Here is a 52,236-nt window from a genome sequence, read left to right as displayed (position 1 = left end):
TCTAATGGTGAAACATATGGCTTGAGGATTAGGATATGCGAAACAGCATTTGCTGGGGAAATCAGCTCTTCCAAGGAAACGATACTTCCTTCTTCACTCTTTTTCTAACTGCAGTGTAATTACTTTAAACATTTATAGAGGTGGTCACACTTGCTGACGATCAGTTAATAGTGCTCTCTTAATTTCTATGAGAGCAGTAAGGGTATAGTTGGCTTTTCACTGGACTGCTTCTGCATTTTGGCCTAATTTTTCCTAAATAAATAACTATACAGTGTAATATGCCATGTTTGTAGTTCATCTCTAACATAATTTTAAGAACTGCTATGAATCTTAAAAGAAAGTTATTTTTCATGACATTAGATTCCCCAGAAAATGTAGGAAACAAACAGTCAAGAAAAACATGAACAAAATCAAGATTTTATTCAAAATTTTAAATTAAAATAATGTTATGCCAATATTTTTAAAACAACAGAAAAACCTGGGCAAAAGCCCATGATGCTGGCCTACGAAAGTGCACTACTACACAGGATATTAACTTGTCCTGTATTTTAAAAATTATCCTTTAATTTTTAAAACAGCTACCTAAAAGAGAGAAATCCCCCTGAATTTAAAAGAGTCAGGTGGAAAGGTCAGGAATAGTGGTCAAACTGCTAACCAAACTAATAAAAACATTAAGAATATATATATATGTGTGTGTATATATACATATATATGTGTGTGTGAATATATATATATATATATATTGTTACGACTGTGATCGTAATCATGTGTGAATTTGAGTGTCCAGGTGCTCCTCCGGGATTGGTGCATCCAGGGTGGATGGCTCACACCGATTGGCTGAGGACTGGGAGGCAGCGGATAAGAAGAGACCGCCAGGGACTGCCAATTCATTCATCCTCAGCCCAACCCAACCGGCAGACTGTGTCAATTTTTGCACTGTGTCAAAATATTATGTTAATGTAAGAGCATGTAGGGGTGGACCGCCTTTTTGGTTGATCAGTTTTCTCCTGTTTTTGTTAGGCAGGGAGGAAAGTGATTGTCGTTTGGTTTAGTTCTTTTGAGTAGGTAAGTTATTCCTGAGATAGGTTATATACACACACACACATCCATCCACAAGTGGAAATCTCAGTTCTCACATATAACAGACACACAGAATGACAGAAGAATAGAGATCCTTATTTTAGATATACAATATACAAAATAAAAACACAAAAAGGGTTACCATCCACATCAATACAAATGTTTTTAAAAAAAAAAAAAAACTTAGACGGTTGTAGCAACTCTGGTAGGTGGAGGAGGGATAAATGCGGGCAGAGACACTGATTTTTCAGAGAGAGTCTAAAAGAAAAAAGAGAAAAACCTTATTTTCTGTGATAAATGGAAGCAGTTACCCACTACATCTATTTATTTGCTATAGTAAGGCTACCTTCTGTAACCTGTTGTAGTCAGGGGGGGACCTCAGCACTCCTTTCAGCATGTTATTCGCAGTGATATTTGGTTGGCTGTTTTTTACCTGTGGAGGACATGACATGCACAAAATGTAATCATCAAATACAACAACGATTCATTGTGCAATGTGATTTATTTTTTTTTTAAATAAACCAGGCTTCAACACAAATGCAATATGAGTACAGTGGGATAAATGTAAGTAGTTAACTGTAACTAGCAGTAAAACTATCCAGATAAATTCCTGCACATTAATTATGCTGTCTAGTGTATTTCAAACCTTATCAACTGCTCTGGGAACTGGATATCTTGGCTGATGACCTATGAAAAGCAAACATAAAAGTCCAAAGAAAAGCATCACAGTAAGTAAAGTAAATAAGTCAGTGTAAATGTGATTTATAATTAGTATTTAAATTCACATTTAAATTCACCTACTTTTGTTCCTGATGCAGTAGACACCAAGGTAGATGAGGCCAATCAGCAAAAGAAGGAACAAAAGGCTGCAGGGGATTCCTGCTGCAATGCCAGCAATAGCAGGACCACTCAGTCCTTCACCTGCCATCAACACGACAGACTGTAACCAAAAATGTTACTACTGTAGGCTCATCACTAACAATGAGATAAGAGCTGTTTCACACAGACATCTGTGCTATACCTGGACCAATTCGTTGGCTCTTAGACGGCTCTCCATTGGTCATACGAGCTTTGGGGATGACTTGAAACCAGTAGGTCAGCTTGGGATCAAGGAAAAAGATATCCGTACTCCTGGCAGAACCAGGTTTCTGCTGGATTGTGCGATATACATTTGAGCTGCTTTTAGTCAGAGGGGCATTGCGATTTTTGCTCAGAAGGTCTGGTCCTTTCATTTGGATGTCGAACCCTTAACAAAATCACACACAATTCTGTTTTGTAGCATCACAATTCACAGAGGAAACCAGTTAATTCTAGCAGATCTCTCAAGATTTCAGTGATCAATGTTAGAGCTTACTGAAACGGATAATTGTATATGTGTGAATGTGAGAGTGAATGAATAGTGGCATTGTAAAGCGCTTTGGGTGCCTTGAAAAGCGCTATATAAATCCAATCCATTATTATTATTATTATATACATAAACTAGCCGATACTAGCCATAACCAAAACTGGCATTTGATTTTCCTAGTAGTTTCATCTTTAAAATATTTTGCCCAAAACACAGCTCCATGTAGATGGTAGTTTCACAGACAACACATTATTTACACCCCTATCTTCTATTTTGAGTTTCTGTTTTCACACTAGCAGTATTCATTCACAAGGGTTATGGAATATCAAAACAAGAAGGGTGAGTCTCTGTGTTTTTTCTTTAGAGATAATCTTGTGAAGATAAGTCAAACTAGCACATTTAAGACCTTCCCTTAATTTTAGTACCTGTAACAACAGACATAGATGGGACCTCCCAGGTCAACGTGACGATGGTTCCGTTTCGGTTAGGGAACAAACTGGAATCTGAGATGGATGGTCCTGGAAAGAGAGAGGGATTGTGAGAGTAGGGGAGATCAAGGAAGGGCAGAAGAAGGGGGGAGGCGAGGGTACACCAAAACTGAAGAGCTTTGTCTGAAAGGAAATTGCATTCTCAGGTATTACTTAGCTCTGTTTCTGAGGGCCCATTGTGCCTTTGTTTCAGGCAATGCGAGCAGTACTCCAACGCAGCAGAATCCTTACATTTTAATGGCACATATTTAACTTTAGAGTCGACACAAAAATGTCAAAATATGTTTAAATATTTTATTTTTAAGTGGATCTGCAAATAACAATTACTTTGATACCACTTTCTCAACTTTGATTTGAAAGCTCAAACTGCTTTCTAAACATTACTGCCTCAGAACTGAGAAAACAAGAAACTGTTGGTTATTTTTGTTAGTTATTTTAATTATAAAACCAGCTGAAGATTTATGTCCTTACAATTTCACTCATCTGACTAATGTTTCCTTTACTGTTTTACATAGGTTTTTCTGAATACAATTTTATACTTTTATCTACCTAGTAGATGTGAATGTCGACTATTACTTTTAGTTCCCAGTGTTATTACATAGTCAGACAGGTACATTTAAAGATCTGAGTAATCAACCCTTTTTTTAACAAATTATTTTAACTAGTAACTTCCATCACCTGTTAAACATGGTAATGTAAAAAATATATTTCTCTATAAAATTAAATAGAACAAGTGAGTTATACCTTGTAGCTGAATTTCTCTTTTCTTGCTGCCCAGAGGGTTCCTGCATGTGCAGGTGTAGTTTTGGAGAAGAAAGTTGCTGACATTGTAATGACGAATCATAAGCTGTGAGGTGTTGCTGCTGATCTGGTATGTGGACCCGTTGGTGACAGTCTCATTGCTACTGAACCATGACACAACAGCTTTAGGCGATGCCTCACTGAAACAGCGGACTGTCACCACTATTTTGCCCCCAGAGTCAACTGCGGTTCTCATACTTGGAAGGAATGCTACAGGACCACCTGGAGAACACAGGGTGCCTGTTTAGACTCGACTGCCAAAGTCAATAAAGCACATTATGCATACATTATGTGGATTTGTTATGAGTTAAAAATTTAAAACTTGCTTGCAGTGATATTGCACTTATTATGTTCAACCGGGTGTTCTGCCATGCACTGGATTGTTTTCCCATTTAGATTATCTGATGCATTGACGGTTAAGCTGAAGTTCCCTGCTCCACTGCTGGAGTTGCTTAGCTCTGGAAAAGACAGCTGGCCCTGTGGGGTTCCCCCTACCCATTCACAGTGATACTGCAGGTTGATGGCATTCACTGACTGCACCGAGCACTCAGGGTTGCCCACTGGCCGCTCTGTCCCAAGATAAAATGAATCTGTTATTAATGTCTGGGTACACATTTAAATATTTTATTTAGATAAATGTAAACAGCATTAGATGAGCACTATGTTCTATGTACAGCAAACCATGACAAACTAAACTATAATTTTCAATCCAGATTAAAAACAATTTCACAAAAACATGACCTAAAAGATAAAATGTCTACTTTTCCACATACCATAAACAGTTAAGGTCATGTTCTTTTGGCGGCTTTCTTTTGTATCTTCATTGACCAGCCTGCATGTGTAAACACCTCCTTGACTGGTTTGTACATTTGTTAGATTCAGGACTCCTTTTAGGGAAATGATATTCCCACCAAAGACCCACTCAGCGATTGGCTGTGGGAATCCATTAGCCTGACAGGAGAGGTTCAAAGAGTCTCCTGCTAAATAAAAAGACTGAAGTGGATGGGCCTCAAGTGTAGGCTCATCAGGTCCATCTATAACACACCATGGAGAGTTATAAGGAAACAGGGATATAAATAAAGAGACTTATAAGTATATAAATAAAGAAGACTTTAAGCTGTAAAACTTTTAAACTGATAAACTTACACCGCACAGAGACATTTTGAGATGCCGTTGCATTTCTGAAGGGGTTTGTCAGTAACACAGCGTACTCTCCTGTGTCATTTCGGTTTGGCCTGAGGATCACAAGACTATTTGCCTGTGTCTTCACTAAATAGTGTGAGCTGTTTTTTATTTCAATGCCATTGAAGAACCACATTTGTTGCTCAAACACTCCTTGGAGCATGCTATGCTGCAGGGTGAAGTTCTCAGTTCCCTCTTTGATAAGACCTGGCTGTGAGCTCAGAGTCAAGCTCTGGATGTATTCTGTAAATAAAAACATGAAAGGAAAGAACCACTAGATGAATATATCTACTCTAGTATACTGCCTTTCCTTTCTAATGCATCAGTCTTATTAAGACGGCAGGTACAAATGTCAGATTTCATTTTTTAATTTTCATTCATGGTTTGTGTAAAATATTAAAACAGTTGTTTAATATTTAAAGAGTTATATTTAACATTTTATCTAAGCCATCAACACGTCTTCCAGCCAGATATGCCCACTCACCAAATATTTTCAGAGTGAAAGTAGTTGAGGCTCTTTTCATTCCAGATTTAACCATTTCGATGGTGTAGTCTCCGGTGTAGTTAAGTGGAACATTAAAAAAGGTGAGGGATGCACTTTGTTTGTCTATCCTGATTACACTACTTAAAGTTGCAGCTACAGGTGGATCAGCACTGGAGTTTATAGTCCATGTAGCAATACTTAAAACCCCCTTAAACCAACTAACAACTGGGTCAAGGGCACCACTGAAAGACACAGCCAGAGTCACGTTTTCGCCAGCTAAAGCATTCACCAGACTGGGACCAGCAGGAGAAACCAGCAGTTCACAGCGGGCACCTGTGAGGATGTAGCCAAGTAACTGAATTAGAAAGGAAATTGCAAGGTCACGCAATAAGTCCGCTAACATCAAAATAATGCCAATTAAACAGAATTACTGTCGTTTAATCTTACAATCAGGAACAATGCTGTCGTTACAGAAACGCACAACAAAGCCCTCTTTTTCTAACCCTAAAAATTTTTAATACTTCGAACAAAATCACACAAATAAGTGTCATAACACGTAACTACGCTTTCTTCTCACCTTGGAAAGTAAAAAATGATAAAACGGCCAGAAAAAACAAACTTAATCTCTTGAATTCCTTCACGCAAGGCATTTTTTGTAAAACTTTAAGCACGCTTGTTATTAGAAGCAACCGTTTGTATTTCCAGTACAAAAGCAGAGACGAAAAATAAAAACGTCTTGGTAAAGTCCTAAAGCGATAACTTCTGTATCAGCGGAAGCTCCAGCGGTGAGCGAGGCGCGTGAGTATCCCACCTGTACTAACGCGATTGTGCATGTGAGGCCACGCCCCTTACGTAGTTACACAAGACAGCCCCTTTATTTGTATTTGCTTGCTGATAAAATAACATATAACATATCAACATTTTCTTAATACAACTGGTATAAATATACCAGGTATATTACCTAAAGAAGAGGTGGAGAGAACGTTTAAGTAACAGTATCAATTGAGTATATCAAAACAATAAATCTGTAATAAAGTGCTATAATAACTAGGCTATATTTTGAAATCATGCTGTAAAATGTTAAAAAGAAAAAAGAAAAAAAGAAGAAGAAAAGAAAACCCATTTTCAAGGAGGCAGTTTTTCTGTTTTATTCTGAGCAAATAATGTTGAAACTTCTTCTGAAACCTGGATTCCATTTTTCTTTTCACAGGCGCTCTAATAATACATTACAAATTAAAGACACATGACCTAAGAATCACGCTTTTACTAGTCTTAAAAAAATTTTAAAAAATAAAAAAAATAAAACAAGTATTAGGACCACACTTATGATTAAGCTCGAAACACTATAGTTTGAGATTAAACCTGTTGTTTTAAGTCAAAAAAACCTACACAGGTACTATACCACTATACCCTTTACAAAATGCCTTTTGTAGAGAGGTTAGAGGAGAAAAAAAAAAAAAAGAAAGAAAAAAAAAAAAAAAAAAAAAAAAAAAAAAAATCATACTTAGGAATCAGTTTTGGTAACTTGGAAATTATTTGTCTTTTAGCACATAAACACAATATGGTGGTAAATAAGACACAATAAGATCTGATCAACACATTTTAGACTATAACTAGTAAAACAGTATTTAGCATTAATATTTAGCATATAAAAGTTTAATCTCAAAATTTCAAAATGAACAATATTTGTGTCACTAATACTCTGCCGTACAAAATGAACATCAGAATTAAAAATTGCTGCCATTTCACAGGTTTTAAAAAATGCCTTGCAGACTAAATTTAAAGGATAAAATGTAAGCTACTGTAAACTCAAAGGAAATGCCAAGAGACCAGACACAGCTGTAGATATGAAAAAGACTGGCTGCTTTATTGTTATTGTGATGTTCTGTACAATCAAAAGAGAACTTAGGCGCTTACGGTAAAATTCCAATTTAGGATCACGTTCCCCTGCTCATACTGAGAGACACCGTCTAGTCAATCCTTGAACTCAGTCACAGTAGTCAAGATATTAATGCTAGCAGACATCTTCAAATCAGCATGTTGGGTGGTTCTGTATTTACATACATCATTTACAAAAATTGCACCTCTTAACATGTCTGACTACAGATATACAAGAATTAACAGATGAGGATGAAGCAGCTGAAATGCATCAAACTGGTGAAGTTTGGGTACAGTTCAATACAAACAGCAGCATGAGTGATGGGAAGATTCTGGGTTTAAATTACTGCATAAACACCGCTTTTTATAGCATTGTGATATAATGAAACAAATGAACTACTCTGCAAGTTCAAATGCATACACAAGACAAGATGATTCTTTTGGGCTTGTCTGACTGCAGGACAGTGTGTCTCAATATTTGTCCACTTCTATCAGTACCTCCCTGCATATCCTCAGGAGCCACAGTTTCAAACAGAGGGATTAGACCAACACATAAGCTTGTCCTGTGGTTGGGCTTATGTAGTTCAGTCTCGTTATTCATTAGAGAGTCCTGCAAGGAGAGAAAATAACATAGATAAGTAATTCAAGACAAGAGTAGCAATTAGCATCTTTAATTACTTTTTCTTTAATCGCCACAAGACACACAATATCATTTGCCATAACAAAATAAATGTGACTTTTTTTCCCCTCAAAATGAGATGAGATTTTTATAAAAAGGATAATAATCCTCTACACAAACAATTCTATCATTCATCACAAGAGTTAATTTTACTGCACTCTTAAAAATTGTAATCAAGAGGTAGATATAGGTCTATTGTGGATAATTAATTTGTGGTATGCAATTTTCTTTTACCAATTCATTAATGATGCATTGTTCCTTTTCCCAGAATACCTTAAAATTAAAAATACTCTATTAATCTCTTTTTGTAAAAAAAGGCCTGTTATAATTACTTGATATAATAAAAAAATTCATACCTTTTTTCAAACAAATATAGTTTAGAGTTTGCACAGAAATATAATTGTGGGATTTTTAAGATATAGATACAGGTGGAAAGGTCATAAATGCATGAAACCTATTAATACTAATACATGGGATCACCAGCCGAGAAGATCTAGCATACGTTGCTGAGGCACACTGGCAAGAGGAAAGAAAATGAAAATAGCAGGTGAGCTAGAAGGTGCTTAGTCATGCCAGAGAAAATGACCCTGATGTCTTTAAAAATGTAACTTTTTGCTCAACTTTCTGATGAAAACTATTAATTCACTGATACTCACCTCTGTTAGGTTCTGCACTCCCAGCTTATATGCTTAAGCCTCTATACCCTCCCTGCCTCTTTCAGTTTGACCACTAGGTCTTCCACTGTCTCCACCTTCATCCCTGCCTGCCTCTGTGGAGGCTCCTCCACTTTCAACACCTCCAACCGTGAAGTCACGTCCACCCCCAAGTCTGCAGGCTTCACAGTAACAATCTTCTTCTTCTTGGCTTTCTGAAACAAGTTATGCACAAAGGGTGAATAAAATAATTACTCCTCTTTTTAACTACTTTATAGCAGGTTAGGTCTTAAAGGTAAACCCAGCAATTACAGTCAGAACCTGTCTCTAATCTTGTCCCAGAAATCAGCAACATGATCTTAATGACTTTTTAGCATCTTTCGTTTCTGAACATCATTTCAGCTGCTTACCATGATATTAGGCAGTGTGGCATATCTGGGGGTGTTGAGTCGAAGGTCTGCAGTGATCACTGCTGGTGTGTTGATCTTAATATGTTCCAGACCACCATCGATTTCTCTGACCAAATTAATCTTGTCTCCTTCCAAGGACACCTCTGATGCAAAGGTACCCTGCAATGTGAAGATACGTATAATTTCACAAAATAAATACATTAAAAAAAATTCACAGTAGGATCTCCCCTGGGAACTGTTCCTCTATTTTCACCTGCTACCCATTATAGGGGACTCAGTTAATGCCATCTGCTGGTTTGCTAGTGTAACTACAACTACAAATAATCTTGACTACAGGAGTAATGTATGTAACCCAAATTTATAAATAATTTTTGACATTTACATTACAATGTCTGTCTATCCAAGTGCCCAACCTGGACACTGTAAATAAGATTAAAATGCTCTGTTTTAACCAGCCAAAGGAGAACTTCACTCCATCTATCCAGGCAGCCTTTGACTTTGGCTTTGTTGATATGTGCAGGATTACTGTGGATCTTACTGACGCAAACTAGCGTTTACCAACTTTGATAAGGTTAGTGAAGGCTATTGGGAACAGGAACATATCCTCTTATCTTTACTGCTATACAACACCCACGAAGAAACAGAAAACACAGAAAATCTACAAAAAAAGAAAAGAAAGAAAATAAACTGATACCTACATAATTATGGGGTCAAATATCTCAGTGCTACTATTTAAGGTAGTCTTACCTGAGGCCAGTCCAGTAAAGCTGCTGTCATCTGGCCAGTCTGATTGCAATCATCATCGATGGCCTATGAAATAAACACAAGCCCTTAATTACTTAACAGCAGTGCAAGTATTCTTTAGAGTACGCAAACTAAGAACGCAATTTGAGAGAGTGTGAGGAAAATAAACTGAAATCTTTAACCTGTTTGCCAAGGAGAATAAGCTGAGCATCCTCCTGTTTGGCAAGAGCTGCCAGGATCTTAGAGACCTGAAGGGGTCCCAGGTTTTCATAGTCTTTCCCACTCACATCCACATGAATGCCACGGTCAGCCCCCATGGCAAGGGCAGTACGGATGGTCTCCTGAGTTAGAAAAAACACATGTAAGAGAACTTTTCTTTGGCTTGATGTTTGATGACAACCCTGAAATTATAATTGTTGATAACCTTAAACATATTAAAAGTACATTTATGTTAACATCATAATAATCACTTTCTGCTTACTGTGAGTCTGACAGGTTATATGCATGGGATTTCAAAAGTTCTTTTACATGTAAAATAATACACCAGATAGATATCTATCTATCTCTCAACTTGCAGCAGCTCCAAAGAACTCCAAAAAGCAGTTAACTTGCTAAATTACTGTCTCGCCCCAGCTCATTCACCTGCGACTGCTGTGGCCCACAGCTGACAGCCACAACCTCCTTAATAAGCTTCTTCTCCTTCAGCTTGACCGCCTCCTCTACAGCAATCTCACAGAAGGGGTTCATTGAGTGCTTAACGCCATCTGTCACCACGCCAGTGTTGTCTGGCTTCACACGGATCTGTGGAGAAACAAAACAATAACACGGGGTCACTACAGAGGAGCTAAATTAAAGAAACCTGTCAAACACAATGACAGAAACTTAGAAATGAACCGAACCAATACAAGGTGTTAAAAAGGTAAATACATCTAGTGATGGATATTTAAACAGATTTAATGTAACTGGCAGAAAACCTTTAACTAATCTTATCTTTTTAAAAAATTGGTCTGAAATAACCAATTCTGACACCACTGGCATTGATGTGCTACTATAATCACTTCCACTCTTTTGGAAAGTCACAAAGGTAGCACTGTGGCTGGCACTGGGTAATAAGGCCTTGCTTTGGAGCTGCTGCGACTTCCATGCCAAATTGAGAAAAAGTATATACATCTCAAGGGACTGGGCAGGGTGTTGAGGAAAAGGTCTTCCACAATTGTGGCCAGGATATTTGCAGTATATTAATGTTTTTTTTATTGTCATTGTATGACAATAAAAAAAACATTAAATTAAATTAAAATTAAAATAAAAACATTAATAAAAAAAATAAGAAAAACCTAGTGGCTTTAACATTTCTGTGAATGGACCCTGCCATAAAGTCAATATAATGCAACTTCACTTATACAGAACACTTACCAGTTAAAAATTCAATTCTTGCAGTAATCAGTCAGTCATATAAAACACGAGTGATAAAATATAAAATAACATAAGAACACTTAATCTGACATTGCAAGCACGCGTGGGCATTTCCCCAAACTGCACACAATTTAAAATGGGAAAAAAAATAAATAAAGCCAATGCTCTGAAAGTACTGACCTCTTCCTATCAGACCGCTGAAGATATAGTAATCATAGTCGCTTTAACACTGTGCGGATCCTGCTGAGAGCAGCTCAGGCAGGACTGTTCTTGCTGCAACATACACCAGCTAGTATTGCTTATTGATTATGGTGCTGTACCTCAACTGAAGGGTAATGTTAAAAAGTCAAAAATATTCCCATTTGAATAACTGTTCCTGCAACATACACGCCTGGCTTACAAACTACTTTAAAATTTGGGAAAGTCACTGCCCAGTTTGCATGGAAGTTATGCCAGAGGTTCAAAGAGACATGTTATACAACTTGCAAGAAGTCGTTTGCTGCCCTGCTAAACACAAACTCAGCTTCTCAGTATTGTGCATTAAATAAATGAATACATGAATTTGGCTAGAGACAAACAACTTATCTGTCAAAATAATATGACCGGTCAGTGGTGTGGTGTGGTGTTGCTCTTGTTTCCACAACCAACTGACGATTTTAGGCTAACATTAGCTAGCAGAGCACAGAATGTCAAATAAGTGAGCAAAGAAAAATACCTTTAAAATCGCGAAAGAAAATAGGTAATTTGACCTAAGATATTACCTTAACTGCATAGTCAATGACACGCTTAACTCCGACGAGAACACGGCCAGACATTGTAGCTGAAACGTTTAAATATAACAGACAGCTAGCGCTACACAGTCACCGCAATGAACCTTCACTGAAGAAGCAGTCGGAATTATTTCAGGGTGAAACCAGAGGAGAGACTAAAGTGACCGCCCCCCCCACTCTAGCCAATGAAATGTTGGCATTATCCAGCGTTGTAGGTTACGATTGGCTGTCGTGTGTAAATTGGTTGCTAAACTCAACAAAAAGTCGCCGGTCGCCGCAATTTTGGTGATTGAATAACAGTTCGAACTTACTGCGATTGTTGCTGAATGACACTTATATCACTTCCATTACTATCGTAATGAATATCTTATTGATCAACTTGGTTAAAATGAGTGAATTACGATGAACCACATACGAATCACACGGTGCCCCACATATCTATGTAATAAACAAAACCCAGAGAAGAAGAGTTCCGCTTATATGGGGCAAAGGTCACGAATAACAGAGCGACATAATGACATTCATATTGAGTGTCAAAAAACGTTTTAACTCCACCTGATAGACGATAAGTCAGTGTACTCCTAGTGCCAGTCCCTGGCTAAATGGGTTGGGTTAGATCAAAAAGGTCATTCAACATAAAGTTTTACCAAATCAAGCTTGCGGACCATTAAGAATGCTATTTACATGCAGGTTGCCATCAAGGTGCCAATAGAAACTGTGCTACTAGTGGCCGGAGACAAAGAAACAGGAGAGGGGAAGGCATGTTCAGAGCCAACAAGAGAGAAAGATAGGCGGGAATGAGTGTGTGATTGTGAAAGCGAAAGAGCTGGCTGATATAATGAAGCGAAGGAAGGTAGATATATTGCGTTTAGAGGAGACCAGGTGGAAGGGAACGATGGCCAGACAGATGAGGTCAAGCAAGAGTCTCAGTGGACTATAACATTATAGTCTTAATGATAAAATTGTGAGAGAGTAAGGAGCAGGTGGAAGAGAGCCTGGAGAGGTGAAGGTCTGTTCTCGAGAGAAGAGGAGTGAACGTTTATAGAACTGAGATATAATATGTGTGTGAATAGGAGGAAAACAGGCATAACAGTGAAGTTGGTTGAGTTTAAATACCCAGGGTAAACCCAGTATTGGCATTATGGATAAGCCTTGGGGGTCCAGGCCTGCCCACTAAAGCCACTATGCCACCTCAGTTAAATTCTGCTAATAAACTTGAATTTATACAATTTGGTAATGAAAAACATAAAGACCAGTACCATCAGTAAATTATTGCATTGCAAACTCAATTTAATTATTCAGTTCACGGCAGTTTAGTAATTCTACGGCAATCATGTTAACCAGGAGGACACTGAGTGGATAGGCCTATGCAGGTCAGACTTTGGGAGGTACTTCTCATGTCTGTCTGACACCAAGAAAGATCATTCATCAGCTTGTGCATTTGGTTTTAAAGCATGACCCTATAAGAAATCTGCAAAACAAATGGAAATGTGTTGAGGATATGTGCTCATCTGTCCTAGTGGATGGTGAGTTCACTGATCCCCCTTTGCATTTAGAGAAAATCTAGCTCCTGCTTTGTCTCTTATAAATGGCTACATTTCTCTGTATGTGTATTATGTGTGTACAGCTGTAAGTATGTATAACATGTATAACGTATGTATAACGTATAACATAATGGTGATTAGTGACAGAAGGATAGTAGCAAGAGTGAAAATTTACAAGTAAAATGTATAGTTTGGAGATGGTAGCACTGGCAAAAAGACAGGAGGCAGAGCTTAAGATGCAAATATTTACATTGGGAGTGACCAAAATGAACAGGATTAGAAATGTGTACATCAGAGGGACAGCTCAGGTTGAGCGGTTTTAGACACAAGGTTAGAGAGACATGGCTGAGATGGTTTGGACATGTGAAGAGGAGGGATAGTCCATGCATTGCACTAGGATGCTGAAGATAGAGCTGCCAGGCTGTTGGAAAAGAGGAAGACTACGGAGGAGGTTCATGGAGTTAAGGAGGATATGCATAGGGTAGTGTGGAAGAAGAGGAGGCTACAGATAGGGTGAGAAGTAGGCAGATAGTCTGCTGTGGGGACCTCTAAAGGGAGCAGAAGAAGGAAGAAATATGTGTGTCAGTTGTAAGTTTATCGTGTATCAGGTTGAGTTAAAAAGTTAGAAAAAAAAACACACACACAGACAAAATATTCAACTGTTTTAGCCTCCTACATATGGACATCACATTTTTGGGTTGTCTACCAAAATACAAAATTTGGCTCTTCAAGGGCCTGATATCCACTTACGAGGACATTATACTTGCCACTGTTCTATCGAAATTTAAAACGAATGTCCTCATATGTGGATCTTATTTTTCTCAGAAACAAAAATCAGGTATAAAAAAAATCACGTAATTCTTTGTTTTTACATTCATCAGGTCCCAATCAGCCCAAATAGCAAAGATAAAGTAAAAATGTATGCCATGAAAGATTTCGTTTCTTAGGGGGTTAATATGTATAATATAATATGTCCAGTGTTCACTGAAAATGTGTTATTAGCACACTTGTTTTGCTTTACTTTCTTTCTTTCGACTTCAGTTTGTTTTGTTTTTCTTCTTTTGGCCCGCAATAATTAGTAAAATCGTGGAGGCAAAAATAAAAGAATAGTTTGAAATAATCTTCTAAGCTTATTTTGCTTTTTGTTATTAGAATACACTTAAATACCACTTTGTACGCAAGTCTTGGTGTTAACGAAGACTAATGCGCTCATAAATAATAACAATGTGGCATTAATACCTTGCTGGTTCAGATCTGAGCCAGAACATCGTGCCACTCTCTCGCGCATTAATAATAATTTAAAAAAAAAGCTACGTGCATAAGTTACTTGTGGAGCCTGTTCGTTACTCCCAGGTCACCGACAGAGAAGCTTTTTGTTTGCATTTTAATTGGTTTGCAACACTCAGTGTCTTCCCCACGCTCTAGCTGATGTTAATTCGCACTTTTATGGTCACCGGTGGGGGTGAGAAACCGTAGCGAAACGTTATCGACCGTGGTCCCCGGCAAGCAGCAAATCCCTCCGGCGCGACAGCTGATCGAGAGGAGTTACCTCGCATCACCCAGCGACAGCAGCAGCGGCCTCCATTTTAACTTCGACACCGAGCCGTACCTCACGTGTCCTGGGCTGTCTCTCTCACATGACCCGAGTGTTTGTTCCCGTGATCAGCACTTCCATCTCCGTCTGTGACACCGAATATCACTTTTTATTTCAACACTGATGGATATGCTTGAACCGAGTCTGGACACCGCAAGGTAACTCGGTCAAAATGGCTAACTGAAACAAGCTAGCCGCAACATGCTATTTCACACAGCTAGTTTACGACGCTAACCAAGGCCTTACTTATAAAGTGTTGTCAAAACGAATTTAATGTGTAGACTACAGCTAAGTTAGCAACACAGGTGGACAACTCTTTAAGCGGTATAACTTAGTTATATCCAAGAATAGTTGTGTTCATAGTCAACAGCTAAGAGAGCTTAAGCTAGCTTTTAAAACAAATAACTATTCTCAGCCACTCTTGGTAAACCAAGGGCAGTTGCTGTGCTGTGTTTTTCATTATAATTGTCCTGCTGGCTGGCTGACTTCCCAGACATCACTTGCCACCCCTTACGGTGAAGTGGAGGGTCAGTTATTACTTTCATTTAATACATTGATATATAATTTTCACGAACATTAGCTGGTTGCGTAGCTTCTAACAACTGAGGTATTTCTGTATCCGCTTTGCAGCCAAGAAAAACAAGAAGAGGAGGTTGTCCAGGGATCTGAAGGTAAGGATTTATTTACTAAGCTGTCTTTGATCGCACTGTAGTTTTGTGTGCGTACACAATACTTTATAAAAAAAAAAAAGCCACAAGCTCTTTCCTCAGTACACTTGCTTTTCTTTATGTGCTGCAACATTGAGCTTCGTTATTTGCAGCTACACTCGGGGCTTGTTAGCTGTTTAGTTACTTTTTCCATTCTAACTCCTGTTTCTTTATCCCCCTTTTCCCTTGAAGACGGAACAGGAGAAGAGCAGACAGCTGTTACAATAGCCAGTGTACCTCAGGCTGCAACATTTGGTGACCATAACATACAATATCAGTTCCGCACCGAGGGTGGGCAGGTAAGTAGTTAATGGATGGAAGTGTGGACACTACTGATTGTTGCTGTTTAATACCCATTTCAGAAAGAGTCTAAGTGTTCCTAATTGCATAAGGGCCTAGACAGTTAGAATAAATTGCCTCTGTTTAGCACTTATGAGAGTACACAAACAGCACAGAGTGGATAAATGTCCATGGGGTGTTTGTGCAGCACGATAATTACCAACTGAGAACTCTCAGCTGCATATTGATGGAGGTGGTTGAAAAGATGCTTGGACATATGGCAAACAACAGTGAGTGATTATATATGTTGAAGAACCATACTCCCGACGACAGTCCTTAATGTTTAGGCTTACATTTTCTTTTTATCTGATTGTTTTTCTTTTTCTGTGTGCTTTGACACCCTCCTCTATTACAAAGTCAGGAGGAAAGCACTCAGTAAATTCCCTGAAGGTATCAATGTTTATAGTCTTTTTTTTTTTTTTATAGCCTCAAAATTGACTGTTGACCTTTGTACAAAAGTGTCTCCTTCCTGTTCACTATGTGGTTTTCACACCACTGTTGGTCAGTGGTAAACAATGGGTCAGTAATGCCAGCATATACACTAAAAAAAGGTATTGTGACATTCATGTTGGTTTACCCTTACTGGGTGATTTGCGCTGGAGGAAATTGAGTCAGTGATCCATGTGGTTCAGGCATAAACAAGACTAGTGTGAGCAATCATGTGATTTCAGTCTGGTCTGGGATTGGCATGAGACTGCTGTCACATGTCAGTCAGGAGGAAAGTCACATGATAGAGGGATACAAATACTGATTCTTCGAACAAACAAGCTCATTTTCCTTGCTATTTAAAATTAAATCAGGCGCATTCTGAAGCGTAAGCATATTGTGGGATGGTGAGATCAATGCACAAGTGAGGTTAGAACTGTAGTGTCAGGATACTAGGCTGAGCAGTACGGAAGCAACAGATATGATAAACAAATCAACAAGTCAGGTAAGGTGCTGTTTTATACACGGTATGATTGAATAATGCAAAAAAATACATAGAGTAAGGATGTAAATGGAGAAGCAACTAGTTGCTCTCTTTGTTTTCTTCTTATTCTCTCTTTTTACCCACATTTCCTTTTCGTCTGTGCAGGTGACGTATCGTGTTGTCCAGGTGACTGACCAACACCTTGATGGAAGAGATGATGCAGGAGGAGCAGTGAGCGTTGTCTCAACAGCTGCATTCACCGGGGCTCCTCAAGCTGTGGCACAGGTATCAAAATTTTACACTTTTGAATGGACCAAAGGGAAAGCACTAGTAGTTTAAACAGTTTTTTTAAAGCTTGCTTTCTTTATTTACGTGTTAAAGGATAAGGTGGAAGTTAATTTCTGCGTATTTCCATTTGCAGTAGTCTCACTGAAAACAACTAAAACCAGTGTTATTCTAATTTCTTTTGTTTCTTTGTACACGCTTGTCATGTTTTAAAACATCAAGTTTACAAATACTGTTAAAGACATGAAATATATCATGGATCAGTATATACATCTATTGGCTGAAAAGTAGGTATATGAAGTTATTACTGTCTCAGTAATATTATTTTAGCTATAAATTATGTCTGACAGTGCAGAGTGTGGCTGTAAGTAAGGCACACAGCCATGCTCTTGTGTTGAGTCATGTTTTTTTTCCCCGCTTTATGTAATGTTTTATGCAGACCAACACTAACAAAGATTGCTGTCTATGAGTGAAACAAGATGGTGTAACCAGTTTTTGGTTTCAAGCTGGTAAAATAGTATCAACTTGCAGAAAGGTGTGTTGTTTTGGTTACTCCTAAAAACAATTATGCTTATTAGCAAATTGTGAACTGTTGTGAGTACTTTTGAGTACACAGATAAAGCTTTTTGCTTTATCTGTATATATAATTCAAAAACATAAAGTTAAAAAAAAAAAACAGTGTTGTATATCTATTATTATCAGTTATTCTCACCAGTTTTCCATATCACATCATCTCTACTTCACCGATTCACTGAAATTGCAGCAGCGGATGTAATTTCTCTAAGCTTGCCAAGATGGAAAAATAGTCTAAAGAGTGAATTGTGTGCCCGAATATAATATCTAGTCAACACAAAGTGAGTCACATAGGTGTATAGTTTCAATGTGTGTAGTGCCAATAGTTGTTGCACAAGAACTGCAGTAACAGTCGGAGCACAGTTTGAGCTAAAAATATGCAATTTTTCTAGCAAGAACAGACCAAATTTGTTTTCATTAGTGCTATACTGATGGCTTTACTGACCTTGCTATTATCCCCGCTAACAAGATCACTGCTGCTTCTTTGCCTCCCTTTATCCTAGCTGTCAAATGGAACTGTGTCTTGCTTGGGGGGGTTTAGCAGGGATACCAATATTGAGTCTGACAGAGGATGAGGTGTGCGTTTACCTGCTGTGACTGCTCCATTGCTGCTTGTTCATGGCTCTCCTCTGTCTCTCTCTTATCTGTCACAGGCTGTGATCCAGAACCCTTTCAGTAATGGAGGAAGCCCAGCAGGAGAGGCAGTGGGAGGGGAGACCCGCTTCGCTTACTTCCCTGCAACTGCGGTGAGCGACGGGACTGTGTCTGTGCAGGCCGCCACGGACCCCACACTCACACAGGCAGGGGGTGAGTCAGTTCTCACACCTAATTTGGGCTGGGGCTTATCACAGTGCTGCAGAGCTAATTAAGCTATTATTTTCAGTGACAAACAGAAGTGTGTTTTGAAGTACCTTAAGGAGAGAATAGCTGTCCTTTTTTTTTTTATTAGTGAAACACGATCCTGACAGTTTGAGCTGATAACAAAGAAATCAGGGCCATTTACAGCAGATACAAAGAATAAGCAATATATCTAATCCCTTCCTGTTGAGATAAATTATCTATGCTGAGCCTCTAAATATCAATATTTTCATTCTCTATGTAGCTTTTATAAATAGATTTCCTCACCAGCTTGGGTGACTAACCCACGAATCCCACTGGTGGTGCTTTATATGACAAAAGCGGGTGAAGTAATACATTTTCAATTCATATTTACATATGTTCACTAACATATATTTGGTGAGGAAGAAGCAAAGCAATCCAAAGATGATAATGACAATTGCACTTGCTTTTTTATATATATATATATATTTTTTTTTACACATGATAAACCTAAATATGTGTTGCAGAATCAATTTGCTCTGTGATTCCTTCCCCCCCCCATTTGGATATTTTTGATCAGTAAGTTATTTTAAAATATAATTTATGATGCTGGAGAACGCAGTTTTCTCCAACTGTGAATCAGCAATTTTTAAGGGTCATTAGATCTTTATTAAAGTTGTAATAATTATGAGAAATATTTTAAATTGCACATACCCAGCAGCTCATTTTAATAATCTGTTTCAGATTCCTAACTTGGTAATGTGATGGAAACATTTTTTGCCATGACTAAAGTTTGCCTCCTCCAAGTCAAATATTATCAGACGCCAAAATTAAATTTGCCATGCTTACCATGTTTACTTGTTTACTTCATGTCACATGTCTTCCTATTCTGCTTCTCTTCCTCTTTCCTACCATATGCCATCATCTGGCTGTACTACCCGTCCTTGTGGTTTTATGCTGGTTGTCCAGGTCAGGCTATCATTGGCTGAAGCTGTGTTCACTGAGCGTTGTAAGTGCTCAGTTGACCTAGAGAACAAGATCTAGGCTTTAATGCCTTTTTTTTTTTTTTTAAACTAAAAAATAAACAAAACAAAAAACTGCCATCTACCTATTATGGATTATTCTGCCATATCTAGAGCTAGCAAGCACACTGTTACTGCTGGCTGGCAGTTGACTGTTGGATGGTCATTATTTGTCTTCAGGATTGTTATGAAAGAGTCGAACATTGTGGGTCTCTAAGGATTTTATGTAGGAGAATGTACAGTCTGGACAGGAGTTATTGTAGGAACTTGTAATTCATCACCCAGTGTTCCTGCTGCTGGCAGTGCTTCTTGCTGTCATTTTGGCCCAGACTTGGGGTCTAAAAATGCTTGAAACTGGGATTCAACGTATCTCCAACATAAATCTATAGACCCAAGGCTGAAAGAGACAGTTCAAGTGCCACATTTAAGATTTTAGCCCTATACCTCATACGATATCATATTGTCCACAATAATTTTGGTATAACTATTTGCGATACATAAAAGTGTCTCGTCTTGATAAATATAGCATTTATGTTTGCTAGGGTACACAACAAGTCCAAGCATGTCTTAGACTGAGAACTACATGTCAGCCTCCAGTGATGATTTAGTGACCAATGCTTTGCAAAATACACAAGAAAACAGTTCACCCTAAAAGTAGAAACAGCAAATTTGTTTAACCACTTGAAGCAAAGGGCATACAACCAGGCTATGAAGAAGATGCTAGCTGACACAAAAATAAACAAATGCAGCTATTACTCTAGTTGCATTTGGTATGACTGGAAAAGCAAGCATTGCATGAAAATTACTCATGTGTTACATGGTAGAAAAGTAGGGCACTAAGCAGTTGTTTAAAAAGCTCCAAGCAAAATCCAAAATTCTGGATAAAAAATATTGTTAAATTTCAATTTTATTATGTACTCTTAACTTAAAAATGTAAATCTCTTTTTGTGCGTTGGAAGAAAAATTCCACAAAAACCATTAAATGTAACTCCCGCTCATTGTCTCACTTACCACTAATACGTATAATAAATTACAGCTTTGTAATTTAATAAACTGGAATTACACAGTTCCACAAAAACAATTAAGTGTAACAGTGCAGGCTGCTAAAGTGTGGCTGGTTTAAGTTGCTTTTTTGTTAAACTAAAATGTTAGGCAGTTATATTTTATTTTACCTAAAAGAAAAAAAGGGTGGAGAATTCCCTTCATTTTGTTTGCACTAATAAATGCTGCTGCCTGCAAACTGCAATCACCACTAAAATGCTCAATATTTTTCTTCTGTGTCATCAAAAATAACATTTCCTTGAACTACTGTGATATCATTTTGAGGCTACATCACCCACCCCTAATATCCAATGTGACCTTACATTATGCATTGTTTGTGTCTTCTTGAGAGAGATGGATACTTTGGACACATAGAAATAAGACAATATTTTGCTGACTGTAACATACATATGGATGTATGTAGTAGTTTGTGGCAGCAAAACTACACAAACAAATAGCAGGCACATGGCACTGAAACTTTCATAGTAAAAGAACAAAAAAATGATTTACTTTTTTCTGTTATTTTGTAATCCAACTCATGTTTATTATTTAAAAAACACAAATGAAATGGGTTTAAAACCCCACCTGAGCACCTGAGCTCAGTCACGCTCCAGTAAAACACCTATGTAGAGGCACATCTGGGGTCACACAAGGTCATTGCATTGATTCCTTAAATCATTAGGTTTCTTTGATGTAGCTCATCCATTGCTAATTACAGACATAGCTTGTCAAGCTCATGCAGCACATCCACACACACACACTGCTTTTCTCTCTCGCTGAGCATTGTGTGTCTACTTCCATCACATGACTTAAACCCACAGAAGTCAGACACCCTTAAGGCCATATCAGTTGATGCACCTCAGCTGTAACTTGTATAATAGGCTCGGCTAGGTGCAGCTTTAAGAGTGAGATTGGAGCCAAAGTGTTAATGCAGTTTGATATAAAAAGCAAAGCACTTAATGTGCATTGAGCATCTTAAAACATTAAGACGTGGCCTCATTCAGAGGGAGCATCTGCAGTCTGCTTTAGCAGCAGATTGGAAAGCCAGAGTGCCTGGTTAAAAGACTGAATGTACCTTGCTGTTTTCATCTGAGAAATACTGATTTTCTTGTGTGTTTTCTGTTAGTGACTGATTCTGCGTTTTAGTCCTTGATCACATTCTTTGAAAAAGAAATAACTACAGGCTGAATGTCTGTGTCAAGACCTGTTATTTGGGAAGGTTTTCTGTGAGAGGACCTTCATTGTTTGTGAATAGTTTTGTTTTTTTTTCGGGTTTTTTTTGTGGCAGAAAATTGTGTTGCTCATTTTGTTTGTCAGGCCAGGTCTGCCATCTTGCTGACCCAGATGACAAGATTAGGTGGCTTAAGATAAAATAAGTGGATTTATTTCTTGATGATGTTTTGGCTCTTGAATGAATATGGTATGGATGAGTAGTGTTAGTAGAATATTCTTCTGTCTACATCTTAATTGTACATGAGAGTTGAGCCTCTCATGTACAATCTGTTTCTACACAGTTGCATCCTTACAAGAAATTTCGGGGTTCCACTTTGGTAGTTGGCTTAAGGATTTCTGTGTTATTTTATCGTTGTGCCAGATGTGGCTTTTCTCTACTTTCCTCCCACAGTTTAATGACATGCACGTTAGGTTAGTCGGTGATTCTGAATCAGTCGTAGGTGTGCATGTGAGTTTAAATGGTTGCCTGGCTCTTTGTGTTAGCCCTGTGTTGAGCTGACGACTTGTCCCTGCCTGTTGTCCAATTTCAGCTGGGACAAGCTCCAGCCACCTTCCCCTGGATCCTCGTTGGATAAGCACTTAAAAAATTAAATGAATCAAGTCAGTCTTCTGTGAAATGTTGAGCTTTCTTACTCTTCATTGTTGACTGATTACACCTGTGCCTTCCACAGGTCAGTTTTATGTGATGATGACCCCTCCTGATGTCATTCAGACAGGCACACCACGAACCATTGCCCCACGAACACAGCCATACCCTGCGTAAGTATCATCTCTGTCATCTGCTGTTTGTGTGATGGAAACAGTATTGCCATTGCAGCTTGAGACACATAAAACTAGGCATGTTTTAATTTCAGTGGAGTTTAAAAGTAGATTTAATGACAAAAGCTGTTAAATACATCTAATATCATAATAATAAAGTTACTATGATAGGTTTCAGTTAATTTTGATAAGGGCTTTACGCATTTATTGCAGCAATAAATGATTTGTGTTTAGCAGTGTGGCTCTGCTCTCTTAATGCTTCAGAGTGCATCTCTACAAAACATCCTTTCAAGAAATGGTATCCATCAGTCTGAATTAGTACTGTCATAACAACGAGGGCATAGATTATCATTAAAAGATAAATATAACAGCAATATAAAAAAAAAATTTGCACTTTTTCAAAAAGCCTCTAAGATTGTGATGCATTGAAAAGGCAATAAAAATCAAGTGAAAAGCAAAACATTGAAAAGAGTGATGATAATAAGACAGCACTGTGAGCAAGGAGAAGAGCTGCAGCTTTGTGAGCTATGTTGTGTGTGCATAGACTGTATAAAAGAAGGATCTGTCTTTCCAGGCATAAAACAGGACTCCAATGTGGAATTGACTTAAACCTATATTCTTTCTAATGGCCAGCAGTGAGCGACCCCTGTGGTTACAAAAAGAAGCCTATGAGAGACAACCCTAGTGCTCTCCAGCAAACATTTTCCTAATGAGCTTTTGGTCTTAATTGCTACTTTTAAGTCTTATTTAACATAGCAAGATGTTCATTTTGTGAATTATCATTCCTGTTTTAAGGTATACAGTAAAGCAGTGTATGTTTCAACCGTGTGACTAAAAAGGGTTGCTACTGTGTTGGTTTTGGAGTCAGATCTACCCCTTTCTCATACATCTAGTTTCAAAAAGCCAAGATATTGATCTGCAAAATGCTCGAATCAAGGTGGCAGAACAGAAGCTAAAAAGTGAAAGGGTGAATATGTCGTAATAAACCGTTTAAAATAGTTTCCTAAATTCAGAATTTAAATGAGATGTATTTTCAAAATCAGTATTTAGCACGCTATAACTGTAACTGCTAATGCAAGAGGAGAGTGTAGAAGTAGAGGGGGTTAAACTGCAATGCAGCAGATTGGAATGATGTTTTAGTAGTAATCTATCTGAGCAAAAGAGAATTGTCTCATATGAATGAATGTTCTATTCAAACATGACTGAAAGACTACTGTGACGTCCATTTGAACAACTGCGAGGCTCAAATTTCTCAGCCTTGCTGCCACTGCTGTTTTCTTTTACTCAAGGCTGTTTTTCTGCCCAGGTAATCTCTCTTGTGTTCACCCCGAGTTCATGGTTATGATTGATTTTTAAGGATTTCTTTTTTTCTCTTTTTAGCACATGGTAGCCACACATCTTTTTTTTTTTTTTTTTTTTATATATATAAATCTTTTGAACTCTCATACTGTTTATCGCTAAAATTCACAACATGCATTATTCTAATCATGCATCAAAGGGATCCATCTCACACTCTCCAACTGTTAGCCACATGCTGGTGATTGCTGTTATTAAGATCATCAGCAGGCTCACCTGAGCAAAGGGTTTTAATTTTAATTGCATGCGAACCAAGCTGGTTTTATCCTACTACTGATTTTTATTCAGAAAAGGGAATTTAAACAAGCTTTATTTATTTATTTCATGGTTCATTTGAGTGCCAAAACATACCGGCACAAGAGCCATAGCCCTGTGAGATTCAAGGCTCATGAATGTCGGCTAGGTTTTTTTTTGTTTTTTTTTTGTTTTGTTTTGTTTTGTTTTTTTGTACCCTGTTTGGTACGAGCCAGTTTTTTGCCTGGTTGGTCACTTAAAAATTAACACATGACCCAATATCAAATTGAGTTAGCTCCGGACCTAAGTGAATATTCCTCTGATTTCATCCAGGCCTATACTTAACCTTTAACTCGTGAAAGTGATTGGATTGTCGTCAGTCAGATAACACTGCTATAAGGAGTAGCAACCAGGATACAGCACTTTATCTTCTATTTATCTTTTATCTAAGCTGTTTTTTACATTTCATTTCTCATTTATGTATTTATTTATTTATCTATTTATTTTTCCAAGAACTAGAGATTATTTTTTGTTCTTCTGTTCAGGGCACATTTAAGGGGAGTTGTGACTTATTGTACATGAATAATTTATGATTTTCAGTGACTTCAAATAGAATTATATTTACATGTAAAGTGATGAACCGTGACGTTTTCGTTGGAATGTGAGCAAAGTGAATGAAAACTACCCAACCTATCTGCCATTCACAGAGATGAAAACGAGCTGCTGCAACATGAAGTTTTAAACTGGTGAGGACAGTTTCCACATTTCTCCCCACTCCTCTTACAGCAAATGAACTAATCAAATTAGATCACAAGAAGCAAAGAAGCACACAAACCTCTGCCCTTCACTTTTCTCCACCCCTCCCTTCCTCCCTGGTGATTCTCCCTGCTCTTGATGTGTGAGACACAGATGTAGCAATTTTTCAGTGCTGACCCTGATCCATTGTTGTTAGTACTGCTTGTGGCAAATGTATTTTTCCATTAGGACCTAGAAATCAGGTCATTGTTCTCCATCTGGAAACAAATGGCTCACTCCACACTTTTATTTTAGTATAATTTTCAAAGTGTCCTTTGTTGTAGCCATTTGAGTTTGGTTCTCTTTCAGCCTAGTTTTAAAGTTGGTCATAAAACTATATGGACAGCATTTGCTCTTTAAGTGCATTTTGTTGATATGACAGGGCTATTGAGATAAATTGAGCCAATGGAAGCCATGTGCTTTCACTTGGAACATCTACTTTCAAAATAAGTAGTTATTTGTGACTAACTAGCTAATACTCACAAATTTTTGTGCTCATTTTTTTTTGAGACAATGACAGTAATATACACAGGATCTTTTTTTTTTTTTAAATGTAATTATTATATTATTATTTTTTTTTTTTAGAATTATTTTTCTGAACTCATCCATCGAGGTGATCTGAATCTCAGCCTGCAGTCTCTTGTTTTTCACTGTGTAATTTAATGAAATATTGTCAAGGCCATGGCTTGGTGACATAAAAGTAAAACTTTGGAAGAGGGTGGAGAGTGGAGGTGCATTGGTAAATGATTACATTTGTCATTTTACAGATCAATAAAAAATTGTGCAGACCTTTTTTGTTTTATACATGCTGTATTCAACATATGGAAAGTCTTCTACCAGAGGAAACGTACTCATAATTTTTGGGGTTTCTCTGGCAGCCTTTACTCTCGGGGGCACTTAAAAGAGGTGTGCAGGGAAAAAACATTCCTCTAGGCATGTACATTTAGTTATTCAAACCGCCATCCACATATTTTAACACTTTGCCTAAGAGTACTGTTTGAATGCTGAATCCATTATACAGCTGAAATCCCATTAAGATGTGTTGAGATACATGTGAGAGAGCCGTTTGGCTTGGCTGACTATCTCAAACGAAGCTATCAGCAGTCAAGTTGTGTTGATTGGACACAAATTCTCTGCAGTAGACTAGAAAAGATTTGTTTTAAGGCAGACAATGAAGACAAACAACCTCATAGGTCATTTATTACATCACACAAATTGCAGGCAAAATTGCAGTGGCAATAAGGAGTAGTTTAATTTATTTTCAGAATTTTGTAGTCCCCGGTGTTCAATTAGTGAAACCGATACTTGGTTGTACAGCTATCAACCACAGCTTTAAACCTAGTTGAAAGGAATAACATTGATTACCTTTTTATAATGTAATGCTCTGTCAGGACATCCCGGGTCCTGCCTTTTATGTGGCAGGTGCCTTCAGTGTACACTAGACCACGTTTGATTATGTGTGAGTGTGTTATTGGTCTCTTCATGCCATGGTGGGTGGTATGATAAGTCTCCTTGTCACGTCTCTGAGACTTAATTAACTGAATCCTGGGGGAGGTTGCAAAGACAAGAGACAGTTGTGTCATTAGGTGTACACCACAACTTTAGTAAGCAGCATCTGGTTTTCTACAGTGTTGTAATTTTACAGCATAATAAAGCATTGCACTTCCTCCAGGCCACACCTGGGAAGAGGACAGCCAGCTAAAGTAAGGAGGCTAGCTGATTCTCAGTATTCCAGACAAGGCAGCTTGGCTCAAGGCTGCAGGCGTCAGGACTGCATATGTGACCTCATAGGGCTGTGCATCATTTAATATTTCTACCAAAGGCACTAACCATCTTCAGAGGCTCATTTTAAATGGCAATAACAATAGGCTTGAATTTAAAGATAACAGTGAAGAATGGTTTTTAATAGGCAAAGGATTTGGAGGATTGGATTGGATTTGTGTCCGATTGTATGGAGCGCAGAGATGGGAGATATTGTAGTGTATGAAAAGTGTTTTATTTCCTGTCTATCTGCAGGAAAATGGATGGACCTCGAACACCAAGAGATGAAAGGAGAAGAGCACAACATAATGAAGGTGGGTAATTAGTCATGATTGTGGCTTTTGATTTCATCAGACGGTCTTAACACAATGCCGTGTGGTGCCTAAATGGAACATTTTTTGATGAAAGAAAATCACTAAGCCCTCTCAAAATATTCTGTTAAGAGGAAAAAAAACAGCATATAATTTTGACCAGCCACTAGAGGTTGCTGTTGAGCTGTCAAAGTCAGTCAGGAATGTCGGTACTGACGAGATCCGGCAGATGAAAACCTTGTTTTGTAAATCAGAATGACCTGTGATCTTTTATTGTAGCTTAAATTAGAAATCTGGAAATGTGGCTCGTATGCATATACTCCTTTTAAAAACAGTTCTTCTTTCATCTCTGTTCATCAGTCGAAAGACGGCGAAGAGACAAGATCAACAACTGGATTGTCACACTTTCCAAGATTATCCCAGACTGCAGTATGGATAGCACCAAAACCGGAGCAGTAAGCAGTTTGTTTGTCTTCTAAATTTGCGCTTGACTCATTAATACTCTATAAAAATTATATTTATCACAATAATTATATTTCTTTCTTTTTTTTAAAAAAACTGTGACAATGCCTCTGTATTTATAGAGCAAAGGAGGCATCCTGTCTAAAGCTTGTGACTATATTCGTGAGCTGAGGCAAAGCAACCAGAGGCTGCAAGAGAGTCTGAAGGAAGTGGAGAGGATACAAATGGACAATGAGTTGTGCAGACAGCAGGTATGAATATCAGTCTTTGCTCTAGGCTGCAAATGGGGCATCAAGCGAAGTTTCCGTGACTTTGGTAATGTGTAAAGAAGGGCTATGAATGATAATTCAGAGTCCTCCTTTGAGGTGGTTGGGTGTAGCATATAAATAAACTTGCGCATAATAAGGCCGGCATAGTGGGCTTCATATGTGGCTGTGAAGATTGCCACTGCATTGAATAGATTAGTTTGCTTTATAATTCAATGCAACATTCTTTCACTTAAGTCTCAGAAGCATGAAATCCACCTAGCCCCATATGCATCTTCATTTCTCTGAAACAAACCCCCTGAGACTTCAGGCTGCATAGCTGATCATCACAGCCTGACAAAGTGGATCAAAGAATTTGCACTCAGATAATGAGAAGTGTTACCTGAAATCAGTGCTTTGAGAGACTGTGGGAATAATATACACAGGGGTTGTGTGAGAACTAAGTGCATGCTAATGCACTCAAAAGTATTGTGAAATCTTGCAGCTCTGAGTCTCTTGCTTGAATCTTGGGTCTGCAAGCGATTCAGTGATATATTCTTATTCAGATGCTCAAAACTGAATATCCTTCCTCAGTCCCTCAGTGGGGAGGCAATGAATTCAGGATTCGCCCAGGGGAAATGTAGCAGAGATGACATACCTCAAGATTTGATAATCCAGTTGGTTGTGGGCATCGGTGTCTTACAGGGTCTACACACACTGCTCTCTAATCTCAGGGATTGCATAGTCCTGTGTATACATTAGTCAGCTCTTAGTTTTCAAAGGAAAAAGTTTGGTCAGTAAAGTTAAGGCTGTATTTTGCTGTGGAGAATGTTGTGGATGATGCATTTTTTTCTTCTTTGGTTTAAGATTGAAGAGCTGAAAAATGAAAACGCATTGCTCCGAGCGCAACTCCAGCAGCACGGCATCGAAATGGTTGGAGAAACGCCGCCACAGTGAATGAAACCAAAAGAGCAGCACAGGGCACACCCACTCAGACATATAACTGACACAGTGGGAAACAACGCAAGAAAAAAAAAAACCAACAACAAAAAAACGAGAGACTTTACGGAGAATCACTTTCTTTTTAGTGAATGCATCCTCCCCTGGGTTCCCAGGTTGTGAACCCTTCACTAGCCGATTTTGGCTGCACTTGACTTTTCCAATCGTATTGAGATAACCACCCGCTGCAGCTGAGTAGAAATGTGCTCCAAGAAAAGATGCCCACTCACCTTTATCAGGGTGCTTTACTGTAGGACTAGCTATGAAAGAGACCCTCTGCTGCCCTTCTTTATTTGTATTTATGTAGCTTCATTCATGGACTACGATGTTTGTCAGTTATTTCTTTCCTTTCCAAATCCTTTCCCCCGTTATTAATTTTGACTTACTTCATGCTTTTATTCTGTTTGTGTTTTTGAGTTCTGTATTAATATTTTGTTTTTAGCCCCTTTAATTTATTAGTCTGCTTGCTGACAGAAGCCTTGATGGAGACCCGTTACGATGAAATTTATGCATCCAGTGAAGCCGACATCAAAGTATGAAAAACATGATTCTACAGACAGAAATAATGTGACACACATAGCTTACCTAGACCCAAAGACAAACAAGAATCTGTGCTTGCTGATGATTCTGGGCTGATTTATGTAAATATGGCTTCTCATGTTTTAATACAGATGTTACAGAATGTTAAAGCAGATTATCTCTGGGAGTAAACAATCAATAACTCATTAGTTCCATGCTGGCAATTGTCAAAACAATTACAACAAAGTGTGTGCAATCTATGAAGTTCAGTTTGCTGAGGCTAAAATGTGGTTTACTTGAAGTGTTGGGCATTTGCTGGTGAAGTGGTATTTAAATACAAAGTGAAATGATAGAATGTGGAACATGCAGACACGTCAAACTTCATTTTGTGGAGAGGTGAGCGGGGCAAATCCCAACTTTTGCCACATAATATTTAGGTACTGTGGGTTTTGTTTTCATCCTTTGTCGTGTGACTTACCTGTGTCCCAGTACATGCAAGAATAATCCCCATGTTTCATTTCAAGCTGTTTGCTCTATTTTGGTATTGCAACACTTCAAATGGAGCTCAACGCACAAGGGGGTGGGGGGCACCCTGGAGAGCAGTGCTCAAAGACTTTGCTCACTATAGAAAATGAGTACACGGAAATTCTGTGTTGCAGTTCTTAGTTGAGCGTGACTCATTCTCTACGAAAAGACTAAATAGTTTGCATGCGGGTAACTTGGAAATGATCTTACATATTTCTCCACCCACGCAGGCAAACAATAAGTAAACTGTAATTGGTTGTACAAACAGCAAAAGGCAACATTAATGTTGCTGAAGGTTTTGTGAATGAATATAAATGATGGTTTTTTTTTTTTGTTTGGTTTTTTTTTCCCACTTGGGAAAATGTGAGTGGAAGAAAGATGTCAAACTTCACTTAATAGAGCACGATTGCTTCTCCTTGTATCAACAGCTCAGGATCCAGCAAAGAAAAACCAACACTCAGACCCCTGGCAACATCGGCTATCACATTTTAATATCTCAGACTTGCTTGTGCTTTTAAAAGTGCTGTTCTGCTGCAACAACTGGATTCAAACCTGGGCGATATAGTGCAAGTGTCTGGTCTATCAAATGAGGCTCCTAGCCAAAGTCGAATGATAGATGTTTTGCAGTAGATTTTTTTTTTTTTCTTTACACCTCAGTGAGGAGAGACGTGAATGTGAAGAAATGAGTACTGCTTAAAAGATGGTTGATCAGAAATCAAAGGTCATTCGTGGCTAACTTTTTTTTTTTTTTTCTTGCATTTCTTTTTTTGAAATGGCAAAAGGAAGAAAAAATCCTCTTTTCCTCTGTGTAGCAGCCTCACTGTTCTCAGGTTAGAGACATGTTTTCTAAGCAAAATGGTGGAAAATAAAACTTTCACTATCTAAACATCTTTGTCTGTGGATCATCGTTTACCAGATCTCGGGAAAAGCTGAATATATATTTTTATTTCCATCTGCCCAGTAGCATTGCATATTATTATTATATACATTATTATAAGATTCATTGTAATTTAAGGCACTGATTTCCCTTCAAGTTTTATTCTTAAATACATTTGCTCTAATTAAACCTAATCATCCCATTGATGTGTTAAAATTCAATGAAAACTAACCTGATTATGACTGTAAAATAAGTTCAATCCCTCTTTTAAAAAAAAAAAAAAAAAAATTAATTATCTAGAATTACTTGTCCCTAACATAGACATAGTAGGCTATCATTTTTGGCTATCAAATCAATAAGTCAACACAGTTTCCATAAAAGAGTGGGTGTGACCTGTAGGAAACACAGACGGGTCTACATGCAGCTGAGTGGGATATTTAATATTTTAATGAAGTAAAATGAAAACGGCTTCAAACTAAAATCAGCACGACTGCTACGGGAAAAGCAGCTGTATATGTTTTAAAATGTGGTACACTATGTTTAGACAAAAAAAATTTCCTGTGGTTGGTTTAGCTTTGACAGCACTATATTAATAAAGTCTATGTTGAGCCAGGAAGAAAAGCCAGCAAAAATACTGACTGTGCAAATGAAGCGGCCTATCACTATCACAGGAGGACCACAACCATGTATTTAGTTAAATTAGTGTGCAACTTGAATAAAAGGTATTTGTGTGAGGTGTAAGACAGTTTTAGCTGGTTTGTTTTAGATGCAACCCTGATGGTGTTAAACAGCTGGAGAGCTGCTGATTCATAGTACACACCCCAAGCCTGTTTAGTGTGCTTTCTTCCAAATGATTAATATACAATGTACATGTCTCACCATGCATGCAGCCTGTTGCTCCTATTATTTTTTTCTTTAATCTTTACTCTTTGAACTTTTTAAATTTTGCACTTTCTCAACAGTTTCCCCCTGAGATTAAAGTATTCTGATCTGATAACAACAAATATCCCACTGGTTTCATAAAGATTTAAGTAATGTTAAGTCCCCATTTATAGAGAGATGGATAGATATTAAGCCTTTTAAATAAATCTTAATACTTAGACAAGTAGAATTTTTTTTTTTTTTTTTTAATGTGCGATCTCAAACTGCTGCAATACCTTTTTAAAAAAGAAGCTTTCAACATAGCATAAAATAGTGTCATTGATTTGCATTAAAAATTTTCCAAAAGGCACAAACAATAAAAACATGCTCCAGACATCCAGTTCCATCACTTGAAAAGCTGAGGTGACACCTAGCAGATAGCTGCTGGTTACAGCTGCCTCCTTTAGCCTGACCATGACTCTTAACTTTAAACCTTAACTCGTCCATTTTAGGTTTATTAATTCCATGAACGGTTCGCAGCCGAGTGTGAAGCGGTGGGAATGAGAATCAGCACCTCCAAATCTGAGGCCATGGTTCTCAGCCGGAAAAGGATGGAGTGCCTTCCTGCCTTCCTGCCCCAAGTGGAGGAGTTCAAGTATCTCGGGGTAGTGACCGAAAGAACGAGATCGCAAATACAAGCGGCGGAAATGGGCTTCCTCCGAAGGGTGGCTGGCCTCTCCCTTAGAGATAGGGTGAGAAGTTCGGCCCTTCGGGAGGGGCTCAGAGTAGAGCTGCTGCTCATTCACATCGAAAGGAGCCAGCTGAGGTGATTTGGGCATCTGACAAGGATGCCTCCTGGGCGAGGTTTTCCGAGCATGTCCCACTAGGAGGAGGCCCCGAGGCAGACCCAGGACACGCTGGAGAGATTATGTTTCTCGGCTGGCCTGGGAACACCTTGTTCCCCTGGACAAGCTGGAGGAGGTGGCTGGGGAGAGGGAGGTCTGGGCTTCTCTGCTTGGGCTGCTGCCCCCGCGACCCGGCCCCGAATTAGCGGAAGAAAATAAATGGATGGATGGATAACTCCATAAAACCTTTTTTTTTTTTTGACCAAGCTGTAAAAAGACTATGCTATGAAGTTGGTCGCTTTAACATGGGAGTCTTTAAAGGTTTCATTGCTTTTGGTGCAGTATGGCGGAGCGGCTGTTCGCAATGTGGTTCTAAAGGTTGCTGATGGCTCTAATCTGAGTAATTTTTAAAAGTCGATGTGGTTTTTACTATATGTGGCTCAACAGTGGAACACTACATTTCATTTGCCACCAGTTGAGAGTCCTGGATTTGACTACCTTTAAAATTTGCTTTTTTCACAGCAGTCTTTGGACATAATTGCAGGAAGAAGCATGGGTGTCCATGATAACCACTGCCTTTCACTTAGATGTGCATGTGGCAGGGATCTGGTCCAGGTCCTGGGCATGTTAGTTAGTAATTTGGGACAATACGTCTTTCTTGTTGTGAACAGTTGGCAGGTTGAACTAACACAAAAATGTCTATATTCTCAACAAAACGTGCAGGATATAGGATTATATTGTCTTGTCAGTGTGGAACAGAGATACAGTTTTAAATATATTTTCGAATTTTCTCTTGCAAGGATAGAGTTACTATGGGTTACGTGTCCCATGTGTACTCAAATCCGCACAATCAACACACTGGTAAGTATTTAGAAGATATAGAGGGCACCTTGGGGGAGAAAGATCAATGATGGATGAAAGCTATATCCAAGCCCTTAGTGAGATTGCGTTGGGCAGAGCTACATTCTGCTGTTCTTAAAAGAGAAGCTCCTATTTTATATAGATAGATAGATAGATAGATAGATAGATAGAGATATATGTAGACTGCTGTTTGCACAGACACAGTAACACATGCACTGAGTATTCACTTGACTGAGAGTATGTGCTAAATTTGATTTGGTTTTGTTTTCAGGCTTGTCAGCTGCCATTTAAACATGCATAGACAACCAGGCAGGCAGGCAGGCGTCTGTGTGTCCCCGTTTCTGTTTGAAGTGGATGATCTCTGATCCCACGTACCTCTCTGATTGGGACATGCGTAGTCTCTCTCCGTCTGTCTGTTTTCCTTCTTCACCCCGAAAGCGTTCTGAATCGAGTCAGGCAAAGCTGAAATAATACTGATTTGGAAAGGAAAATTAAATGACATAAAGACATGTTTCTTTAATAAATGTTATAGGAAGCATGTACCAGGGAGTTCAACCTTCACCTCTAAGACCAGATAAATCACTTAGAATTAATTGATGTATTAATTGGAAGAGGAAAGTCTCTCCGCTTTGAGCAATGGATTGTTATTGCCGAAATTGTATTTAATGGATTTGAATCAGTGGTTTAGGTCTGGTCAGTACTCAGTGAATGTCTGCTACACATTTGCCTGGAGGAAGGGAGTGAAAAAGCCACTTCTATAAAATCCTTTATGTGATTTGGATAAGTCCTTTTTTAATTTTTTCGGGGTGTGTGTGTGTGTGTGCACATTTACCAAAGGACACGGTTGAGTGATTTTCATTGAACTCATGCTGGCCAAAACATTCTCCTGGAAAGCCACAGTTTCATGGCCTGCAGGCTTGTCTTACCTTTGTGCTTTTTTAGCTACAGGAGCACACTGTCAGGAGCATGTATTGTCCACTGCCCGAGCTTGTTACACATTCCCCCTCTCTCTGAGGTTATTTGTTGAAAAAGCCTGACAGAAAGAGTCTTATTCCACCTGACATACAATGTGCCTCACACCACACTTACCATCTTTCTTGGTTGTACATTAATAATGACATAGCACCTGTCACACTCATAAGAGAAGTATCAGCACAAAGGTTTGTATTCTGCTGCTGTCATAAATGGAGCATAGTTTTTTTTTGTTTGTTTGTTCGTTTCGCCTTTTTGTGCATCCAGAGTGTCATATTCGACGGTATTTCCAGCACTGATCAAACTGACGCATCAAACTGGTGCACGTGTTGAAAGACGCGCGTCTCTGTCTTAAAGCTGTGGGTCATGTAGTTTGGATTGCACCAAACGTATTGTTTGAAGTACCATCACTGGGGATAAACACTGAATATCTCCCTGTCTGGCATCGCCATTTTATCATGGATCTGGTGTTTCTGAGAAACCAAAAATCTCAGTTCAGGAAAAATAAATGTATATGTAGAGCTCACTGAGTGGATTATACCCTGTGCAAAAGCCAGTTTAACCAAACAAAGATTTAACATCTTTTTAAGCTATAAAATATCATGTATAGATGCTACATTTAAATGAAACACGGTTGACTGGAAAATTATGAGTAAAGCCTTTCACTTTGGCAGACAACCCCAGGTGTGCTTTTACACTGACATGGCAAAAGATGCTTTCCATTATGAGGGAAATGGGGGAAAGGAGTCATCTTCCCACTCTGAAATATCACCATGGTATAGTTGCTCATGAGATACTAGATGCTGAAAAGCTAATTCATACTTTTTTTCCAAGCAGACTGCAATTATTGTGTTCTTTAGACTTCTATCCAAGACTAAAAGAAATCTCACCTCGGTGTTAAGCTGGTTTTCCCCCATGTGTTGTATCTGAAGGTACCTCTGAGAGACGAAATCTGTTTGACAAATTAAAACATTTCATAGCTTAAAGTACTTTTTTTTTTCTTTGTAATGTTTAGCTTTTTTAGCCCTCTTTTTTTGGGGCACATTATGATTTTATAATAGATTTTGAAAATAGATGAAAGGAGACCAGGCAGTAGAGTTGCACAGTGACATGCAGCAAGGGTGTACTGAGTGTACAGTTTATAATTTAAATTTTTTCATTCATTGTTTAGTTGAAGTTGCTATGGTAGTATGAATAAGTGCACTCTTGCCCGTTATTTTTATCTATTAGGACTGGTCGTACTTACTGAAATTTCGGAAGTTCCAGTAGCATATTGTAACCTGCCTCTCACTCCACGCTGACAGGGAAAGTCCCTGCATTGACCAGCAACCCATTAACCTGTACTCCATACTCCTCCCCCCTGAGTGATGTCCCAACACTGGTTCACTCGTGACCCAGTTTTGAGAGAAGACGTATTTAGGGAAATGGTTGACTGCATCGAGGGGCACTGTTTTCGTGTGATGGCTTTGGCAGCTGGCAGATATAATGTATGGATTGTCTTACAGCAGCCTATAAAGTATGTAGGAGCAAGGGGGAGGAGGGGTGACAAATGGATGGGGACAGCAGTAGGGTATGATGATGAAACAGAGACAGACGGGGGCAATGTCCTCGACCGGGGGCAAAGAAACTGGTAGAGTGGCGCCTGCTGAGGTGAATCTGTCCGCCATGCTGGTGCCGGCATTTGTTTGGCAAGTAGATTCCTACTGATAGCCACAGGGACTGCTAACAGACATGCGTGCCCAGGAAAACAGGACAAAATGTGCACTTGGAAAACTCTGCTATGAATTCTTAAAAAAAACAACTTCAACGTCAGACCTTTAATTTTTCTTTTCTTTTTTTTACACTCTGGGGAAACTGGATATATTATTTTTGTCTCTGTGCTGTTAACAAGCGTCAGATCTCACATCTCACGAGTCATGCTTAGTGAAGCACATCAAATAAAATGACATGTTCATTATTTGAAGACATAACGTGGACTAGATATAGGATTAGAGCCTCTTCTCCTGACAAGTGAGCACAAAAGACAAAAATCAAATGCATAGTAAGTAATGAAAATGTGATGATCTTGTAAAAATGATAAAACTATGGATGTGTTCCAACAAATGTGGAGCCATTCGTGGCTGTATTTGTTGACACTGATGTTGTGGTCACCCAAAGCAAGCATGCGGGCCAGCGGGGTTATCAGTAAACGAGACAGACTGACGCAGAGGTCCTGTGACATGTTGTTCCTTAATTGAGTCAGGACGGGCGATTGGAAAGACTTTGAAGGTATAATGAGAATTCAAATGGCCTCTGATTTTTATCAGCCTCCACAGCGCGATCATTTATCAGTTTGTTCCTTTATTTAGCCGTTTTCTTATTTCATTTCCACCATTATTGATTTTTGTGTTTATTCACAGCCTGATGTTCCTGTGGAATAGTTTTCTTCCACTGGCTGGTTAATTAATCTGTAGGTGTTTCTCATGGCTTCAGTAGCAAAGGAAGGAATGAGAAATCCGGTTTTCCAACAAAACTGTGAGCAGTCTGCTGTTGTTATTATTATGCCATTAAATAAACATGGTTTTAATTGTGCACAGTTTGAAATTTATTCAGAAACTATGAGATTGCCAGGAAATGAGAAATGTTTTGAGGAAACAAAAGCAGCTGTTATTTTGTATGTTGGTTCTTAATTATCTGCTCTAAGAATGATGCATGAAAGAATAAAAACTATGACATAGAACAGATGCAGATTAAAATACCAGAAACAATGCAATTCTTTGTTGTCAACACATAATAAACCTCACTACATTATTTTATATTCATCTTTAACTCTTGCATATTGAAACACCTTGACTCTCAAATGGAGCTTTTTAATCCTGGCTACTACTCTCCAGCTCTCAAAGGGATTTAATTTGGTTCAACTGCAGGTTCCTGTGTATTATGCAAAAACTGAACGTGTTGAAAATGAGGGGCTAATTATTCCATTTGAGAGGTTGTAATTACATCCTTTAGACTGAGCAATGGATATTCCAAAGTGGCTCCTTCTCCTTAGTGAAGGATTTCCTGGGTCGAAACAAGTGCGACTCAGTCAGCCATGCAATAGATTGACCTATGCTGTCTAGGCCTTTTGCTGGAGAAAGTACTGTGCTCTTACCAGGGTTCCTCCAGAACAAAAGTCCAATTTACATAATACATATTGCTCTCAGAGATTGTAAAAAATAATGGTCTCCAGCAGCGTGTTCATGTGTGGAATTATGTTCTCACAGTGGAAAGTTATTCCCTTAAAAAGTCTGTAGATGATTTCATATCTTTCTCAGACACTGGGACCCCACAATCAAAAATAGATCAGTGAATTTCCCCTAGTATTGCAGAACTACAGTAAAGAGAAATGAAGAGGTCAAAAACTTCCCCATTGGAATTGGGTAACTGTTGCCAGGAAAGGGCTGGGCCTCCAGCAGCGATGAGGCAATACTGAGCCCAACTGTGTATAAAAACCAACACAGTCAGCATACCATCAAACAGGAGAAGGACACGAGCTGACAAGGGTCAGTGAAATATCTAAAGAAATCCACTTGCCCAGGCAATCACCATCCATCACTGGACCTGAAGAATAAATTGAAGGTATTGTGGTGTTCTTCGCTGCACCGGCACCCATGAGAGGGAAGACCCATCAACTCTAATCTTCAAAGGGTACAACAACTTAACCATTTAAACCCCGACCAAAATGAAGGCATTCAGCATTGCAGTTGCAGTGACACTCGTGCTCGCCTTTATTTGCATTCTGGAGAGCTCTGCCATCCCATTTGCTGGGGTAAGAATTCGTCTTAAACTCACTTCATTTGCTTATTAGATATAAATGTTTTGCCAGGACGCTGAGATGCGCCTCCTCAATGTGCATAATTCATTAACAGGTGCAAGAGCCGGAGGAGGCAGGGAGCAATGACACTCCAGTTGTGGCACATCAAGAGATGTCAGCGGAGTCATCAATGGTATGTTCAATCGACTGAATGAATTAAACCAATTACCAAGAGCAAATTAAAATTTAAGTGGATGCATTTTCCCTGCAGAGTACCTTGGTATATAGAGCGGATGGAGTTGAACACCTTGCTCACGTCTTTTGTCTTTCCCACAGATGCCAAATCACATCAGGCAAAAGCGTCAGAGCCATCTTTCCCTGTGCCGCTGGTGCTGCAATTGCTGCCGAAGCAACAAGGGCTGCGGCTTCTGCTGCAAGTTCTGAGGATTCCCGCAACAGCCACAAAATATTAATTTATTATGCTTATTGACTCTTTCTTAAAGACGTTCTCTGTAGCATTTACTGTGCTATACACATTCTACATAATTTTGAGAAGATGTGAATTATGAAACAGCACCGAAAAACGGAGAGCTTCTCTACTGTATTTATTTTATACATTTCAACCATTTTGTGAATTTCTTTTAAAGAGAAAGTCAGATGTGGACATTTCTTTCATTGGAAAAAAGTTGATATTTGGCACTGAATAAAGAATACAAATTAAAAGCAGCTGCAAAAAGGTTTTCTGTCATTTTTATGGAAATGTTCATCTACAACAGTTAGCAAGAGATTAGGTCTCAGGTTTATGTTATTATTAATCAATATCCTATCCCAATTTTACCTTATGAGCTTCTACTTTGTTACATTAAATCATTATATCACTAGAAACAGCTGGCATGTTGCATATGCAATGTTTAATACTCACTACACACAACGCACAACTCGTACACAATTAACATCAAAATTTGTTCTGCTCTCCATCGCTGACAAATCGTTTACACACTAGTAACTGAACTGACAGTTTATGGTCACATTTATTGTTAATTACTATACATGGTGTTCTGTTAGACTCTTAAAACAACGCACAATGAGTTTTTCTTGTTGAGACAAATTACATAGTAAAAAAAAAAAACGTTCTTGCATGTTACCTGAGGTTTATCTGGGGAACAATAAGCAGAAGGTGAGAGCAGAAGCAATATAAACATGAATTAGCCTTCTCAGCTGGGGCTATATTACAGATCATTATCATAATTTCTTATCCGCTGAAATGCATATTGTGATCAGCTCAAATTGATTATCTTTTAAAATGATCTCTAGAGTAAAGGGAAATAATGGAAAGCAAATAAAAGAAATCAGTGCTTATGTGGAAGAAGAGTCTCCTTCTCTGTCTTGTAAAGCATGTTAGGTAAGGATGTAAGAGTGTGCCGGGACCTTCAGGTTACCGTCGTGCTTAGCTAGTAGTATTAGAGTTACTACTGGTAAGAAAAAAGTTTGTGAAGTCGACTCAAACTCAAACATGTGGCTTTCACTAGTTGACCTCGATGAGGATGGTGAAAAAAATGGTAACAAAATGTATTGCTTACTAATAATAATACATCAAGTTATGGGGAGTAATGAGGAGTGATGGGGGGTGTTTATGGTTTATAATAAAAGTTTAACTGATCAGGTTTCAGGTAGAATGATAAATTATTGTATAATTAGAACTATATTGTGTATTTTTGCGTAAATTATTATATAAACAATATTTGCACAGAAAGAGCAGTTCTGTCATCCTTTTATGGATTTCTTTTCTATCACTTAGTATCGTGCATATTATGTATGCTATATCACACCAGACCTTAGAATAGGTGAGCTAAATATAAAAGCTCGTACTACTAAATTATTTTGGGGAAATGCAGTGCAATGCCACAGCAGGAATAAACTCACAGCAACAGCATCACAAATGCTGCCAGAATAAACAAGCTCATAATTTGTGATAAGCTGTGACCAGCTAGGGGAGCTTGCTAACATAGCAAAGTCGGTTCAGGCTTCTACGCATATGTTTAATGATTTCCCCAGAGCAGACAACAGACACAGGCGAAGGTGCATGCATAAAAGCAGCACACACAAATAAATTCACTGGAATTAGTCAATTTGAACAAAGAATCTGTTTTATAGCAATAAATGTAAAATGGTGGGAAAGCATTGTAAAAGCAGTCTCCTGCACATTGTGCATATTTTTGCATCACCACAACTGTCATGCACACTCTAGAGGAAAATTCCAACTGACACCCTTCAACATTTATTATAATCTAACAGCAGCAACTTTAAGTGTGGCTGTTACGCCTTTCATTGGTGCATGCATGAAGAATCAAAACATATTCCTTGTGTTTTGGGCAGATTAGCAGATGAACATACACAGGAGCAGGAATAAATAGGAGCTGAAATGTTCCAGTAGGCAACAAAAATTGAACAAAAAAAACAAAGATCTTAAATGTAGAAAAAGAAAAAAAAAATATATATATAATACTAGACCCTTTTCTTTCAGAAAAGCTCTACCTCGAAAGATTCAAAATCTTTTTTGAATCATTTTTACATACAGCAGTGTCTTTTCAAAATAAATTGAGTAAACAACATGCTTTTAAACTGCACTTTCATTTAAGTGCCTGGGAAAATGAAAGAAAGAAAAGAAATTGCCTACTCAATGGCCGAGAAATCTTATTAATGGCGCTATACACTATACATCCAAGCTTTTAAAGCAGAATTTCGCCTTCTTCATAAATCTGAGCTGCTATGTTTATTTCCAGTTAATTTGTGGACTGATCATTACAAATATTCATTATTTAAGTTATTATAGGCCCCAATACAGTAGATGGTGTATCCACCAAAGCAAATGTTTTACCTCTTGTGCCTTTAAGACCATGCAACTTTTAAACCAACTTTCTAATTCTAATTAGAAATGAATTCCTTCAGCCATAAGCTGCATAAAAATGTGCATACACCCCTGTTGAAAGGTGTACCTGAGGGAAATGCACTGAAATACCAAATTAAGAAAATTCTGATGTCAGGAAGTAGCAAAGGTAACGAAGCACAGCTTTCAATAGTTAGCAGAATGATTAATAGCAGCTATGAGACAATTGGGTCTGAATATCAATACACATTTTAGTGGTATCATGTATACTTATCTGGTTCTGATTCCTCAACACTGCTTCATCTTTTAACTTTAGCTGCCTGAACATCCAGCATTATATTGGACTGGATTAATAAAAGACTTCTCTGGGAAGTAGTGTGAAGAACAAAAAAATGTAACAAAGCATGGTGCAAAACAAAAACAAAACAAACAAAAAAAAAAAAGTCCAGCGCTAAGTATCAACTGTTGTCATTTTCTTTTTAGAAAAGGCAATCAAATTGAACTTTCATTCACATTTTTTTCCATAAACGTCTAAAATTCATAGATTACTTAATATTGGGTGGTTCTGTCCTTTTCACATGCAGAGCTCTGTGTTTCTTCAACACCATGCACGCAAGAGTAAGAAAACAAAACAAAGCAACATATAATGGAAATCGAGCATTTAGAACAGTCTGATACTTGGGCTTGCACAGAGGTTACTTGTGCACATACTGACCATGTTTAATATGAGCATCTATTACTGTACCAGTATTTGACAGAAAATAAGGAAAATCCAAATAGGTCAGCTCTGAGAATAATTTTGAACCAAAAACAGAATTATTCTAGAAATCAAGTGGCCTGCATTTGCTTACTGCTTACACATCTTAGGCTACCTCTGAGTAGAAGATTTTCAGAGAACCGAATGAACCTGAGTGAAGTGTTGAATCCAAGCACGACTTCATGCAATAAACTCAGACCTACTTAATAAAGCCAGGCTTTGGCCTTTATTATGTCCGGGCCACTCAAATGCTAAGAGGAGAAAAGAATCATCAAAAGAAAATCAACATCATTGAGGGCAAATAGAACTTCAATAAGCATTTTTAATGACACAACAAGAATGAATGCCAAAGGCATAACAAGCACAATGATCCCTGCGTTGTCTTGTCTTTGATAGTTTAGCATTTCCACCCCAGGCAAGTTTGTTTATTGGATTTTATTCAAATTAAAGTAGCCTCGTTGAGTGTAATAGTGCGTGTGCGGAATTTTATGTGTAGGAGGGAAAGTGACGAAGAGTCCATAAAAGTTGAAGGCTTCACAGGCAGTATATTGTCAGTAAGATCAGGCTGACACCTGGCAACAAGCCGCCAGATGGACGAGGCAAACAAACAGGTAGACTTTGAAGCTCAAACAACACATACCATAACATAAGTCTAGCAAGTTGAAAAACTCCCTTTACTGTGCAGTGGGGACTTAAAGAGTAAATGAGAAACAGCTGTTCAGGCAGGTATCAAGTAAAACATACTGAGGGCATCTAGTGGACAGGTATGACATTACAAGAACAAAAAAAAAGAAACTTATCAATGTAGCAAGTAATGGCCCCATCTTACATTCACTCCTCCACATGGCTGATATTGCAAATTTTCTATGTGTCATCAAAATGACACAAAGGCTACAATGCTGAGATCAATGAAAATTAATGGAGAAGTGCAGCATGGGCTGTAGAATCTGTTCATCTGTTGTGTGTTTGTGCATCACTTTCTTTGAACATTGAAAACATGTTCAAAAAACATGTTGAAGCTGTAGCTCCAAAGGGAAGCAGTGGACTGGGAAGGAACCAACCCCCTTATAGGAAAAAAAACTATAAAATCAGGGAAGCCTGGAAACATGTTAGCAGGTTAACTGAGGTGCAGAATAGCATCCAGAGAGACAGGAAGATGTCCATAACTGAGGCTCACAACCAGAGATATACCAGAGAATAGGAGAATAAATGGGCTGCTCTCCAAAGATCAATCCAGGGTGTACTCTCAATGATAAGAATAATAGCATAATAGCAAAAAGGGCAGACTCACCCTGATAGAAGAAAGAGGGAGAAAGAGGCATTACCATTACCATCACACTACTGCCAATTGGCTAATGGATCTATCTATCTATCTATCTTGGACCCCTATCAAGGCTTGGACCCCAATTAATATTTGGTTAAATGCCCCTTAGGAAGCTGCACCCCCACCACATGCTTTGGTAGCCTGTCTAAACTGTTTTAACTTGCAGCATTTATCAGGGTTTGATACCTGCCAACAGTATTGAAATTTCATATTGAATTAAATGACCAAAATCTTCTTCGAAGTACCTTTATACTCAAATCGATTTTCTAGAATTAAATTCGAACATATTTTACAGTTGTGATAGTGCCTGCGGTATCAAGAAGGTAACTATTTGTCATAATTACATATAGATCTAGGCAGTACACCCTTTGGGTAGAGGAGCACTCCACAATGCATTTATGTGTGTGTGTGTGTGTGTTAGAGGAATGCCAAGATGGCCTAAGGGACGCTTGAGACCCAGTGTGATTTAAAAGGACAGGGATGGGAATAGACAGTTGCTCTCTCACTCTCTTCCCCGTCTTTCATTGATCACCAGATACCTCAGAGGCTGAAGAGTGAACATGTTAATCGACTCCTTAGCTGCCGAGAAACAACCTTCCCCATCCCAAAGCTTTTGGAGAACATTAAGAAGAGTGGTATTGCTATTGACCTGCAGCCATCATTGAGATTCCAACTCTTTTGCCTGAAGAAAGGATCTTCCTCCTGCTGCCCATATCACTTCTCTATACACCTTGTATAATGCATCACACCATACCATTTGCATTTAGATCACCTTTTTTTTTTCTAACATTGCACATTGTGTGTTGGGATCCGAGTCGATACTGCGGTGCGCTCCTAAGGAGAATGGATGGAGGTGGTAATGAAGGCGAACCACCAACACAAACAAGCCACCCGGCCGTTCCTCTGCCTAGCACCATGCAGCACCTGGAGTCGTTAGTTTTAATTAAGGGAGGGGAGTGATAGGAGCTCCTCACCCCCTCCTCTCCCACCTATCCACCCACCTATCCCCTCTGGTAAAGAGCAGCTGAGTACTGCTGTTCTCTCACACTTAGACTCATTCCGCATATTTTCTTTCCTTTCATTAATAGTGCTTAATTGCTAAAACAAAAGGAGAAAATAAACGGTGCTTCTACAATCTTCTAGGTCAATATATTGGTGAGAACAGTCAGGACTAGCCAATTAAAGCCTTTTTTCCTGTTTAGTTGTCCATCCCAGTTTTTCTCTTAACATATGCTGAACTGGCAAATGTACAGACATTATTTGTTTAAGTATAAGTGCAGATGCCAGTGGATTAGGGTTAAAAAATTAAATACTGATTGAATTTCTTTACTCAATTAGAAGTGAAAGAGTACAGTCTCTGAAATGTACTCAGAGTTAAAAAGTATGTCTTTGAAGGATGTTTCTACCAGCTATTTCTGTGCAAAGTTAACTAAACCTCATGCTAAATTATTGCAATAATAATAAATAACATCAATAGCTGGAAAGACAAAGTTTTCGTGCTTTGCTTTCCATACCTGAACACAAAAATTAATACAGTGAGGGGTTAAAATACAATTTACCCGTAGATCAGCTGCAGAAGTACAACTCTCAGTAATTTCTATTGAGAGTTCAAGTAGGTTTTCTTTGGGTACAAGCTGTAATTGGCTGACCTCTGCTGCTGCCTCACTTTGTTGATTTACACAACGAAATTCAACAAGACATAAGCAGATGCTCCACAAGCGATCTTGGCTGATTTCCATCCCCTACACTGAAAGTATGCTGTTTATACTGCCTTTATACTAGGCAGTATACAGCTGTTATAACAGCTGAACTCAGTGAATGAACCTGATGTAACCTAACACTGACCATGAACATCAAAAGCCACTGTGCGCCGGTCCGACACAATGCTTTGCTGTAAATTTGCACAGCACATCAAAGCAACCCAATTTATCCTGCACTAAACTGCTGAGTGTTTTCATGCCACCTTTTGACAATACAAAGTTAGAATGCCTAGGTTTGTTTTGCAGGATGTTTGGCAACATAAAAAATGTAAAAGAACTTTGCATCATTTGCAGATTCAAAATCTGATTTAAAAAATGAGGACACTGCAGGTTTAAGATTTCAGTTTATCGAAGGTCTAGCTAGCAGGTACACTGCAACGAAATGCACACAGTCTCTATATTTGTCATTATTTGTTGAGTTGATAGAGACTTTACATTTGAAATTACCTGCCACTTAAAAAACATTACCCACTTTATGCTCCTCTTTAGCGTTAGTGCCACTTTAACCATTGAATATAGTGCTATAGAGTCTAATAATCCATACATATATATTGCCTCTTTCATCTCATGGTGCTTGTGCGTGTACCATCTTTTATATGTTATTGTTCTTTCCATTCAGGCTCAGTAATATCTTACCTCAAAGCATTAAACCTAAAATAATGAGACTAAGGTACGTGTGTAGAAATGTAGAGAGTACAACAAAAAAATGTCAGATAAATAACTATGAAACTGTGAAAATTCTACCTAAGTAGAAACTGTGAACACGTGGCTGCAAAAAAAATCTTTAGAATCTGTGCTGGCAAAAAAGTCAGTTGAGAGTGAGAGAGAGTGATATATAGTTTGTCAAGTGAACAGCACTCAATAGCTATTTCATGAAATTAACCTCCTGACAGTTGCAGAAACTTGAACAGTAGATTCCAGCATCCTTAAACATCGCTTCCCCTTTGTGACCCTGCTCTCAACACTGATAAGACCATAGTCACCTACACTGCCCTGACATTCCACCCACACACTACACAGATGCCTTGTTAGCTCAAGAAGAGGAAAAAGCAAAGGCACCGTCCTCTAAATTCAGGCAAAAGCATGAGATTAGCCAGTAGGCACTGATAATGTCTTCTGATATTTTAGAGAACAGTATTGCAAATCTCCTGTTTGTCTAATATTACGGTCCCTATGATGGCTCCTCCAAGCTTTATCTATTTCATTCTTATTCAAAGCTGCATTTGGAGGATTTGGTTCTTGATAGAATCGCTCTGCTCTAACCCCCTCCCTCCTCTCCACTGAGGCGTATTCCATGATTTACATTACCTATCAAATCTTCCAGTCTCTTGCTGTCAAATACTTTACACAGACTTCCAGCCTATACTGCAAAAGCTTAGGCCCTACCTCATCCTCACAGTGCATATATGCCAAACTGATGGGATTGGAGGGTGCAGCATTTTTTGCAGACTTGTTTCTGAAAAATAAGTCCAGTGTTTTGGAAACCTGTAACACTCGGGTAATCACATTGGTATGTAAAGTCCTGTTCAGACTTGGTTCAGACATGTGGAACTTTTTTCTCATTTTCCAAAGCTTCTCCAGTCCCAGCCACACAGTAAAAATGTATACAGTGTAAAACTATTGTATGCTCCAAGTCCACGCTTGCACTGGGAAATGAGGCAACTTGTGTGGGAGAGGAAATGCCTCTGAGGTGAAGCAGAACTCCGAATCGTCCTCTCTTACAGTTCGTTTCAGCAAAGCTGAAAATGCACTTATGGAATGGTCTTTCTTGGATTGTGAATATACACACATCCACATGAGAATTTCCACACTGTGTGCTCATATAGTGACCTTTAAATATTTCACTGTTTGTCAAAACCTGCACAAAAAAAAAAGAAAAAAAATGCTACTCTTATATAAAATATTGCACATAGCCATGTGGTGAAATCTGCATAAATCATGTCAGTGTTACTCAGACTTATATTACCCTTGGGAGGGCTATGTGTTTGAGTGCTGCGCAGTACCCCCTGGTCCATGTTGATTATATCAAACAATATGCAGCACGACTGGAATACATAAGGAGACTGGGCACACTCCCCCCGTGGCTAAAACTCTGCAAGAAGAAGCTTTATCTCAGGGCTCAGTTTAATACTCCAGACTTCGGAGAAGCCACCCTGGGGTGGATAGATAGGCCTTGTCATTGTTTTACTGGCTCACACTCCACAATGCAGCTGTATATGCTCCCCTGTGTGCCTCTAGTCAATGTAACGGTGCTACAAAATCGTAGAGCATGGATTTGTCATTCCAGATTTCACGTGTGTTTCATCTCCTAGCAGCCGAAGTGTAGTGAGTCACAAAAATGGATGTCATTTCATAAATGCCTCTGCATAAATGTAACTGTTTCATATCAGAATGAAAGAAAAAAAAAAAGATAATGAGTTTCTTTTTTGTGCCCTACTTCAAAGAGACACTTTGTCATTTGGTGCATGTTAATATGTTATTGTACGAACTTGTATGGATTCATACCTGTAGCAAAGGAACAGAGTGTGAAAGCGTATCTAGAGATAAGTAGCTAAATTAGTCGCAGATTTATATAACAAACTAATACAAGACATATACATTGCTCGGTGATCATGCATCAGTGCATTTCCATGTAATACTGTAATGCCTTAGAAGACTTATTTAATCTGTTTTCACACTCTAAAGGTCTTTCTCTTTCTCTGTCCGTCCCTCAGCCTTCAATCACATCCATCACGGTGAATGGCCGGTGGCCTGAAACAAGCTTGCCGCCATATAATGGATGGTTCCGATTAGCCGCTTCTGCGTATATGCTCAACGGAGGCATGGTGTGTTGAGCACTGTGAGGCTGGTGATTTGTTAGGCCACGTGTGGCGGTACAGTGGGGATGGATATTAGCGAGCCGTTTGGAGTCCCAGGAGAGCTGACTCCATCAGATCTGCAGGGAAATGTGCATCTATGTTTACTGATGCTCAGTTACCATACCCATGGCTCTTGCGCAAATAGCTTCCTCCCATACTTAAAAATGAGCTTTAGTTGCATCATGCATTGATCTGGAATTCCTTTTCCATCTCCCTTCCCCCAGTGTTTGTAAGGTTCTTTGTCAAGGCATCCCACTTCTCATGCTTCAGCTTGCTTTCCTGCTACATAGTTACACAAACTGCTCTTTTCTTTTGGTGAAAATTCAATTCAACTTCATTTCAATTCAGATTGTGCCAAGAAAGTCTGGATGAGTATTAAAGAAAGAAAAAAAATATGATGGGGACTTTCTGGAAAAAAAATAAAAACAGCTAAAAAGGGGGGAAAGTACATTCTTTTATCTGAAAGTGGGTCAGTAAACAAGAAGATGACACATGAATATATTTTGGTGAATAGCGCATGTTCAGATTTCTGGACAGCTGAGTATCTGTGTAACTCATCTCTAGTGGTGCAGACAATCCAAGGATGCCCCAGACCAAAGCATTATGGGAAAGGAAGAAAATGCATTTGAAGCTAGTGCTGGAGGAAAATCATCCCTAATTAAGAAAACCCTTGTGTGGTTTGTTTAGTGTGCTGCGCTGTGCTCTTACACGCATACGCCCCCCAAATTCCTTGCATCCTCTTATGTAATTCTGAACTGATTCCCTAAGAGAGAGCCTTAAAGGGATTTCCTAAGCACCTCTTGAAAGGAACATGTTAACGATAACAACACAGTATTATTTGTTCTTCATGTCACCTTGAGGGGCTTTCAAGAAGGGTCTTTCTGTTTGTTCCTTGGGAAACTAGCTACAGCTTCCTTCCAAGCTTCGCTGAATAATCCTGTGTGGATAAGAGTGAACGTTTGTGAAAACTCAGCTGTTTCGTTATGATTGAAATGATCAATAAACTTGTTCAAATAGTTGTCATGTCAGCCTATGTCATAATGGTCCTCATTAAAAAATTATCATATATACACTACATGGGGGGGGGGGGCAAAGACTTTCCAAAGGGGCCTCTTTACTCCTTCGGGTAAAGACATTAACTCGAAGAGGAGTTATTTATTAGAGAGACATGCAGCATCTTTCCATCCTGCTGACTCGGCTCTCTAGTGGCACTCCAGAGCATAAATCAGCAAACCCGGGCCTCATTCCCTAAACATTCATCTATATATCCCTGCCCCTGGCCCTGTGAAGTGCTGCAGTATGTGTCTATCATCTGTTGAAACCAAATCTCCATCCAAACTAACGTTTTCCAGTGTGATTACATTCTGGGAGTCAAATGGCTACTGTACAGCATAGCCTGGAGGGGTCCCCCTGGTGCTCAACTGTGACTCTCCTCAAAACACATCCCATCTGTGCTTGCTGCTGCATGACAAGCTAAATGGAGAGGAACAGAGTTTTGGGAAGGGGAGCAAAGATGCACCCAGCTGTTCTCCCCCATCAGATGAGCTGTGCCTGTCCTGGCTTCAGTTAGGGAATCGTGTTAATCCAGTACAATCCCACCTATCCTCTGAATGCTAATTCGCATTCTGGAAGACTTGTTTTCCAGCAAAAGATCAAGGATGAAAAGAACCAAAGTGTTGGCTGGTTGAGTGGGAACTTAGGAAGGGAGCATTGGCCATTAGCATTGTGGATGGATTACTAAACATCGTACTAGCACAGGCCAATAGCCCCTTGGATCAGATTCAAATTAAATTCTTGCATTCAGTAAAATGAAATTTTTGCAGCCAACTTGGAACACCTCTGGGCAATTACACAAACTGGACACTTCATTAGGTACACCTTACTTACTGCTGGGTTTGACCCTTTTTTTTGTTTTCAAAATTGCCTCAGGTCTTCACGGCACAGACACAACAAGGTGCTTGAAACACTCCTCAGACAATTTGGTCCACAGCGAAAAAAATAGCATCACACTGTTTATGCAAGGAAAGATGGATCAATACTTTAATGTAGTTTGTGCAAAAAGGTGACTGTAGCATCCAGATGCTGTAGCAGAAATTGGGACTAATCAAACCAGGAAACAGTTCTCCAGTCTTCTAATGTCCAGTTCTGTTGAGCATGTGCAAACTGTAGCCCCAGCTTCCTGTTCTCTGTTGACAGAAGAGGCACCTGGTCTGGTCTTACACTTCTGTGGTGTATCTACATCAAGGTTCAATAAGTTGTAAGTCCAGAGAGGCTCATTTGTATACTTTAGCATTAATTGAGTTATCTGATTTACTGCTGCCATTGCAAAACTGGCCGTTCTCCTCTGACCTCTGGCATAAAAAAGCAATTTTCACCCAGAGAGCTGCCACTCATTGGATAGTTTCTCTTTTTCGACCATTCTCTGTAAACCTGAGAGGGGAATCTGATCTGCCAGCAAAATCCCAGTAGATCAGCAGTTTCTGAAATACAGAGATCAGCCTGTCTGGCACAAACAACCATATCATGTTCAAAGCCCCTTAAATCACCTTTCCTTCTTGTTCTGATGCTGAGTCTCAGCAGATCATCTTGACCATGTCTGAATGCTCAAATTCACTGAGTTGCTGTGATGTGGCTGGCTGAATTAATAAGCATTTAAATAGGTGTAACTAACAGAGCGGCAGATGAGTATATTACCTTAATGAAATTGCGTTTCAGATATAAATGGAACATGAAAATAACATATACACAATAGTGAGTCAAATTTACATGACCAAACCATAAATAATTTATATAGCACTTTAAAAGCGACAGATGGCCGACCAAATTGCAGCAGAAATATAAAAAGTACAATAAGAACAATAAATAAATAACAATTTGATTAAACAGGGTTTAAAAAGTCTGCTGATTTTGACCTGAAATAGAATTTTAAAGAGCTGTTGCTGTTTTCCCATATATTTCAATTCAGACATTTCTAAGTCTCATATCTCCTCATCATACAATCTTTATACTAATATTTTACTACCAGCAATGTTGGGAAGGTTACTTTTAAAAGGTATTCCACTACAGATTACAGAATACACGGCCCAAAATGTACGTATTAAGTTCAGTTACTTAATCTGAGTAACGTATTCTGAATACTTTGGATTACTTGATATATTGTTATGAATGTACTATTGCTGTGTGATTTATTCTCATTACTGAAGGCTACTCGCCACCTAGCTGACATTGTTAGCTGGTGTTAGTTCATAGGCCACAGACTGTAGAGTTGATGGATAGCATTAACAACCTGCTAGCTGAAATAATCATGTGCAGTTCTGAAAGCAATACCAACTAGATTTTTAAATCTTAATATAAAATGAGTAACAGTAGGGTGGACATTAGGTAAAGCTTCACTTTTTGCAGTGATCTTGTATCGAAAACTATTTCTGTGTCAATAACATGTTTTCTTTCTGTTTGCTTTGAGAACTGCAGATGATCATTTGCAGCTAGCAGGTTGTAATGCAGCCTTCAGCAATAATAATAGATCACACAGCAAAACATACTGCCAGATGTTTCTTTAGGTTGGAGATGGAGTCTTTTGACACTGAAAGCAGCTCGGTTGCTGGCAAATAGTTTGCATTGCACGGTCAGATTTCTGGTCAGAACCTCTTATTGGATGTTCTGTTTGGCAATATGTGGAATTACAAAAAATTGAGAGGAGATAAAGAGGGGATAGTCTAACATATGACACAGGAAAAGACCGCCGTGTAATCCATTTATTTCAACAAAGTAACTGTATTCTAATTATCACTTATTTAAGCAGTAACTGTAACAGAATACAGTTACTCATATTTAGTATTTTAAATGCGTAACGCTGGTACATGTATCCCCAACACTGATTACCAGTAGTGCAGGAGTGCTGCACTTCGTTCAACACAAATTGATTTAGGAATGCCCATGGCTGCAGGGTATTTGAATTCAAATAGCTGATACTTGAAGTCATTACTTAAGTAATACTTAAGGTTATATGTGATTCATTGTTGCATTAAATGCATACATATAAATGTAAATGTTAGACTGAGTAAGCGATGAAGCAAAGAACCAAGTGTTTCAATGTGCGCCTTAACATATTTTTTATTCAGTTTACAAATGCCTCCACTACCAATACAAAAGTACAGAGGATGTACTGCAGCTGTCAAGGCCAAACCTGACTAACTCTACAAGAAAAAAAATGTTATGCTCAGAAAGGCTTTTCATTTTCTCATCTTCTCTAAAAATAGTTTGTGTTAAGATAAGGTCCCTGGGGGAACTTGTATAAAAACCCACTCCTTGCTCTTCCTTTTTTATGTTCTCCATTATTCTAGCAAAGCTGATAAAGTATTGACTTTTGAGCTTGTAAACCATTATGACCTTTAGTTGTTTTTCTGTGGAACAATCGTGGAAAGACAAAACAAAGACACCAAAAATTTACCAGTGACTGTTTACTCTGGCTGAAAGCTGGAAGGGAATTATAAAATATG

General features: G+C 38.6%; 4 protein-coding genes across 7 annotated transcripts; 2 read left to right on the top strand and 2 right to left on the bottom strand.

The window, feature by feature from the left end:
* Positions 1 to 1,250: 1,250 nt before the first annotated feature.
* Positions 1,251 to 7,094, bottom strand: vsig10l (V-set and immunoglobulin domain containing 10 like). Its single transcript, XM_040030437.1, has 12 exons — positions 5,958 to 7,094; positions 5,381 to 5,713; positions 4,861 to 5,139; positions 4,488 to 4,748; positions 4,041 to 4,283; positions 3,658 to 3,936; positions 2,851 to 2,943; positions 2,102 to 2,326; positions 1,882 to 2,001; positions 1,727 to 1,767; positions 1,427 to 1,513; positions 1,251 to 1,338 (listed from the first exon to the last, which is right to left on the bottom strand). Exons 1-12 carry the CDS (start codon positions 6,028 to 6,030, stop codon positions 1,264 to 1,266), a joined length of 2,109 nt encoding a protein of 702 aa, XP_039886371.1. The 5' UTR covers positions 6,031 to 7,094; the 3' UTR covers positions 1,251 to 1,263.
* A 158-nt stretch (positions 7,095 to 7,252) lies between these two features.
* etfb (electron transfer flavoprotein subunit beta) lies at positions 7,253 to 15,119 on the bottom strand. Of its 2 annotated transcripts, none has more exons than XM_040030443.1 (7): positions 15,021 to 15,119; positions 10,387 to 10,545; positions 9,927 to 10,085; positions 9,748 to 9,810; positions 9,001 to 9,159; positions 8,594 to 8,805; positions 7,253 to 7,868 (listed from the first exon to the last, which is right to left on the bottom strand). In XM_040030443.1, the coding sequence occupies exons 2-6, from the start codon at positions 10,489 to 10,491 to the stop codon at positions 8,635 to 8,637; spliced, it is 657 nt and encodes a 218-aa protein (XP_039886377.1). In that variant the 5' UTR covers positions 10,492 to 10,545; positions 15,021 to 15,119; the 3' UTR covers positions 7,253 to 7,868; positions 8,594 to 8,634. The 2 variants fall into 2 exon arrangements, with proteins under 2 accessions (XP_039886377.1, XP_039886376.1); XM_040030442.1 differs by lacking the exon at positions 15,021 to 15,119 and adding an exon at positions 11,919 to 12,171.
* Positions 15,113 to 30,846, top strand: LOC120732673 (upstream stimulatory factor 2). 3 transcript variants are annotated; one of them, XM_040030439.1, is made up of 11 exons: positions 15,113 to 15,223; positions 15,696 to 15,736; positions 15,965 to 16,071; positions 17,187 to 17,306; positions 18,533 to 18,686; positions 22,666 to 22,753; positions 25,051 to 25,089; positions 27,155 to 27,213; positions 27,571 to 27,665; positions 27,795 to 27,923; positions 28,785 to 30,846. In XM_040030439.1, exons 1-11 carry the CDS (start codon positions 15,189 to 15,191, stop codon positions 28,872 to 28,874), a joined length of 957 nt encoding a protein of 318 aa, XP_039886373.1. In that variant the 5' UTR covers positions 15,113 to 15,188; the 3' UTR covers positions 28,875 to 30,846. The 3 variants fall into 3 exon arrangements, with proteins under 3 accessions (XP_039886373.1, XP_039886374.1, XP_039886375.1); XM_040030440.1 differs by lacking the exon at positions 25,051 to 25,089; XM_040030441.1 differs by lacking the exons at positions 15,113 to 15,223; positions 15,696 to 15,736; positions 15,965 to 16,071 and adding an exon at positions 16,088 to 17,042.
* Positions 30,847 to 37,864: 7,018 nt separating this feature from the next.
* On the top strand, positions 37,865 to 38,887 carry LOC120732671 (hepcidin antimicrobial peptide). The gene is made up of 3 exons (XM_040030436.1): positions 37,865 to 38,166; positions 38,267 to 38,344; positions 38,488 to 38,887. Exons 1-3 carry the CDS (start codon positions 38,080 to 38,082, stop codon positions 38,593 to 38,595), a joined length of 273 nt encoding a protein of 90 aa, XP_039886370.1. The 5' UTR covers positions 37,865 to 38,079; the 3' UTR covers positions 38,596 to 38,887.
* Positions 38,888 to 52,236: the final 13,349 nt, after the last annotated feature.

Source organism: Simochromis diagramma, unplaced genomic scaffold, assembly GCF_900408965.1.
Source record: "Simochromis diagramma unplaced genomic scaffold, fSimDia1.1 OVJJ01000361.1, whole genome shotgun sequence".
Taxonomy (NCBI): domain Eukaryota; kingdom Metazoa; phylum Chordata; class Actinopteri; order Cichliformes; family Cichlidae; genus Simochromis; species Simochromis diagramma.
This window is presented reverse-complemented; position numbering and strand designations above follow the sequence as displayed.

Excerpts from the sequence above, each read along its gene's own strand:
- LOC120732673 (XM_040030439.1), top strand. The coding sequence starts at position 15,189 with ATGGATATGCTTGAACCGAGTCTGGACACCGCAAG. Across the intron at positions 17,307-18,532 it reads CTCCTCAAGCTGTGGCACAG|GCTGTGATCCAGAACCCTTT; the intron begins GTATCAAAATTT and ends TATCTGTCACAG. Across the intron at positions 25,090-27,154 it reads CAACATGAAGTTTTAAACTG|GAAAATGGATGGACCTCGAA; the intron begins GTGAGGACAGTT and ends GTCTATCTGCAG.
- etfb (XM_040030442.1), bottom strand. The coding sequence starts at position 11,972 with ATGTCTGGCCGTGTTCTCGTCGGAGTTAAGCGTGTCATTGACTATGCA. Across the intron at positions 10,546-11,918 it reads TCATTGACTATGCAGTTAAG|ATCCGTGTGAAGCCAGACAA; the intron begins GTAATATCTTAG and ends GTTTCTCCACAG. Across the intron at positions 9,811-9,926 it reads TTATTCTCCTTGGCAAACAG|GCCATCGATGATGATTGCAA; the intron begins GTTAAAGATTTC and ends TTTATTTCATAG.
- vsig10l (XM_040030437.1), bottom strand. The coding sequence starts at position 6,030 with ATGCCTTGCGTGAAGGAATTCAAGAGATTAAGTTTGTTTTTTCTGGCC. Across the intron at positions 5,714-5,957 it reads ATCATTTTTTACTTTCCAAG|GTGCCCGCTGTGAACTGCTG; the intron begins GTGAGAAGAAAG and ends ACATCCTCACAG. Across the intron at positions 2,002-2,101 it reads GAGCCAACGAATTGGTCCAG|GTGAAGGACTGAGTGGTCCT; the intron begins GTATAGCACAGA and ends TGTTGATGGCAG.
- LOC120732671 (XM_040030436.1), top strand. The coding sequence starts at position 38,080 with ATGAAGGCATTCAGCATTGCAGTTGCAGTGACACTCGTGCTCGCCTTT. Across the intron at positions 38,167-38,266 it reads CTGCCATCCCATTTGCTGGG|GTGCAAGAGCCGGAGGAGGC; the intron begins GTAAGAATTCGT and ends ATTCATTAACAG. Across the intron at positions 38,345-38,487 it reads TGTCAGCGGAGTCATCAATG|ATGCCAAATCACATCAGGCA; the intron begins GTATGTTCAATC and ends TCTTTCCCACAG.